We start from the raw sequence: 72,089 nt of genomic DNA on the forward strand, positions 1-72,089 counted from the left end.
CTGGGAAATTATGGGGTACATGACAATAAATTTAGTTTTTTTTTTTACTTCAGCTATAACAATACCAAGGTTTGGTTCGATGTCGACGAAAAGGGAGCTCAAGTAATATGCTTTTGGTTTGAGACATTCTGCTCCTGCTCAGGTGCCTTTACTGCCAAAAGGGAGAAAGCGCTCGGCAAGAAATCGGGGCATAAGAAGTGGATTGAAGAAATTAAAGACTTGGCTTGAAAATCTGCGAATTAAAGTTGATTGAAGAAAATGTTTTGCGATTCTGTATACACAAAGCCAACAACTGTAACTCTATTGCATTTCCTTGACAATTTCAATGCTTCTCGAGATTATCGGTTTCTTAATAAATATTTATGTTTCTCTTTAAGTTTATTACAATTTCACTTCTCGAAACTAGTTGTCCATTAATGTTGCAGACAAAGCAAATCTAGAAACCAGATTTGTATTGGAAGATGAAAAGCTTTATACGCTGTCATTCTAATGTTGGTTCCTCTTTGTTCTTCGAAACAAACAATCCGGCACCAGCTCTAACCGGTGTCTACAAGAGGACGCCGGTAAAGCTGATGCTGGAGATTTTTTTTAAACGATGAAGTAGTTTTACCGGCGTTCTCAGAGAACGCCGGCCAAGATGAGGCCGGCGTTCTTTGAGAACGCCGTCTTATTCCTGGCCGGCGTTCTCGGAGGTCGCCGGCCTCATCATTGCCTGTGTTTTCGGAGAACGCCGGTATAGGAAGACGATGCAAGCGTTTTCTGAAAACGCCTACTTTGCAAATGGAATCACCAGCGCTCAGCTTAAACGATGGCTCAGACTTTCCCCGACACTGTGTATGCCATCGTTACATCTGAACGCCGGGACTACAAATCCCAGCGTTTTTTTGTTCTTTCCCAACGCATTTTGGGCGCCGGGAAATCCTGTATTTTTTGTAGTGTTATTCTTTTATGTCACCTTTTTATTTATAATATTTTTAATTATAAATGTATGCTAGAAATATGCATTAATCATGAAAAGCTTTAAAAATAAAAACAAAAAAATATGTATAATTGAATCTAAAAAAATCTGTAGACAAATTTATTATTAGCAATAAAATGTTAAATCTTAAAATCATGGAAAATAATTATAAATTAAAATATAATAAATAAATTAAATTATATATATATATAAGCCTCATTTAAAATTGTTGCCTCAGCCTCACAATATATCCAACCGGGCAAGGCTAGAGATGTATGGTTGTGACATTTTCTTGGCCTACCTCACCACGATCTCACTGTTTGGGTCGTCCACGTGCTGCCACGCTCTCCACCTACATTGACAGTGATTTCCCAGCCTTTACTGCAGCTCATTCTAAAAATCTAATCCCATAATCAAGCTTGCAATGTAGAAACATTTCGATTTGTAGAAGTTGCGCTGCCCAAACATTCTGCCTGTAATGCCACGCCCCGCCACATCTTGTATATTGAATTGTATCACAGAAGCATCTATTTATAGTCAAGCTATGAGTCGTAAACAAGTAAATCTATCAAGATAGGGAATAAACCCTATAAGGAAGCATAATAATAGAGAATATAGATATTCTAACATCTCTCCTCAAATGCAAGGTGTAAGATTGAGTTTAAAAAATGAGATTTTAAAATAAAAAATAAAATAATAATAATAATAATAATATATTAAAAAAAACACACACACGCACACACTTTGTAGGAAAAGTCACCTGAAATGGCTGTAAAAGGCTGAACCGGATTGAATTGGGCTGAAAAAGGCTTGAACCAGGTTAAACCAAACTAAAGGGCTTGAACCGAGTAGAACCGGGTTAAATTGGCCTGAATTGGGCAGTACCGTGCTAAAAATGCCTAGAAATTGGTTGAACCAAAATGAAATTTCCTGAAATGGGATAAACCAGAATAAAAATAGCTTGAGAATTGGCTGAACCGAATTTGGACTGTTGATGACAAGCTTGGGCAACTGGGCCGAAATAAAATCGATGGACAGGGTTGAGTTTTGGTCTGTGAATTGGGCTGGCTGGCCTGGTTGGTTGAGACCACCCCGATTGACCTACTCGGCTGAACCGGGTGTAGACGGGTCTTGTTGAATGTTGATTAATGGGCCAGGCTAGAGACTACTGTATCTCTCTTATTATTCCATCATATATTTCCACATAGTTTTCTACAATTATTATTGAGTGTAATATCAATAGAAGGAGCTAGGGTTGGGCAAAATATTCAATTACCGCTTAGCAACCACATACCGCCACTACTAAATACCGGTTGTCGGTTGTTGAAATAAAAAATTTATACCAATTTCGGTTCAGTTAAACCAATTATTATTGAGTGTAATATCACTACAAAAATAGAAGTAGGTTGACACGTGCAGTTTGACACGTGTACAGTGTTGTACACGTGTCAAACATTTAGACACGTGCACTGTTACGCGTGTCAAATGTGCACGACATTAAGTGCACAATTTGACACGTGTATTGAGATACACATGTCAAATTGGTTTGACACGAGTATTTTAAATATTCGTGTCAAACCAATTTGACACGTGTATGTGATACACGTGTCAAATTTGACACGTGTATCTAAATACACGTGTCAAAGAGGCTTGACACGTGTATTGTAATACACGTGTCAAATTTGACACGTGTATCACATACACGTGTCAAATTGGTTATTTTTTTTAAAAAAAATTCCAAATTGAATTTTTCATTTAAATAAATTTTTAATTTAATTATTTAATTGTATTTTTAAATTAAATTAAAAATACGATTAAATAATTAAATAAAAGATTTAATTAAATAAAAAATCCAATTTGGAATTTTTTTTCAAAATAGTTTTGTTATTGGTTATTTAAAATTATTTGGTATAATAAATTTTCGTTATTTCAAATTTTATTATTTCCGACCACAAATAACGCAATATTGATTTTACCCAAAAAACAGCACAAAATCATATTACACAAATCAATAGTTAATAACGTATTCGTTAACTACGCAAATATTTACACATAAAAATTAATTACACAAAATATCTACAAATCTGAAGGGTGTCCCTGCGAATCACAATGTACCGTCCCAGGCGTGTTCTCGCAAATCGGCGATTGCTGCGCAAGGAATGGTGTAGCGGGCGAAGGTGTAGCGACAATGGAGTGCTGGCTCAGCCGTCGTCCAACAGGCGACAACGTACCAACCGTTGTCGAATTACCTGCAAATAATATAGACAATTAAAGTATATAATATTACTTGCAAAATTAAAGGGGTAATTAAAACAAATTGAAATTAATTTTGTCTTACACACAATATAAATAATACCTGCAGATGCACTACTAACAGACGACGTACTACCTACGTGTGCAGGTGAAGACGTAGTACCAAGACATGGTGCTGATGCTCCCATGGAGGACATGAAGACCTCAACCTGTCGCATGCGCTGCTCCATGGCGTTGAACTGCTGCATGCGCTGCTCCAACAGGTCATTCCTCACTCGCTCAGCCTGTAGCTCCGCTTGGATCTCTTCCATCTTCCGAGCGTGTTCGGCCCAATCCCGAGACGTGCCCTGAGATGGTCCCCCCTGTGACCGAGGCCTATATGAGAAACATGTCCCCCGAACAGGTGTGATGTTCGGGCCAACCTGCCGAACCCTCCCTGCATACTCAGGCCTCCCAACCGCCTGTTCGTAAGCGTCGTTCGGTGCCCAACGCACCGTGTGTGCGGAGACGCTTTGCGTGGCGGCTGGATCACTGGATAAACTCTGCGTCATCCTCTCATGTACGTCGTCAACATGAAAAAGTCAGATATTGAATAATGACAAATCACACATAATTTAAAAATAATAGTAAATTAAATCGGTAGCATACGCATAGGACCCGTGTACGTTCGTTCACGTAAGTGCCGTCCTTCCTTGTGTGGGTCTTCACGAACGACGCGGCGCGAGTGGGGGACGTGCCAGATGTACATGTCTGTCGTCATGCAGTTGACATATATAACAAACAGATAGCGATAAAAATAGTATAAAGAAAAATAAAAACAATTAGCAACAAATATTAAAAACATAAACATATATATTTTCATACCTCCTCGTGATTAAATCTGGCATAACTTTTAGATCCCGTACAATGAGGAAGGTCATTCTGCTCGCGCAGCCTCTTCATCCGTTCAGAGGTTGCCTACGCATTGAACATGAAAATAAAAATGTAAGCATTGACACACTTAAATTAAAACTAAAATTAAATGAACTGTTATCAAAAAAACCACAACATTTTTTTGGCCAACATACGATTTTATGCTCACTGCACCAATCTCTCAGCAGGAACTCTACATCTTCTGCGTCGTAGTTGCCAAAAATATTGTCCGGCATTCTCGCACGGATACTCTCGGGCGTGTCACCGTCTCCAATACATAGTTTGGTTTTGAACCTCGACTTCCACGAGCGGTGCTTACGGCCAATATCACATAAAGCCTCCTGTTGTACCCTGCGCGCGTCTACTGATACAGGTAGATAGAACTCCTCCTGCACATTCAACACATTTTTATAAGTTTAAAAACTTCAAGAAAAACATTAATCTCAAGTTTAATTCAAATAAATAATTAAATTATATTCATAGACATACCATCAGCGCGTCCCACATTGCCTGCTTAATCTGCTTATCTACCCTCGCCCATTCGTCCCGCATGTGTATGTAGGACCCACTCCTGATCAGCTTGCCCTCAGCCCGCCGAAATCGATTGCAGGCCCGTCCTACAGGTTGTATAGCAGCATTGTACTGCAATACAACCTTCTTCCCCCTCGGGAGCACCCAGTTTCTCGCTGGGTCGTCAATCACCTCATAATAAATGGTCCCGTTTGGGTTGTACCCTAATGAAAGAAATATTCAACATTTAATCATAAGACTAAAGAACATATATATATATATATATATATATATATATATATATATATATATATATATATATATATATATATATATATATATATATATATATATATATAAACAATTTGTAATCAAATAGTTATTTTTTTCTAAACAAAAAAAAAATATTTTGGTAACATAATATGAGTTTTAAGGATGTCTAAATATGTACTTACCCATCAACCGAATCTGCGCAATCCCTATGCGTTGGGTCGTTGGGTCGCCCGCAACCTCCTCGCCAATCCCTCCGGCTGGTGGAGCCTGCTGATCATCATCTGAATCCATATCCTGGGGACTACCGGGGGCCAACTGATCGGTACCCAACATCGCAACGTCCTCCTCATGGGTACTCTGGCTCCCCCCACATCTGGCATCTGACTCTCACCGGAAAGTGGCACCTGGCTCTCACCAGATAAAGGCATCTGGCTCTCTACATGCCCCGGGCCCTGACTCGCCCCCGATGCTGGCATCTGTCTCGCCCCCAAAATCTGGCCATGCATCGCCGCCTGTGCCGGTATCTGTCCCAACCCCACGGCCGGCATCTGCATCTCCCCGGTCTGTGACAGTGGAAATCTACCATCCGGCGTCTCACTATCAGGGTTACACGTCATAGGTCCACTATACGTATACGGAAAGTACGGCGCATAACCCTGTGGCCCGGGGCCCTCTCGCACCCACCATCGATAGGCGTTACCCGGTTGGGTGAACCCTATCTGAGATAATGTCGGCAGCTCCGACAATGGAGAGCTGCAAGGTCCAGCTGTGCTGGTCTGCCCGTGATCTGACGTGGGTACGGCCACCGTACCCGGCAACAATGGTCTATAAGCCCTGTCTGGGTGGTGTGGCCACGCTGCAGAATACAATGCCGTCGAAACAGTGGGCGTGGTCATGGGGGCACAGGTGGGCTAGGTGCCCGATACGCATAATGAGGGGGTCTCTGGTCCATCAATACCTGCGAACAAATGCAGACAAATTAATTAGAATATGTTTTTTTAATATATTTTTAATGAACATGCAAATTATACAACGAAATTTATGCAAATAATAAAAATTTGTATTGAGTACAAGCGAATTGTACAAACAATATATATATCAGTCAAGTGTATTGAGTTCAAGCTAATTATACTTACAACAAATACATCAATCATTGTATCACGGGAGCTTCAATCGGATCTATGTCGGGCCTGTCGTACTCGAATTCATCATTCATATCTGGTAGGTCATCAGTGGCTAGTACGAGCGGTACGCACTCATGGTAGGTTGTACCATCCTCATTACTCGCATCCCCATGTCCAACGTCGTACATGTTACGCGGTTTGGTCCTAACCGCACAAACCCAATTTGGGTTCCTTCCATCTTCTACGTAGAATACTTGATCCACCTGAGATGTAAGCACGTACGGCTCGTCCTGAATCTGTTCTCCCCTGTGGACGAGGTGATTGAAGTTGACAAACACTAGGCCATACTCGTCTATTGTGAATCCTCTGTCCATTGTGGGGTCTGCCCAATTGCACTTAAATAGGACGTACGTAGTCCTGTCATAGTACTCGACCTCAAATATATCGGTTAACAGCCCGTAGTACGTTTCGCCTTCAACGGTAGGAACACATACGCCGCTGTTCTGAGTCCTCCTTCCCACATCATGAGCAAGCGTGCGAAATAATTTTCCATTTACCACGTACCTGTTGTACTTGACCGCTGTCTCCTTTAGCCCTCTACAACGCATAACCAACTTGTGGCCCAATTCCTCCCTACGTTGATCGTCCAGGCCATCGACCTATGTTTTAATTACAAATATTAAACATCACATTGGGTAATTATATTGAACCCGCATAAATTTATCCAATTTCAAATTTACAACTATTTCCTTACATATGCACGGTACCATTCGCAGAACTGCTCATGATGTTGTGCTTCAATAAGAGCCTCCATAATGCGACCTCTAGTGCATGATCGCCTAAGCGCGTCTTTGTGCATCCTACATTCAACGTATACAATTATGTAATAATTGTTATTAATACTTTTATTCGAATTCTGCTAAATATAAGGTTAGGACTACTTACGTCCGCAAATTGTGAAACTCTTCAGAGTTGAACACAATATAACGATGAATCTGGTGCATTATCAACCGGTTCATGGTAACACGCGTGCCCGCCCCCTTGGATCCATCAGGATTTCTCTGAGGTCTGTTGTGGAATGTTGGTGCGTTATTCAGATACCTTGAACAGAACGTTACCAGCTCGGTCGCTATGTACCCCTCCGCAATGCACCCCTCAGGAACTGCTTTATTGCGCACATTAGATTTGAAATTCCCCAGACTCCTGGTGTAAACACATACACGACAATTTAATTGTCGTCAATTAGGGTTACAATTAAATAAAAATATATATTTACATATTACACCGAATTTTACCTCTCTGCTGGGTACATCCATCTATACTGCACGGGTCCACCCAGTCTACACTCGCGCACAAGATGCACGACCAAGTGGACCATGCTGGTAAAAAACCCTGGAGGGAATATCTGTTCTAGCTTGCACAAAGTGATACAGACGTCACCCTGCAGTCGGTCCATATCTTCTTGTGATAGCTTTGTTGAGCATATGCCTCTAAAAAATGCAGAAATCTCCACAAGAGGTCTAACAACTTTATCAGGCAATGACTTACGCAGTGCAATTGGGAGAAGCTGTTGCATCAGTATGTGGCTATCATGGCTTTTCAAGCTGGAAATTGTACGGTCCTTCAGCCGAACACATCGTGAAATGTTCGAGGCGTATCCTTCCCGGACCCTCACATTTCGAAGAACCTTCAGAAAATTTTCTTTGTCCTCTCTAGACATGGTGTGACTGGCAGCGGGAATATACGTTTTACCATTGGCGGCCGTGAACGGATGCAACTTAGGTCTCAACCCCATTTCCTGCAAGTCCAGCCGAGCTGCCAAGTTGTCCTTCGTTTTCCCTTTTATATCCAAAATAGTGCCAAGTATATTGTCCATGACATTTTTCTCTATGTGCATAACATCAAGATTGTGCCGAAGCAAATTGTCTTTCCAATACGGCAATCTGAAAAATATACTTTTCTTCTTCCATATAACATCGGAACTCCCTGCACCCTTCTTCCGCTTCTTCCGTTTCTTCTTCTTACCCGCGGTCTCATCCCCAAACGCAACTCCGTCCAACTGTTGGAGAACCTCGTCTCCGCATGGCACAATCGGCGCGCTGTCAAATTCTTCAGTACCGTCAAATGTCCGCCTGTTCAGCCGCCACAGATGTTCTGGCGGTAGGTATCTCCTGTGCCCCATATAGCAAAATTTGCATCCGTTCTTTAAGCGTATAGAACGCGTCGATTGCATACAGCAAGGGCATGCCTTCGTACCCCTGTTAGGCCAACCAGATAAATCTGCATACGCTGGCAAGTCGTTTATCGTCCACATCAACTGGGATCGCATAATAAAATTTTCCTTCTTTGAAGCATCGAATGTTCGTACCCCTACATTCCACAGTTCCAGCAACTCATCAATCAATGGCTGAAGGTAAACATCAATATCCATACCTGGTGAGCTCGGTCCAGGGATAACCAGGGAAAGGATGAAGGACGACTGTTTCATGCACATCCAAGGTGGCAAATTGTACGGCACAAGCATTACGGGCCATGTGCTGTGGGATGTGCTCATGTTCCCAAATGGATTAAATCCATCTGCTGTCAAACCAAACCGAACGTTCCTACTCTCTGCCATAAAATCTGGATGTAAAATGTCAAACGATCTCCATGCCTCACCGTCGGCCGGGTGCCTCAATACGCCATCCCTAGTGCGGCCTTCTGCATGCCATCTCATATAGGGCGCAGTATGCTCAGACTTGAATAACCTCTGCAACCGTAGGATGAGTGGAAACCACCTCAAGATCTTCACCGGGCGTTTTTTTCTCGCTGATATGATCTCACCATCATCATCTACATGTGTATCAGCCCTCCACTTAGACTCTCCACATACGGTACATGAATCTAATTCTTTATTGTCTTTCCAGAATAACATACAGTCATTACGGCACGCCGGAATCTTCTCATACCCCCGACCCACGCCACTTAGGAACTTTTTGGCCTCATACGTGTTATCTGGTAGTGCCTCATCGCAAGGAGGCAACAACTTTTTGGCCTCATACGTGTAGGATTTTTTTTTTTTTTTTGGGTAAAATGTTTAGGGTTAGGGTTAGGGTAAGTTTTTTTTAGAAAGTGTAGGGTTTTAATTTTTTTTAATGGTTTGGGGTTAACGTTTATGGTTTTAGTTTTTTTTTTTTTTGTTATAAGGGTTTAGGGTTTAGAGTTTGTTAGGGTCTAGGGTTAGGGTTTAGGGTTTTAGGTTTTTTTTTTTAAAGCGATTAGGGTTTAGGTTTAGGGTTTGTTAGGGTTTAGGGTTTGTTATGGTTTAGGGTTAGGGTTTTTATTTTTAGAAAGTGTATGATTGTTATTTTTTTTTTTGGGTAAAGTGTTTAGGGTTAGGGTTAGGGTTTTTATTTTTAGAAAGTGTATGATTTTAATTTTTTTGGGGTAAAGTGTTTAGGGTTAGGGTTAGGGTATTTTTTTTTAGAAAGTGTAGGATTTTTTTTTTTTTTTTTGGGTAAAGTGTTTAGGGTTAAGGTTAGGGTTTTTATTTTTAGAAAGTGTATGATTGTTTTTTTTTTTTGGGTAAAGTGTTTAGGGTTAGGGTTAGGGTTTTTATTTTTAGAAAGTGTAGGATTCTAATTTTTTTGGGGTAAAGTGTTTAGGGTTAGGGTTAGGGTATTTTATTTTTAGAAAGTGTAGGGTTTTTTTTTTTTTTTTTAAAGGGTTTAGGGTTAGGGTTTTTTTTTTTAGAAAGTGTTAGGGTTTTTTTTTTTAGAAAGTGTTAGTGTTTTTTTTTTTAGGGTTTGTGTTGGTTTTACGGTTATCAGATTTAAAGTTTAGGGTTACAGTTTGGGTTTTTCTTAAAAAGTAGACGGTCAATTTAATTGTTTTTCTTCCATATTCAAACCAATGGTTTGTTTTTTTTTTTTTTTTCTTTTTTGTTTCCATTTATCGTTTTCAAAAGTGTCATCGTTGGTTTAAAACGTTAAACTAATATGCGATATTGTTTGATTTTTTTTCCACGAACAAAAAAAACTCATGAATTCATAATAACACATTACAATAAATATATATAAAACCTCTCAAATCAACATTTAAAACAAAAAAAATTAAAAACAAAATAAACACAACAACATAGTGTAAAAGTATAAAGCTTCATAAAAAAAATAATAATAATAAATAAAACCCTAAATGACACAAAAAAATACCAAGATGTACACAAAAATTTCATCAAAAAAAAACTAACCAAATATATATATATTAGGAAAAAACACCAAAACCCAAATGCAGGAGTCCATTACAAAAAAAGCAAAAACAAAATTATATGTATAAAAATTCAGTAACACTGCAATAAAATAACATACCAAAAAAAATATCATCACAAGAAAAATACTCGGCCGGACATGGAGAAAAATATGCAGAACATGGACAAAAAAATTAAATACAAACAATGAGGGAAATTATACTCACTGCCAAATTGGGTCTATGGACAAATTATGCAGGTATATATCTGCATATTTGGAGGAACAAAATAAACCAAAAAAATCGACGTTAGCAAAATATACCAAAATGCTATATGTAGAAACCGGTATACACAGAGAGCAAATGAGGGAAATACCGGAGCAAAATCACGCACGGCCGGAGAAGGAGCTGCCGGAGAGTAGTTCCGGTGGAGAGAGAGAGAGAGAGAGAGAGAGAGAGAGAGAGAGAGAGAGAGAGAGAGAGAGAGAGAGCGAGAGAGAGAGAGAGAGAGAGAGAGAGAGAGAGAGAGAGAGAGAGAGAGAGAGAGAGAGAGAGAGTCGGTGAGAGAGAGAGATGCTCGTGCGCCGACGGTCACCACGCCGGCCGGCTGAGTTCGACGTACGGGGGAGAGAGAGAGAGAGAGAGAGAGAGAGAGAGAGAGTGAGAGAGAGAGAGTGAACGTAAGAGAGGGAAGCTACCCATTTCTATATAATATATATATATATATATATATATATATATATATATATATATATATATATATATATAAATTATTATATAAAATAAATTTTAATTTTCAAAAATTAAAAATTTGAAAACACGTGCAGGATTTTTGGCCAGGTGGCGCGCGGGAGAAGTCTCGCGCGCCAGACCTTGCCAAACAATTGGACACGTGTACAGAGTACACGTGTCCAATTGGAGACGTGTATTTTAATACACGTCTCAAATTGTAGATTTTTTTTTTAGAAAAAAATTATATTATAATATTATATAAAATAATATATGAATAAATATATATATATAATTTATTCAACTAAATACAAATACAAACCCATGCAGCCCATGCAGCCCTAAACCCTAAACTGTAAACTATAAATTCAAACTCTAACACTTAGTATATATACTAAAACCTAAAACCATAAAAAATAGAAAATAGAAACTAAAACCTAATCATAAAATTAAACTCTAACCCTAAGTGCTAGACTATATATAGCTATAAACTATAATCATGAGGGTGGCGTAAAATATATCTAGTCATAAACCCTAACCCTAATCCTCTATCCAAAAGTATATACTATATATATATATATATAGCTATAAAACTAAACCCTAAGTAAATGTACTATATATATAGCTATAAATCATAATCCTAAGTATATGTACTATATATATCGGAACAATCTAATTTTGAACTGCTCATGATTTAATATATATATTTAAAAGTGTACAATAATAACACATGAAAAATATATTGACATTATTATTCATAAAATGTAAAATCAATTAAATTATAACCCATAGCTTTAAGTATATATATTATATATACCTATAAACCCTAAAACCCTAACCCTAAGTATATACAATATATATAGCGATAAACCATAACCCTAAGTACGTGTACTATATACATTGCTATAAATCATAATCCTAAGTATATGTACTATATACATCGAAACAATCTAATTTTGAACTGCTCATGATTAAATATATATATATATATATATTTAAAAGTGTACAATAATGACACGTGAAAAATATATTGACATTATTATTCATAAAATGTAAAATCAATTAAATTATAAATTATTGCTTTAAGTGTATATATTATATATACCTATACACCCTAAAACTCTAACCCTAAGTGTATATGCTATATATAGCGATAAACCCTAACCCTAAGCATATATACTATATATAGCTATAAACCCTAACCCTATGTGTATATACTATATATATATATCGATAAACCTTAACCCGAAGTATATATACTATATATAGCTATAAATCCTAAGTTTAAGTGTATATACTATATTTACATTTTATGAATAATAATGTCAACATATTTTTCACATAAAATTATTGTACAATTTTAATATATATATATATATATATATATATATATATATATATATATATATATATATATATATATATATAACCCATAGTCCTAAGTGTATATAGTATAAATACCTATAAACCCTAACCCTAATCGTATATACTATATATATATCGATAAACTCTAACCCTAATCGTATATACTGTATATATATATATATATATAACCCATAGTCCTAAGTGTATATATTATATATACCTATAAACCCTAACCCTAATCGTATATACTATATATATATCGATAAACTCTAACCCTAATCGTATATACTCTATATATATATCGATAATAAACTCTAACCCTAATCGTATATACTATATATATTAGGGTTTACATATTTATTAGTATACTATATATATATAAATAATGAGCCTAAAAATTATAAATTCCAAGCATAGAATTTACATATAGCATATAGTTTTCAAACCTAATTTTATGTGTATAAGTTATGTACACCGTATTTTCACAGATTTGTATGGTTAATAAGATAAGGAGTATTTTTCTTTGTTTTTTTTTGTTTCAAAAAATTAACACAACAATTTTTATTTTATTTTTATTATATTTTTGGGAAAAAATAACTGTTTGACACGTGTCTAGGAGACACGTGTCAAATTGTAATACATCAACAATTGGGAGCGTGTAATAATACACGTGTCAAAATTGGACACGTGTATAACATACACTTGTCCAATTGGACACGTGTATTATTACACGCGTCAAATTGTACACGTGTATTATTACACGTGTCCATTTGGACACGAGTATTTAATACGCGTGTCCAATTGGACGCGTGTATTTAATACGCGTGTCCAATTGGACGCGTGTATTATTACACGCGTCCAATTGGACACGTGTATGTTATACACGCGTCCAATTGGACACGTGTACGTAATACGCGTGTCCAATTTTGACACGTGTATAACATACACGCTCCCAAATGTTACTGTGTTACAATTTGACACGTGTCTCCTAGACACGTGTCAAATTGGACGCGTGTCTACAGTAACCGGTACTGTAGACACGCGTCAAAATGCTGAAATTGTTGTAGTGTATAAATAGAAGAAGCTAGGGCTGAGCAAAATATCTAATTACCGCCTACTGATCGTCACCAAACCGTCATTGATGTAGGACGGAATTTACTAATATTTTCGGTAAAAACGAAAATAGAAAAAATGTCAAAAATAATATTGGAGCAGCGTTGTTTGATTATAAGTTTACCTATTCTCAGACAATAGAAGTACAAAATGAAATACTTGATCGTCAAGCCAATATTTTTATTTTATTTTCTTATTTACAATTAAGACTTATTTCTTTTACTTACTAGGACTAAATTTGCTTTATTTATTTTTTCCTTTATAGGATTAGGTTTACTTTTTCTACAAGTATTTCTCTTCTATAAATAGGCTTGCTTATTATGTAAAACAAAAGAAATCAATTAAATTATTATCAAATCAGAGACTTATCTCTCAAATACTCTACGGAGTCTTATATTTCTTTTAGCTTGCAGGCTTGTTTTTATCTTTTTGGGTAGAAGACGAATACACTTCTCCTTATAGAATCAAAGACGCTGCTCTTTGATTAATTATGTACATTAGTCTTCCGCTACGTCAATCATCAACTGCATACCGCGTCTACTGGCTTCCAGTTGTCGGTAGTTGAAATAAAAAATTTATACCAACGTCAGTTCCATTAATTGTTATAGTTTTTATTTTGTCGGTTAACTGAACCGATCCGACTTAAACATATGGTTATTAGTATCATCATCTAGAGAAAGGTCAAAGTATGGTAGGGCAGCTTCCTAGCAATATTAAGCAATTCTCATTTAATTTCATCTATATTAGTGACAATTTGTAATAATCTAAGAGAATGAATATGTTAAAGGTGCTTATAAACCTATCCAATAACACTTGTTTAGGGGGGGGGGGGAACCATTTGAGCCCAAAACAATCAATTTGGAATTTTGCCCATAAAAATATACTTGGCCCAAAAACAACTTAACCGACTTTACAGAAATAACCAAATTAACTAATTAACCGAAATTGTCAAAATTAATATATATCGTTATAAAGTCGATTAATTAAAAGATTTAACCGGTTTTGTCAATTTGGTAGGCGAAAGTGGGACCACCGACATCGATTTAACTAATGAGTGATGATACGGAGCAACACTTTGTCTGGAATTTATCCGGAAAAAGTAATGCTCCATGACACATTTGTAATTTAATGTGCTATAGATAATTACAAATGTGTCCTGAAACATCACTTCTTCCAAATAAATTCTGAATAAAGTGTTGTTCGTTAACATTAGCCTTTAACCAATACCTTGCCCTGGAAAGAGCAGCTTTGCAATAGATCGCCTTTAACCAATTACCGGGATTATGCCTACTCTACCTTACAAACAAAGTTATCTTTTATTTCTATTGACATAACAACAAAGGCAATACTTATTAACTTCGTAAAAATCCATAAAATTCTAGTTACCAAGTTGAGGATTATAAATTGCTACCAAAGGCTCATTGTACAACAAGTTTCGCGATAATTTACTTTCTATGTGGTTGACTAACGCAGTTATTACTTTTATACAAAAATAAATCAATATACATACAATAGAAACTAATACTAAAAATTAAAAATTAAAAGTCGGTAATACAATGTGTGAAATTGTGAATGACAATTAACATCACACAATTATTTATATTCTAATAAGATGCTATAAGTATTCAAAACATATTCTACCATTCTAAAAGCCATTATACCATATACATGCATTACCGATATCATCTTGCATGACTTGTGAAATAAAGTGAATTAATTCTAGACCTTGTCCGCAATCATGACTCTAAATAAAAGATACTATAAATTAATTGGGCTCACCAGAAAAGAGCATACCAAAAGTTCAGCTACACTCTTTCTTTTACCGAGCTAGAGGATTCATAATCTCAGAGAACACTGCACCGGAGGACATCAGTCTGCTCGACTCCCGACTGCTACTGCCAGAACTTTGGTCTTCGCTGCTGCTGCTATTTACAGTTGGGGAAATGCTGGGGTGCCCACCAGCATCCCACCAAGCCTACGTGGCTTTCAATTTTTTATTCAGTCAATTCGTTTCATTTTTCAGCTGGAAAAGTTTTACTTATTTTTTTTTTCATTTTTTATCCCGCGTCTCTCTCTCTCTCCACTATTTCAAAAAGACAAAAAGCCAGAAAAAAAAATTGCCCTTTCAGATTTGAGAACCTTTTGTGGTCCCCCATCTCTCTTAGACGAATGGTTTGTCGGAAAAGTTGCCATATTCACCGGAAAATCTCTCTCGCCGGACTATCTCACTTTTCACCGGAAAAGTTGTCCATTTTCGCCGGTAAATCTCTCCCTCGCCAGAAGGCTCTCCCTTTGTACAAAATCTCTTCCTAACCGGAAATATTCCCTCGCCGGAAATATTTCTCTCGCCAGAAAAGCTCCACTCTCGGCAGGTGCTCATTTTTTTCATTAATAACATCACTTGTATAAGGAAAAAGGGAGTGAGAGATAGGTAGTCATATTTAGATGAGATTCAAAAATTTGGCTTTCAAGGTAGATAGTAGAGCTAATGTATTATTGGAGTCTTGTATGTGAAGTTCTGTTATCCTAGAACACTCATTTGATTTTTTTTTTCTTCTTCTGCATGTGCAAGGCCTCTGTCTTCAATTAATCAGCAGGCTTGCCGTTAGGGGGAAAGGGGGGTAAATGAGTAGGTGCTTGATATATATTGTTGACCCAATTTTTGAGTGTAAGCTTTTGAGATCGATGCTTTAACATGTTTTTAGAGCCTGATTTATTTGCTTGTTCTTGGACTCCCCGAAACAGGCCTATTTATACTCTTTTTTTTTTTTGCCCGAGGGGGGGGGGGGGGGGGGGGGGGGTAATGCCCCTGGCTTTTGGAACCCTCCCTTTATAGTGATGTATAACTTACAGTATTGCCCCCATTGTTTACACAGTACTCTGTAAATTTTTGAATCTCTTCATAGTGAATCTCTGTATGTGTTTGTGTTTGTTTGTTGACTCCTCGTAATATAAATATAATCCCTCCCTACATTACAACCCCATCTTTTATGTTAGTTATGTTTGTTAGTTCTTAAACTCTCTTTCAAAATTAATAGATATGTGATTAGCATGTCGATTAATTTATAAACTTGGAAATACTATAGTTATTTAATAATTTATGTGAACATGTAGAATACTCATTAATTTTATACTTATGCGACATTGACATGAAACTTGGGATATATCGCTTTGCCTCTTGGCATTATATTATCTTATTATTATTTCACTCTTAATTCTAGGCCACATTCTGTTCTCTTAAATGGACGATTCAACCAACGAAGGACCTGAATTTGGTTAGGCTTTTAACTTTTGCATTATTTATCTAAATTTTATATTATTGATTTGATTTGACTTGATTTGATTTGATTTGATTTTTTTTTATTTTTTTATTTTATTTTATTTTTATTTTTTTGTAATATGTGATTTAGAGTTGGATGATGAGGATAATGAGTCACAATACAAGATGATAGATGTTTCAAATGATGACGATTCAACCGACGAAGATGGACCTGAATTTGGTTAGGCTTTTAACTTTTGCATTATTTATTTGAACTCTATATTATTGATTTGATTTGATTTGAGTTGATTTTTTTTTTTTTTTTTTTTTTTTGCAATATGTGATTTAGAGTTGGATGATAAGGAGGATAATGAGCCACAATACAAGATGATAGATGTGAATGATAAAGTTGAAGAACCTAAAGAATCAATGATGTTTGATTCGTTGGAAGAAGTGGAAGACTATTATAGGAAGTATGGTCGGCAAGTTGGTTTTGGTGTGGTAAAAAGAACTGGAAAAAAGGGGAAAGATGGAAGTCCCAAGTACATAACCCTTACATGTATTCGCCAAGGCAAACCAAAAAAAGGCAAAGGTGATTGTACAAAGCCAGTTCCAAAAATAATTAGAACGCAATGTAAAGCCAGGATTTGTGCGACCTTGTGTGCTGATGGAAAGTCGTTTTTGAGTTATGTTGTGGTGGAGCATAATCATTGTTTAAGCCCAGAAAAATCAAGGTTTTTTAGATGTTATAAGAATATAGATGCTGAGGTGAAAAGAAGGTATGAGCTAAATGATCGGGCCGGAATACGTTTGAATAAGAATTTTAATTCCTTAGTTGTTGAAAAAGGGGGGTATGAGCAACTTACTTTTGGAGAGGAAGATTGTAGGAATTATATTGAAAAGGCATGAGAGCTCCGTCTTGGCAAAGGAGGTGCTCAAGCACTTCGTGATTATTTCAGTAGAATGCAAAAGCAAAATGATGGGTTCTATTATGTGATAGATGTGGATGATGATAGTAGGTTGCGAAATGTATTTTGGGCACATGCACGAAGTAGGGCAGCATATGAATTCTTTGGGGACGTTATTACGTTTGACACGACCTATTTGACCAATAGATATGACATGTCATTTGCTCCTTTCGTAGATGTGAATCATCATGGTCAGTCAATACTTTTGGGGGCAGGGTTAATATCAAATGAGAATACTGAAACATTTGTTTGGTTGTTTAGTTCTTGGTTAGAATGCATGAATGACAAAGCTCCAAGTGCAATTATAACAAATCAAGATAGGGCAATGAAAAATGCAATTGCTATAGTTTTTGCTGAGAGAACTAGACATAAATATTGTTTGTGGCACATTACAAGAAAACTACCAGAAAAGTTTGCAGCACATGCTCAATTCAATGGCATTAAGAGTGCATTTAATGTTTGTTTGTATGATTCTCAAAGTTGTGATGAATTCGAAGAAAATTGGAAAAGTCTATTTGAGACTTATAAACTTCAAGAAAATGCATGGCTTAATGGGTTATATAATGAGAGGACTTTTTGGGTGCGGGCATATATGAAAGATACATTTTGGGCCGGAATGAATACTACAAAACGGAGTGAAAGTATGAATGCTTTTTTTGATGGTTATGTGCACTCACGAACTACATTAAAGGAATTCATTGATCAATTTGATAATGGTTTGAAGAGAATGGTTGAGAAAGAGAAAAAAGCTGATTTCGATTCGTTTAATCGCATGATTCCATGTTTTTCTTCCTATCCTTTAGAGGCGAAATTTCAAGATGTGTACACCAATGCAAAGTTCAAAGAAATTCAAGGGGAGTTTATGAAAGTTGTGGGTTGTAATAACTCTTGTCTTACATATGAAGGTGCAATTTCTACCTTTCAAGTGATTGAAGTTGGTGTCATTAATAGAAATATGAAAGACGTATCACATTGCGTTTACTACAATGAAGAAAATGAAGAGGGGGTAGAAGTGAAGTGCACTTGTGCATTGTTTGAAACAAGAGGTATTTTGTGTAGGCATGTCATTTCTGTACTATTGTCAAAAAAAGTTGAAACATTGGCACCAAGATTTTTTCTTCCGAGATGGAGGAAGGATCTAAGGCGAAAATACACATTGTTTAAGAGTAGTTACGACAATTTTGGTGGAAACTCTGATGATGAAAGACATAACAATTTGTCCAAGAATTTAGATGAATTGGCATCACTCGGATCAAAAAGCAAGCACATTTTCACTACAGCAATGAAAGGAATTGATGTTTTAAAAGAGGAATGCCGTAAATTAAGTCTCATTTCAATTGCATCTTCTAGCTGCAATGAGGTCGTTCAAAGTAATGAAGATTCGACGTTGCAAAGTAATATTTTGCTTAGTCCTGTTAAGGTTGCACGTAAAGGGAGACCACGGTTTAGCAGAATGGTGCCAGCAGTTGAACAAGCTGAGAAGAAGAAGTCACAAGTAATAAATGAGCCAACAAGTGATAACAATGCCAAAACAAGTAGACGCAAAAAACAGGTTCATTCATTTTTTCTTTTCCCATAATTTTGGAACACATACATGCCTAGGTTTATCTTGCATTTTGTTTGAAACACATGAACCTAACCATTTTTTATTTGTAGATCTCAAAAAAAGCAAAGCAAGATCAAGTAAACAGAAGTCAAACTCCACTGCCTTCAGTAATTGATTATCAACACGATCATTTAGTTCGTACTCAGGTATTTTCATTAATATGTGAACAAATATGATAATTTACTTGATACCATTTTTAAAATCTTTTCAAAACTTTGGGTTGTCTTATTTGTGTATTAGGTTGAGGTGGCCGTTGATGTAACAAGGGAGTTATTAAAATTGGTATATGAGCACAATTTTGAACAAGCTTTTCACATAGCCCTTTCAAAATGTGATTTGTCCATTGTGTCTTGGCTATACGCATGTGATTAATGCAACAAAAACTTTCTTTTCAGGTTGATCTACAATGGATATTGTCCGTAGTTCCTCTCCCTCTAAGCCAAGGAGTACTGCTTTACCTTCTGTGGCAATTAGCTTGTGATATCAACAACAATCCATCCCAAAAACTTGCTTGGATGACATTTGTGACCAATGCAATAATTCCAACCGATTCAACGATTGCATTGCATGTGCAACCCATCTTATTTCAAGTCTATAACATTCTCAACCATCAAAGCACGTTGCCCTTACAAGCTGGTGTTGAGCTTTCAAATATTCATTTTTTGATTAATGTCATCAATTCCATGATCACGACCTCTAAATAGTTCTAAAGTTATTATATTTGTATTCCTATTATGGTCAGGTTATGTAATTTTGTGAAATATGCTTACTATCATGGTCATGTAATTTTTTTGATTGTAACATATTTAAGTTATTCTCTAGATGATTAACTTTTTGTAGAGTTAAATTCTCGTGGGGGCATTGAAAACGTAATATGAAAGTGTTGATGGCTAAGTAGTGGAGTTCTTTTGTAATTAGTTTGATTTGAACCATTACACAGGTGAAACGGTTGTCTGAGAGTTTCAATGCCATATTGTATGTGATACATATTTTGGAGTTGGGCATGTATATTTTGTTTGAAATTTTATTGTATATTTTGATGGCTAAGTAGTGGAGTTTCTTTTGTGATTAGTTTGATTTAAACCATTCCACAGGTGAAACGGTTGTCTAAGAGTTTCAATGTCATCTTGTATGTGATACATATTTTGGATTTAGGCATTTACATTTTGTTTGAAATTTTTGTGTATATTTTGATGGCTAAGTAATGGAGTTTTTTTTTTGTAATTAGTTTGATTTGAATCATTCCACAGGTGAGAGTTTTAATACCATCTTGTATGTGATGCATATTTTGGATTTGGGCATGTACATTTTGCTTGAAATTTTAGTGTTGCTATTAAAATTTCTAAAGATGCAATTTGAATTTAGGCATTTACATTTTGTTTGAAATTTTAGTGTTAGAACAGTTCCAATCACAAAGCGATTTCAAACGCATACTTGTAGATAATTATTTAAATAAATTAAAATGATTTTCGAATTCAATTGGAGCAATTGGGAGTAGTTCAATTAAAGTGTATGACTTTGTTATAAAACTTTACAAAAATGCACTTGCTTTTTAACTTCTTGGTAGTCAAAACAAAATCACCCTCGGCTATTCTTAGCACCAGTCGATAGTTAGTGCATATGTTAAGCAGAAACTAGCTCGGGACTGGGCTCGTATGAGAGTTTGGGCGTCGGAAGCCCCCGAATTAAATGATGAGCAAGTCGACAATGTCGATGCCATCCTTGCCTTTGTGAAGGCTACATCAGCCGACGATGCTAAGGTGGTGCTGGATTTCGACCACCTTGTCACGAACGAGAATATGCGAAACATTCTCGGTTACCAGATCCCGATTTCCGATCTCCCTTTTTTGAAGGAGAGGAAAGGTAAGGCCCAGAAACTGAAAGAGGACCCTGCGCCTACCACCCTTAAGGGTAAAGAAAAGGTCTCAGAAGGTGTGACGACCCATTTTTTTATATATAAACAAAACGTAAAACGAGTCATCGCAGTGGCACGACTATATGTCGCTTAGCCAACATAGGCACATGCCCATAACATGCACCTGATATACAGAGTTACATCTACAGCGGAAGACTTTATGATAACATCAATAAAGCGGGAAAGCATAACTATAAACACACTAGCTATCTAAACATATGCGAGCCATAATACAATCTATCTTTTAAAGTTTAATACATATAACTACAAAGGTATGGCTGATACAAAATATGGTGTGACCCACTCATCAAGCCATACACAAAAATACCCAATAATAAGGACACTGTAGTCCTACCTCACTACGATCGTCGCTAAGTGCATCAATCGTAGTAACCCAGGTAGTGTGCTACCGGATCGTCGTCTGCCTCAGGAGTGCCTGCAATCACAGGAACATCATCTACACGGTCGTGGTGGTATCCACATCCACATAGGTGAAATGATGAGTTCACCGTCTTACCATAAAACATACTAAGACCTCAGTGGTATAAGACTAACTGAGTTTTCGTAAAGAACCAACCTTTCTTTTATTTTTAGTCGTGCGAGCACTATATTAGCCATAATTTACCAATAGCTAATACAGCAAACACCGGCTATTCTGAAAACATTTAAAACCTACTAAATAGCTGGGAAAATATGCAGAAGTTTCAGTCATCTCTCCTTGGAAGTTTCCACATACTAACCCCTCTATTATAATACTTTTCATTGGTCGCTCAGACATATGGGCACAAGATCACTCTATCACAGATATCACTTATACACATAGGTCTTAAGCAAAGAACATGGCATCTTACTCTTCCATACTAAGATAACATCCTTCAACAAAACACTTGCAACATCATCTCTAATCGTATTCAGTTTCATGCCTTGAACGTCAGTAGATCATGAGAACACTAGAGATAAACTCAACCATGCTAACATGCCTTTCCTGAAGAACAATAACAATCAACCATTTTACTCATAGACATGCTATTACTCGCGCCTAGGCAGTCATGTATCTATGTACTTTCAAGTTCAATGTATGCTATTAACACATGAGACCATCCAATAGAAATATACATAAGATCTTTTCCATAAAGACTCTTATGCATACTACTACGTCTAGCAAAACTACTTATATCATAAAACATCTCTCATAACAATGCTATACATGACATATATGACCATGGCTCATTATAACTCATTGTGCTGCTGTTCCTCTTACCCTTTTGATACCATTACTGTTGCTGGTTCTGTCACTGGTGGGGAATGTATGCTCTATACTACATGCTCAATGTTCCGTGCTTGACCAGTATATATTTCACTACTGTATCATGCTGAAATCATGCAGTTGCTAAATCACATCCCTTTAAAACTAAACAAATCCAACATTTTACTTTGAAGACATTCAAAACAAAGTGTAAACAGTTTCAACATAACATGTTCTCAATAATTTGCATAATTTAAATCTCAACCACAGAATGTAACCCTTTAAAAACAATTCAATGCTTTTCACTCTTATACTATTTCATAAATATCATTGATATAATTTAAACATACTCGAAACTAATCAAATCATTTCAAAGCATATAATTAATCGTATGGTTAGATCGATTTCATAAACAATATATATATTTTTATCAAATCAATACATATAAAAATATATATTTTCTCAGTGAGTAGAATACCCACCTTGGATCGCTTGTACTCCCAATTATTCAGACAACTCTAAGCTCAACCGCAATGTGCTGCTAAAACACAATACATTGCATTAATTAGTATTACAACTAGTAATTACACCCGGTGGCATTTTGAATCGCTTAAAAGCCATTTTTACTAATTTACCCGTACAGCTCTAACGTTCCTAAGTATTCTATTAATCCCAACATTGTTAACCCATAAGCATAACTTAGGGTTAACCACCATAACATATCACTTTAATAAAATACCCAAAACTATTGTCTATGGAAAACTTACCACAAATTCACCAAGCAGTGACCAAATGCTCGAGATGCTCCTGGCAACTCCAAACCACACCAAACCTAAAGAAAACACCAAGTTAAACTCATTTCTATAAAATTTAACAAAAACCTTTAAACGATACGAGTTTAAATATTTACCCCAAAACGTTCTGTCAGAACGTAGATCGGGCTTCAAGGATTACGTTATCGAAGTCGGATCTAAATTTGGACGGTTGGATTTCAAGATATCACAATTTTTGAGTGAAAAACTGTGAAGAAATAGTGAAGGAAACCGTTGATATTGAAGAAAACGGGCGTACTGCCCCTTTTAAAAACAGGTCCCGTCCGGACGGCCATCTTCAGTCGTTCGGACGCGCGCCATTTCAGACAGATCGTCCGGACGCGCGTCATTTAAGAAGACATGCGCCGCTCGTTGCAGACCGTCCGGACCCTATAAAGTAGACGTCCGGACGCGCGTCGTTTGAGCGTCAACCACGTGTTGATAAGGTACCGTCCGGACAAGCCTGTTGAGCCATTCGGACGCGCCACATTAATTTTATTTATTTAATCCCCTTATTCATATTTATTAAATTTCTCCTTCATTCTCACACATTTTCTCCTTTTATAACCTAATTTTTGGTCCATAAAACACTATATGCGCGTCCCATTGTATTTTCTAGTCGTCTAGTTAATTATAATTGTCTATCCTAATAAATTTTATTCCCAAATTTGCCCGATAATAATCGGGACATCACAGAAGGATCGAAGAAATCAAAGGAGCCAAAAGAAGCTCCAAAAGCTGTGAAGAAGCTCATTGCCGACGCTCAACGGTCAGGGGCCGAACAGGAAGCCAAAGCTAAAAAAGCAGCCGAGAAGAAAGCTGTTGAGCTGAAGGCTGCTGAGAAGAAAACTGCCGACCTGAAGGCTGCCGAGAAGTCGGCTGGAAAATCAAAGGCTTCCCAAGAAAGACCTCAATTGGGCAAAGAGCCTGAGGGGGAGCCTGCTAAGAAAAAACCTAGAATTGAGGTGGCACGATCGTACCTCAAATCAATTGGTTCGGCGGTTAAGGGCATTCTCATTCATGCCGAACCCTTGTCGAAGATCGCCCCCGAACACTTAGTTTGAAATGCCAAGGTGGAAACTGCGCCTCATTTTCCATCGCCAGGCGAAGCACCAGTGCTTCGTGATGAGGATGTGCTCAGGGCGCAGCCAGCGGGCCAAGATGTGATTCTTACGTCTACGGTTGGGGAAGAAGCGGCTCAGACGGCCCTTCCCGAAAGTGGTTTGGCCTTACCCGAGTTGCTGAGTGTACGGGTAGAAACCGAGGCCGAGACCATTTAAGCATCGCATCCAGAAGCGGCCTCTAAGGTCAGTGATGATGTAGAATCCACTCGGGCCGAAGCTGATAGCACGGCCGGCAGGGTAAGTATCGAGCCCTCAGTTCGTAACGTGGTCGACGGAGCAGGGCCAAGTTCTAGCAGGCCTTTTGTCAGCCTGGGGACCGATCAAGTCGGTCCAACGGGAGGATCTAATCATGATTCCATCATGTTTTTTAGGCCAGCCCAGGAATATGAATACGAAGAGGCCTTTCTGGAAGAGCGCTTAGCTGGGCCGATAATGGATGCAATACGGGCGTTGACCCCGGCCGATTACTTAGGGCAAAGTTCCGCTGGGTGCATTCCCTTTGAGGAAATGATTGCTACGTTGGTCAGACTTCAGACCATGGTAAGTTTATTTTGATCTTTTTCCCTCCTTTTTTTTTTTTTTTTTTTTTCTTGACCTTTACCTTGCTCCACAGCAATTGGTGGATACCCTTGCCCTGTTTGACCTACACAGGAGTTTCCACCGGGACCAGATTCTGGTCATTATCGGACTTCAGCACCGGATTTCTGAGCTTGAGCTCGAACCGGCTCAGAGACAATCCCTAGATTCGGAGGTGGCCAGGCTGAATAAGGTTCTTGCCGAGCGAGAGTCGAAATTGGCCAGATACGACGAGCTAGTTGCTGACGCCGAGCTCAGGCGAAATGCGGCCGAGGAAATAAGCCAAGGATTATCCTTCCAGCTGGATGAGAGGACTCGCGAGATGTTTGCTCTAAAAAATCATGCTGACAATGTTGAGGCGAGGTACTCGGCCGCATCATGCAGTAATACTATGTTGCGGGCCGATCTAAGTGCTGCGAAGGCACAAAGGAGGATTGCCGAAGATGCTCGGCGATGCGCTAAACAAGCTTAGAGTGCCACAGAGCAAAAGTTAAAGGAGGCCGAACTGGGTTTACAAGCTGCTCAGGCCGATTTACGTGAAGCTAAACTCAAGTTTCGTGAGCTGCGGAAGAAGTCCAAGCATTATAAATCAAAGGGTTCTCACTATAAATCAAAGGCCGATCGGTTTCATAGTCAGATTCTTGCATTCACCAAGGTCCGGGATCGAACTTGGGTTAATGGATTTAGCTGGGGTTTTGATTCCCTCATAGAATTTGCACTTAACCCTTCGACGCCTTCCCCAAATTTCGCCGAGCTAAACTTTACCGACTTTATGGATGTTCCCGAGCAACCTATCTTAGAGCTACGGGAAATAGGCCGAGACTTAATTCGTGATGTCCCGGATTAGGTTGGTGAAGATGCCGAACCTATTGACGAGGTGACCCAGTCGACAGATTTAGATGCTTCGGCTAAGGCCGCTGATAGTGAGGCTCCCGCTGGACAAGCTTCCAAAGAACCGAATGTAGATAAAACTTAGCATTTTTGTTTTTAGCACGCCTTTTGTTTTGGCGTTTTTGTAAAACTTGGGCTTTTTTATTATATATATGACAAGCTTCCGAAGAAGTTTTATACTTAGCCAATTTTGTGTAAGTGTAGATTTTGGTATACCTAGTATCGTCAAAGTTTTTTCACTTAGAATTATTTCGGTTTGAATCCCCTTATCGTGGTTCTAATCTCGGAATTTTTCCGACTTGAATCCCCTCAACGTGATTCAAATCTCGGAAATATTTTGACTTGAATCCCCTCAACGTGATTCAAGTCTCTGCATTTCTGCGACTTGGATCCCCTCAACGTGATCCAAGTCTCAGAGTTGGTCGAGTTGGAATCCCCTCAACGTGATTCAAATCTCGAAACTTTTCTGACTTGAATCCCCTCAACGTGATTCAAGTCTCGACATTTTTGCGACTTGGATCCCCTCAACGTGATCCAAGTCTCAGAGTTGGTCCGGTTTGAATCCCCTCGACGTGATTCAAATCTAAGAAATTTCTCCGACCTGATGTCTTTGGGTCTAATATGCTGTCTGAATCTACATTTTATTGATAAACATCAAATTTTAAAAACAAACAAATTACATACAATATGTCCGGAGTTACATATAATATTTGTAGAGATGCTCGGTATTCCATGGTCTTTGCAGCTTCTTCCCGTTTTGATCATCAAGATGGTATGCTCCTTTTTGGTTGACTTTGATAACTCGGAATGGCCCTTCCCAGACTGGCCCCAATTTCCCTTCTGTGGGGTCTTTAGCGGCTGAAGTTACCTTCCTAAGCACCCATTCTCCGGTATTGAATGATCGGGGCTTTACTTTTTTGTTATAATACCGGGCTACTTTTGCTTTGTAAGTAGAAGTTCTGGCTCTTGCTTCTTCTCGTTTCTCTTCCAGAAGATCAAGGTGCAACTTTAATCCTTCCCAGTTGAATCTGGGATTATAATGTTGAATACGATAGCTTGGGGAACCTATTTCGACTGGGATCACTGCTTCGACTCCAAATGCTAGCGAGTATGGAGTTTCGGAAGTGGCTGAGCTGGGTGTTGTTCGGTATGACCACATGACTTCCGGCAGGTATTCCACCCATCCTCCCTTATGCTTCGGGAGTTTTTTCTTCAATATCTTTACCAGAGTTTTGTTTGTTGCTTCAACTTGCCCATTTGACTAAGGGTAATATACCAATGAGAAAAAATGTCAGATTTTGAGCTCGGCGCACCAGTCTTGGAATGGTTTGTAGTCAAACTGCGTCCCATTGTCAGTTACTAACGCATGAGGTATCCCAAATCTACGTATAACCGCCTTCCATATGAAATTTTTGATTGCCCCGGTTGTGATGGTCATTAAAGGCCCGCTTCTGCCCATTTGGTGAAGTAATCTACTGCGACCACTAGAAATCTGCAATTTCCTTTCCCTGTGGGCATGGGCCCTACAATGTCAACCCCCCACTGGGCAAACATCCATGGTGAAGAAACCGAGCTGAGTTCTATTGGGGGGGGGGGGGGGGGTTGTAACTTTGCAAACCTTTGACACTTGTCGCATCTTCAGACTATTTCCATTGATTCTTGGTTCATTGTTGGCCAATAGTAGCCAGCTCGTACAGCCTTGTGGTCTAGCACTCTACCCCCCGAGTGACTACCGCAGACTCCGTCGTGAATTTCTTTCAATACATACTCGGCCTCAGTTGCCTAGAGGCACTTCAGGAGTGGAAGTGTGTAGCCTCGGTGATACAGAATGTCACCGACAAGGGTATATCGGGCTAATTGCATCCGGATCTTTCAAGCTTCTTTTTTATCATTCGGCAATTGCCCACTCTTAAGGTATTCAATCACGTGCCTTGCCCATTTAGGAATTACGTAAGCGTCTTCGATCTGCATCACCGACCCCGTCTCATCCATAGAAGGCTTGTCCAAAGTGATAATCCAGTGCTTTGAGGCCAAAATCTTTTCATCCGTTGCCGACCCTAGCCGAGCTAGTGCATCGGCTCGCTCGTTTTCGGTTCTTGGGATCTGTACGACCACCACTCGTTCGAAGTGGTCCCAAAAACTCAAAACCTTGGCGAGGTATTTTATCATTTTTTCTCCTTTGGCCTCAGAACCTCCTTGGATGTGGCCGACAACAACCTGTGAGTCGCTTCAGATTTCAAGGTTTTTCGCTCCTAGATGTTCCACCAAACTGAGGCCTGCTATCACTGCTTCGTACTCTACCTCATTGTTCGTGGTTGGAAAGTCCAACTTCAATGCCACTGCAATTTCCTCCTTATCCGGTGTTATCAAGGCCACCCCGGCTCCGCTTCAGGACTTCATGGATGACCCATCGACATATGCTACCCACGTTTCTTTATCGGGCATTTCCTGACTTTCGGGAAGGTTGCTGAACTCTGCAATAAAGTCCGCCAGAACTTGAGCCTTGATGGTGGTCCTCGGGGAGTTCCACGGCCCAATTTACCAACCTACCCGAGAGGTCAGGCTTTTGCAGTACTTTCTTCAAAGGATACTCTGTAAGCACCCTCACCGCATGTGCTTGGAAGTATGGTCTTAACCTCCGAGCTGAAGTGATAAGGGCGAAAGCCAACTTTTCAATCCGGGGATACCTTCCTTCGGCTCCGTGTAACGCCCTGCTAGTGAAATATACTGGCTTTTGCACCCCAGATTCTTCTCGGACTAGAACCGAGCTGACAGCTGACGGCGATACTGCTAGGTATAGATAGAGAATTTCCCCTTCTTCTGGCAAGCTCAAGAGTGGTGGGTTTGCTAGGTATTCTTTTAGCTGGCAGAAAGCATCTTCACACTCATTCCTCCAAACAAACGTCTTCCGAAGTATTTTAAAGAAGGGTAGACATTTATCTGTTGACTGAGAAATGAATCGGTTCAAGGCTACAATCCTTCCGGTCAATTGCTGTAGTTGTTTTGTTGTACGGGGAGCTTGCATTTCCAGCACAGCCCAATTTTTCTCCGGGTTCCCTTCGATCCCTCTACTCGAAACCATTAACCCCAGGAACTTTCCCGACGAGACGCCGAAAGCACATTTCATCGGGTTCAACTTCATCTGGTATCTTCTTTGTGTATTGAAAGTTTCTTCGAGATCAACCAGATGGCTGATCGCTTTCCGACTCTTCACCAGCACGTCATCCACATATACTTTTACGTTTCTCCCAATCTAGTCACTGAACATTCTGTTGACCAGCCTTTGGTAGGTTGCCTCGGCATTCTTCAAACTAAAGGGCATCATATTGTAACAATATAATCATCGGTCAATGATGAAGGAAGTTTTTTCTTCATCAAGCTCGCTCAAGTGGATCTGGTCATACCCCGAGAAGGCATCCATAAAACTTAGGAGCTCATGTCCCGAGGTGGAGTCAATTAGGACATCCATTCGTGGGAGAGGGAAACTATCTTTTGGGCATGCCTTGTTGAGGTCGGTAAAATCTACGCACATTCTCCATTTCCCACTTGACTTTTTTACCAAGACAACATTGGCCAGCCATTGAGGGTAATCCACCTCTCGGATGAAACCGGCTTTCAATAATCTCTCCACTTCCTCATGTATGGCTTGGTTTCTTTCTGGAGCAAAGTTTCTTCTTTTTTGCTTGACAGGTCGGTAATTTGGATCGACATTGAGCCTGTGTGAAATTATCGAAGGATCAATCCCTGACATATCGTCATGGCACCAGGCGAACACGTCAGAGTTACTTAAGAGGAAAGCTACCAAGGACTCTTTGATCTCTGGAGATAATAGAGACCCTACTTTAACTCTTCTCTCTTTACCTCCTACTTCAAATTCTTCCATCTCCTCCGCTGGTTCTCCCGTTTGTAATTGCTATTGTTCATCTTTCTCCCCACCGTTGCCCTGTGAGGGGGCTCCCTTCATTGTTACGTTATAGCACTGGCGTGCCACGCTTTGCTCTCCCCTTACTTCCCAACTCCCCTCTCGGTCGGGATTTTAATCTTCAAATGTGGTGTGGAAGTAATTGCCTTCAGATCGTTGAGGTCTGTCCTTCCAAGGATTGCATTGTAGGCCGAGGGTCTATCGATCAATAGGAACTTAACCATGATGGTTTTTGTGGTTGGATAGTCCCCGGCCGTTACAAGGAGTTCAATAGACCCAACCGGCAGGACCTGTTCTCCACCAAACCCCACCAAAGGGCAGGTAGCCAGGATTACCTTCTCTGGGCTAATCTCTATGCTTCGAAAGGCCGACCAATATAGGATATTAGCCGAGCTCCCGTTATCAACGAACATTCGATGGATTAGGTGGTTAGCTACCTACAGCGTAACCACGATTGCGTCGGTATGAGGAAGTGAAACTCCCGCATAATCTTCATCTGAAAACCCCACCACCATAGATTCCTTTCGGTGGGATTTGTGGGGTCTCTCTATAGTCATCACCTCCTGATGTTTCTGGTACCGAGCATAGGCCTTCGTATCTGCTCTCGTCTCTCATCCTCCGCCGAAATCTCCAAATATAGTTCGGATGTCGGCGATGACCGGCTCATTCCGCGGTCCATGACCCTGCGCACCCCTGCTTCTGCTTCTACTTTTGTCTCGCAGAGGCTCCTCCCTTCTTCTGTCTCGGTGATTTTCATTATGGTTCAAAGGAGAACGCTCTCTATGTCTCGGCTCTCGGTCTTGATTCTCTTATTCTACCGAGGCTGGCCCTGGTTATCTGCTATGAAACGGAGTAATTTTTCATTTTTGATGAATTTCTCGATCAGGATTCTCAAATGTCTGCATTCCTCGGTGACATGACCCCGAGCATCATGGAACGCGCAGAATTTGTTTCTATTTTCTTCTCTCACATTCTTATTGTGAAGGGGATAAGGCCTTTGGTACATCGGATCCTTCTTGATTTCCATCAATACTTCATTAATGGGTGAATTCAAGGGAGTCCATTCGTCTATGGAGAACTGGTAATACTTCACGGCTTTTTTTGTTTCGGTCCGCTTTTCTTCTTTATGGGCCCCTTTTTCTTTTTTTCCGGAGTTGCTTGACTCCGCAACCTTTTGCTTCTGTGACTCCCTCAAAGCTGCAAGGGTTTCCTCCTGGTTTACATACTTCTCAATCACGTCCGTGGGGGCGGTCAAATTCTCAGGATGATTGAGAGCAATTTCTGACATCAAGGGTTCTTCTACCTTTAAGCCCTGATAGAGGGCAGCATAGACCATTTCTTCGGTTGGACTATCAACTATGAGCTTTGCTTGATTGAACCGGACCACATAATCTTTCAGAGACTCGCCTTCTTTTTGACGCATCGCCATCAGTTGTCCAGAAGGCTTCTTCCTCTTGAGTTACGAATTTCCGTCCGAGATTGTCAAAACATGTGACAGAACTCGGAGGGAGTTTTCGGAACCAATCCCGAGCTGAACCGGACAAGGTAAGTGGAAAGGCTCGGCATGCCATCTCCTGAGGAGTCCCCTACAGATTCATGTGCATTTTATAGTTGTCGAGATGCTCGGTGGGATCTTCAATCCCGTTGATGGCCGGAATTTTAAATTTCTCGGGGAGCTGGATTGCCATGACGCACTCGATAAATGGGGAAGGCCTGTTCAAAAGGTTATCCACCCGAGAAATTTTCCCTTTGTTGTTTTGCTGGATTTCAAGCTGCAGCTGGTTATATTTATCTTCATACTTTTCATCGAGTGTGGCGATGACTTCGTTAAGTCTTCTCTCTTCTTCATTTCCCTCAGCCATTCCAGGAATTTGTTCGCCCGCTAATCGCCTTAGCAGACGGAGGTTCTGTTGAGTTAGGGCCTCCATGTCCCTAGACATCTGGGCTATTCGTGCCTCCATCTCAGCTGCATTCTGATGAGACACCCCCCCCCCCTCCCGCGTCTCGTGACGAGGTTTGTTCGCTTCTGAAGCCGTGGCTCTTGTTCGTACTATTTCAGATAATTTTTTGCGTAGTAAACGACGCACACTTGCTAGTCGTTTCCCACAGACGGCGCCAAACTGTTAGAACAGTTTCTGGTATGGTAGTTGATGAACTGGAGAGCCTATCTCTGCTGTCCTGCAAAATAGAAAGCTACGTCGGGGGGAGTCCGACAATCTCACTCCGATGCTTTTGTCAGTATTATCCCCAAGTGTATATCACTCTTAATTACGATGAGCAATCTGATATTTGCCTGTCCAGTTGTGGGGTATTTATACATAGAATGTCGAGAACGATCCAGTTCTTCCATTGGACCACGTGTCAGATTTGGAGTACTGATCGGTTACTCAAATCGTGGGATTTAGGTACAAGTTTCATGATCGTGGCCAAGTCGGTTCTCAACCGTCTTGAGATCGTGGAGTCAGTCCTCAACCGCCTTGAGATCGTGGGGGCACCTTCTTTAATGACAGCTATTATGTAGGTAGTGGGCTTTCTTCCTCGGTTGCTACAAGGTCGGTTTTTACCGTCTTTGACCTTTTGCGCAAAGTCAGTAAATTACTGACTTTGTGTACGATTCTCGGCAATTAACCGAGAAAGAGTCTGATGGGCTGTGATTCTGGCCCATTGGGCAAAGTCGGGATTATTTCCTAATTACCGACTTTGTGTATGATTCTCTTCATGCGAAAGGAATTGGGGAGTAACTGTTAGGCAATAATCCTGACTTTGCCCAATGGGCCAGAATCACAGCCCATTAGACTCTTTCTCGGTTAATTGCCGAGAATCATACACAAAGTCGGTAATTAGGAAATAATCATACTGTTCTAACAGAATGGTACAATTTTTAATAAAAATATTTATCTTTTTAAAAAATAACATGGCATTTAAAATTCAAAAAGAATGAATTTCTTTTAAAAATATTTTATGCACTTTAAATTTACCTAAATAAAGTTATCGTGCGTACATTATGAAAGAAAAATAAATTTATCTTATTTCTGTGCAAAGGTTTGTATTCCGGACGGGAACTTTCGTAGCTTTTTCGTTATGCCATATGACTAGTTGGTTTGACTTGGAGGTGTCAGATGTGGAAAAGTTGTGGCTGAGAACCTACCCAAAGAGATGAGAGATGGGGTATCGAAGACTGAAAAGCCTTCCGGTCTTCGGAAGAAAAGTCACACTGCCAAGGAGCTGATGTGAAATATTTTGATTTGTAGAAGTTGCGCCGCCCAAACATTTTGTCTGTGATGCCACGTCCCGCCACATCATGTATATTGAATTGTATCACAGAAGCATCTACTTATAGTCAAGTTATGAGTCGTAAACAAGTAAACCTAGAATAATTAAGATAGGGAATAAATCCTATAAGAAAGCATAATAATAGAGAATATAAATATTCTAACATCTCTCTTCAAAAGCAAGGTGTAAGATTAAGTTAAAAAAAAAAAAAAAAAAACTTTGTAGGAAATGTCACCTGAAATGGCTGGAAAAGGTTGAAACCAGATTGAATTGGGCTGAAAAAGGCTTGAACCAGGTTGAACCGGACTAAAGAGCTTGAACCGAGTAGAACCGGGTTAAATTGGCCCGAACTGGGCAATACCGCGCTGAAAATGCCCAGAAATTCGTTGAACCAAAATGAAATTGTCCTGAAATGGGATAAACCAGAATAAAAATAGCCTGAGAATTGGCAGAACCGATTTTTGGACTGTGTTGACGACAAGCTTGGGCAACTAGGCCGAAATAAAACCGATGAACATGGTTGAATTTTGGTATGGGAATTGGGCTAGCTGGCCCGGTTGGTTGAGACCGCCCCGATTGGCCTACTTGGCTGAACCGGGTGGAGACGGGTCTTTTTGAACGTTGATTAATGGGCTAGGCTAGAGACTATTGTATCTCTCTTATTATTCCATCGTATATTTCCACAGAGTTTTCTACAATTATTATTGAGTGTAATATCAATAGAAAGAGCTAGGGTTGGGCAAAATATTCAATTACCGCCTAGCAACCACATACCGCCTCTACTAAATACCGGTAGTTAGTTGTTGAAATAAAAAATTTATACCAATTTCGGTTTGGTTAAACCAATTATTATTGAGTGTAATATCAATAGAAGAAGTTAGGGCTGGGCATAATATTTTATTATCGCCTATTGATCATCACCGAACCGTCATTAATGTAGGACAAAATTTATTGAAAGTACAAAAGGAAACATTTGATTATCAAACCAATATTTATTTTATTTTCTTATTTACAATTAAGACTTATTTCCTTTACTTACTAGGACTAGATTTGCTTTATTTATTTTTTTTCCTTTATAGGATTAGGTTTACTTTCTCTACAAATACTTATCTTCTATAAATAGGCTTGCTTATTATGTAAAACGGAATAAATCAATTGAATTATTATCAAATCAGAGACTTCTCTCTTAAATACTCTACGAAGTCTTATATTTCTTTTAGTCTATGAGCTTGTTTTTATCTTTGTTGGTAGAAGGCGAATACGCTTCTCCTTACAGAATCAAAGACACTGCTCTTTAATTAATTATGTACCTTAATCTTCCACTACGTTAATCATTAACTGCATGCCGCGTCTACCTACTACCAATTGTCGGTAGTTGAAATAAAAAATTTATACCAACATTGGTTCCGTTAATCGGTATAGTTTTTATTTTGTCGGTTAATTGAATCAATCCGACTTAAACATATGGTTATTAGTATCATTATCTAGAGAAAGGTCAAAGTATGGTAGGACAGCTTCTTAGCAATATTAATCGGTTCTCATTTAATTTCATGTCTATTAGTGACAATTTGTAATAATCTAAGATAATAAATATGTTAAAAGTGCTTATAAACCTATCCAATAAACACTTGTTTGGGGGAAAAAAAAAAAAAAAAACCATTGGAGCCCAAAACAATCAATTTGGAATTTTGCCCATAAAAATATGCTTGACCCAAAAACAACTTAACCGACTTTACTAAAAATAACAAAATTAACCAATTAACGGAAATTGTCAAAATTAATATATATCATTATAAAGTTGGTTAATTAAAAGATTTAACCGGTTTTGTCAATTTTGTAGGCGAAAATGGGACCACCGACATCGATTTAACTAATGAGTGATGATACCGAGCAACACTTTGTCTGGAGTTTATCCGAAAAAAGTAATCCTCCATGGCACATTTATAATTAAATGTGCTATAAATAATTACAAATGTGTCCAAAAAGATCACTTTTTTCCAATAAATTCTGAATAAAGTATTGTTCGAAAACATTAGCCTTTAACCAATACCTTGCCCTGGAAAGAGCAGCTTTGCAATAGATCGCCTTTAACCAAATACCGGGATTATACCTACTCTACCATACAAACAAAGTTATCTTTTATTTCTAATTACATAATAACAAAGCCAGTACTTATGCTCCGTTTGTTTCGGCGTAAAATGATTTCTGAAAAATGGTTTCGGTATTTTCCGGTGTTTGGTAGGGGCGAAAATAATGGTCAACCGAAAAATAATTTCTGTTTGACCAAAAATACTTAATAAATTTCAAAAAATGATTTACACTTTTTAAAAGCGAAAATCATTTTCCGTAAATGGTGGATACAGTCGATTCTTTTTTAAACAATGCAGTCGACCTTTACGTTCAAGCAGTTGACTATTGCCGAATTCCGACAAGTCAGATTCCGACTCTGGTCGGTGTCGGAATTCGACAAATTAAGCCGGAATCGGGCGACGTTCGACAGATGTCACCGGATTCCAGCCAGAACGCCGGAGATCTGGCCATCTAGCCGGAATCCTGGACAGATCCGGCCGGGATACTGGCTGGAGAGGTCGGATCCGGCCAGAACGGCCGGACCCCCGGCATCTGGCCGGATCCGGCTGTTTTGGGCCAGATTCCGGCAAAGTTCGCCGGAATCCGGCAAAAATGGCCGGATTCCGGCAACTTTTGCCGGAATTTGTATATGCCAAATTTTAAAAAATATGTTTATATTATTTTATATTAATATTTTTTATTTTGTGAATAAAATTTAATTTTTTTTAAATTAATATGATTAAATTAAAATATAGAAAAAAATATTTGTAATTTTCCGTACGCGCCAAACACCGAAAAATGATTTCGACGGAAAATATTTTTCTGAAAAATGACTTCCCCAAAACTATTTTACGACGGAAACCATTTTACACTGAAACAAACGGAGCATTACTAACTTTATAAAAATCCATAACATTCTAGTTACCAAGTTGAGGATTACGAATTGTTACCAAAGTCTCATTGCACAGCAAATTTCGTGATAATTTACTTTGTATGTGGTTGACTAACGCAGTTATTACTTTTCTACGAAAATGAATCAATATACATGCAATAGAAACTAATACTAAATATTATAGGAACAAAAAAAAAAAAAAAAAAAAAAAAAAAAAAAAAACAGTATCTAATACAATGTGTGAAATTGTGAATGACACGTAACATCACACAATTATTTATATTCTAATAAGATAATATAAGTATTCAAAACATATTCTACCATTCTAAAAGCCATTATACCATATACATGCATTACCGATATCATCTTGCACGACTCGTGAAATAAAGTGAATTAATTCTAGACCTTGTCTGCAATGACTCTAAATAAATGATAATATAAACTAATTGGGCTCACCAGAAAAGAACATACCAAAAGTTCAGCTTAGACTCTTTCTTTTACCGAGCTAGAGGATTCATAATCTCAGAGAACACTGCCCCGGAGGACATCAGTCTGCTCGAATCCCGACCGCTACTGCCAGAACTTTGGTCTTCATTGCTGCTGCTATTTATAGTTGACACTTGTACACCGCTGCTACTAAACCTGTCAATGCTGTCATCACTATCATCAATCTTCGATTTGGGCAACAGAGTTTTCTCATCATCCTTCTTCTCAATTTCAAGTACCCCATAAACCCTGACATCTCTGTGCCTGTGGTCGCTCTCCTGCAGTTGCAATGCGAACTCAAGGCCCCACACCACGTCATTCATCGATGGCCGTTCGATTCCGTTGTCAAGCAAACAATTCACCGCTATTTCACAATATTTCTTCAGACACGCGGGCGCTATTTCACCCTTTAAGGTTGGATCAACAATTTGATCCATCTTTCCATTCCGATGGTTCTGCCGGGCCCACTCCGCCAGGCTCACTTGCTTCTTGTCTGCCGTACGCATTATGGGTGCCCTTGCACACACTACTTCACACAAAACCACACCGAACGAGTACACGTCAGACTTCTCAGTCAATTGTTGACGCCGATAATACTCCGGGTCCAAATACCCGAAACTTCCCTTTACCACTGTACTGACGTGTGCCTTGGACACACTAGTAGGGCCCATTTTGGACAATCCGAAGTCGGAAACCTTGGCCTCCCATTTCTCATCCAAAAGGATATTTGTTGTCTTCACATCACGATGAATAATTGTGTGCTTCGCGCCCGTATGAAGATAGGTCAATCCACGTGCTGCACCAATACAGATCTCGAGCCGCTGTTTCCACGAAAGAGGAGGATTACGAGTGTTGTACAAATGATCACGGAGGGTCCCATTGGCCATATAATCATAAACGAGGATCATCTCATCACCATCGTTACAATATCCAATCAGAGAAACGAGATGGATGTGGCGAAGTTGGGAGAGCATCTCAATCTCAGTCTCAAATTCGTGGGCCCCTTGTTGGGAACCGGGTTTCAACCGCTTGATCGCAACTGGATTATCCCCACCATCAATGTACCCTTTGTACACGTCACCAAACCCCCCAACACCAATGATGCAAACATCATCGAAGTTGTTGGTGGCTGCTCTAATCTCAGCCAATGAGAAGTTACGACACAGAGCGGACGGTAGAGATGTCCTGTGGGTCTTTGTTGACTTGGTCGTAGAGAAAGAAAATGGACCCCACCAAGTTGTCGCATCGCTAACGCCGGAGTCCTTGACTATCTTGCGCTGCCGGGAAATCAAGAACCCGAGAATCGACAGCACAACAAATCCGGAAACTACACCACCAACGACGGCAACTATTGTTGTTCTGTTATTCTTCGAATACTTTGGTGGCGTTGGTGGCACAACAGTTGTAGGGCCCAACGGAACTGGGTCTGGATTGGGTCCGGCGAGACTGCCATTATAGGCGCTTACTTTAAAGATTTCGACACCGTTCAAGATTACATTGTTGTAAGTAGTCTCCGAGTTTTGCTTTTTTGCTTCTAGTGAGATGGAGAGATTCATTTCGCCTTCTTTGCCAATAAATGAAACGGCGTAATCTCTATATACCGGAACACCATTTCCACCACTCCATACAATCACGTCGGCTGCTTCCTCAGCAGTTTGATTTGCTATGAAAATAAGGAACACTCTGTCTCCTTGCCGAGTAATCTCTCGTTCAAACTCGCAGAAGTGTAGCCTAACAAAGTAAACAAATCCAGAATCTACGGGGAATTCCCAGGTGAGATTGTAGCTCTTGTTGAGAGTTTTGTTCGTCCCCAAAGTCCGCGCAGTCTGATAGACTTCGGATGGAGCAACGTACGCATGTACCTTGGTAAACTTTGGTTGAATAGTAGTGTTTAAAGGTAGAAAAAGTACTTCATTTTTTGTGAAGTAATTGTCGTCCTGACTCCAGGCCCGGAACATGCCAGTGTCTTGAGAGGGTGACATGTAGCGGCCTCCAACATTAAGTCTGTATACCGTCTCGAGAGCAGTGCTGTTATCGATGGGGTACAGTCTCCCCTGGCCGATAAAAGGAAACCCTTGATCTCCAGATCTAGATGGAGTGTAATAGAGATTGGGAGGCATGGACAAGATTTCAATTCCGTTGATAAAAGCATATGCAGTAGCAACGCTCGGCGACGGCGTGAAGGTTAGGTTCAACCTCTGATCCTCCTCCTCGATGTTGACACAGTATTCTCTGAATATGGTACCGCCGGAACCACTATCGGCATCTGCTGTAAGTGAAGCGTTGAAATTGCTAAGAAGAGTAAAACGACCGGCTGTAACAGAGAATAGGGCGTTATAGCGATCAAAGTTAGAGTACGAAGCCGAATAGAAGTATAGGCGAATGAATTTTTGGCCGGCAGTGACTGGAAACGTGTAGGTGAATGCGGAGAGAGAAAGCCGCGCATCGGTATAGGGTACTGTATTGGCGGTGGAGGATTGTTGAACTGCGGTGGCGGTTAGAGATGCCCGGTTTTGTGATTGTTCAACGGGGAAGAATTTTGAATCCACGTCTTCAATCCAAGTCCTACCGTCAACTGCAGTTGATTTGCCAGAGGAGCCACAGTTGAGGGGAATATTATCGACAGGTATGTAAGCGGAGGGCGACGCACCGGCGACGGTGCTGGTCAGGTGGTACAGCAAGAAGGCTAGGTAGAGAGGTGTAAGACATGGTACGAGGGTGGTCCCAAGACGTATTCTGCTTCGGTTACACATTGGAGAGAGAGTGACAGAGAGAGAAAAGGGATAAGAATTCCCAATTTCTAACATGAAAGGAGGTGTGCTTGATTAGAAAGGGGAAAAATTACAAATTTGCCTTCCAAATTATCGACGCGTACACTTTAAGCATCCAAACTATTCAAATTATTAAAATATTTGAAAAATGTTTATTTTAATGAAATATTTCCGTAATATTTTTGTTATGTGTCATTTTTTAATTAAAAAAATAAAAAATAACAAAAAATAAACAAAAAATTCAAAAAAAAATTCAAAAAAAAATTCAATTTTTTTTTATTTTATAAAAATTAAAAACTAAATATTTATTTTTTATTTAAAAAAAATATTGCGATCGACCGAAAGATGTACTGCTTCTTTCCAACATCATCGTTGGGCATGATGCACACCTACAGCTCAGCGAACACGTTCCTGCCTCTTTGAACGCGAACATGGCTAATTTTCTATCCTTCGATGTCTATGATATTGATACTTATAAGGTTATAAATGATTTCAATTTGAATTTTGTTTTGTTACAAACGACGAGCAAGTCTATCATCGTTGTGGAAGATCTCGATTGGTTTCTAACGGAGAAATGGACGATGACCAGAGGGGTGTCGAGAAGATCGGGTCACGGTTGAGAAATATCGTCACCTCAAACACCAATCTTTTTAAAAATTAAAATTAAAATTTTAGTTTATTTTTTAAAATAATAATAATAATAATAATTTTTTTGAAATTTTGAATTATTTTATCATTTTTTAATTGAAAACTGACATATGACAAAGGTATTATGAAGATATTTCGTCAAAATTAACCTTTTTTTTTTTTTTAAGGTTTTGGTAATTTGGGCGTCATAGTGCAAGTTTTAGTTGTTTGAAAAACTATCCAAAAAGAAGGGTAATTACCTTTTCCCCCCATGAACTACTAAAAAATGCACGAAGCCTCCATGAACTACCAACTCGACCAAAATATAGCATTCAACTACCAAAGACAACCATTTTTTCTCCTTCTGTCAGTCAAAGGGGTTAAAACAAACGGTCAATGGGTCACGTGACCATCACACGCAATTTTACCCTCATTTTCTTCATCTTTTCCCCTGGTGAACTACCACCATCTTCCTATTTTCCCCCATGAACTACCACTATCTTCCAACATGCCCCTATGTAAAATGGCACATGACCCGTTGACTGTTTATTTTAACTCTTCTAACTGACGGAATGGAGGAAAATGGTTATCTTTGGTAGTTGAATACTCTATTTTGGTCGAATTGGTAGTTCTTGGGGGCATCTCGCATTTTTTGGTATTTCATGGAGAGAAAAGATAATTACCCAAAAAGAAATGTGATATTTTGAGAGGCTAAATTATATTTTTCCTTTAGAAAATAGTAGTAGCTTTTTATTTTTATTTTATATTTTTATGGAAGGTGCCATTTATTAATGTTAAGTACTTAAGAGGGGGCTTAGAATTTAGAAAAAAGAAATATTACGTAAGGGCTTTTTTTTTTTTTCTTTTTTTTTTTTTATCTTGATCTCATAATAAAAATATTAACAAACTATTTAAACAAAAAAAAAAAACCTCAAAATTATTTTTCAAAAAGAAAAAAAAAAACCCCAAAATATATTAATAAATTTATAAAAGACTTTAAATTTTCCCTTTCATTTTTTTTAAATAAAATTTTCCATTAAATATTTTGAAACCAAGGAACCTAATTTTTTTTTTTTGAAACCAAGGAACATAATATTTCATCAGACAGGTTGTACGTACCTCCAGTATTTATCTCTCTCAATAATACAAAGAATTGCAATATATTCATTTTTCTGTTACAAAATGAGCTACACGTCTTCAAACACAATACCTGTGTAAATCTTTTATACTTATTCTTTCATAATTATTCTCATGATAAGCAAAAGCATATGATCAAACAAAAGGTGAACACTTATATTAAAAAAGAAAAGGTGAACAATTTTGAAATTTAACAACGTTTTGCAATGGCGCCTCAATTTCGATTATATTATTTATTTGTTATTTAATTGAACGAGATAAAAAGGTTTTAAATAAAAAGTTTTATTCACTCTTATCTAAATATTTTTTATTAAGTGTTATTTAATAAACAATAAATACCTCTAAGTACATCATTTCGTGCATAGCATTGAAATTTCAAAGTTTTGTAACTACACAGGCCGCTTCTCACTTTATGTATAGAAGCATTCCCACTTCGTCTTTTTTTTTTTTTGGTTCGTTTAAACTTTTTCACTTCATTTTTCTCCCTTTTTTGGTCTTCCACTATTGAATAAAAAAATAAAAATAAAAATAAAAAGTTTTGTATGGTACAATTTTTAATAAAAATATTTATCTTTTTAAAAAATAACATGGTATTTAAAATTCAAAAAGAATGAATTTCTTTTAAAAATATTTTATGCACTTTAAATTTACCTAAATAAAGTTATCGTACGTACATTATGAAAGAAAAATAAATTTATCTTATTTCTGTGCAAAGGTTTGTATTCCGGACGGGAACTTTCGTAGCTTTTTCGTTATACCATATGACTAGTTGGTTTGACTTGGAGGTGTCAGATGTGGAAAAGTTGTGGCTGAGAACCTACCCAATGAGATGAGAGATGGGGTATCGACGACTGAAAAGCCTTCCCGTCTTCGGAAGAAAAGTCTACACTGCCAAAGCGCTGATGTGACCGCTTACAGTGCATTCGAGCAAAGGGAAAAATACACTGCATGGGTGGTCCTGCCAACGCGCTGATGTGACCGTGTACAATCTATTCCACACTCTTTTGTCCTAATCTTGATGCAAGTGGACGACATTATTCATTTGTCTACGTTGGATTCGATTTTCTTTCTTTTAACATTTTAGCCCTAATTTTTAAGTCATGTATAGATAATGACTTTTCATACGGATCATGAGTCAAAAGTTTAAGGCGATAATTTTCACGAGGATAGCTAGCTTAAATGTAAGATAATAAAATTGTCAATTGCATTTGGCATCATAATCTAAATCAACATATTTATAAAATAACCATGTGGTAAGGGATATTGGTTCCCAAAGGTTATAATGATCTTGAATCTGTTTGGTTAGTAAGTGTGAAATAGAATATTGATTTGAATAATAATAAGAAGTGATTGATGTGATATAAAATTGGTGAATGTTTTATGAAAAAGTAAAAAAGTTTTATTTTGTACTTGAGTTTTTTTTATTTGAATAATAATAAAAAATTATTGATATGATGTAAAAAGTATAAAACAATTAGAATGTTTTTTATTTAATTTTTTTTGAAAGAAATGAAAAGAAAATTAAAAATTTAACAATAGGTTGCCAAACAGCTTCCTTATTCTCCTGCTAATTGATTAAAACTCCTCAACAAAAGGGGTTATTTTTTAGTCACCTTTAATTATATCTAGAGTATATTTTATAAGAATCTCCCCACTCCAATCATCAAGTTTTTCTTTAAATCATTTCCTTTTGTTACGGTCTTTTTTCTTCTTTAGTTTTACTAGTACATTCTTTGGATTATTAGATGTTAGATATACTAAAAACTCACAACTTCCATCACTTACATGGACATCCTCCTCCATCCTCGGCCATCGCTCTACCATCCAAGGACCACTTCCCTTGTGTGTTTACTCTAGGTGTTGATGTGGCGCACGCCGGTTCCACGTAATGCTACTTCATTTGATCTCTTACAACAGATTTCCTTTGTCACAATATGTACAAACTCGAGAAAAAGTTAACTACATCTGTACTATCATCATCAAAATGAATAGTCTAATATTTGAAGTTTTCTTATAATTTTTTATAAAGCTAAATTTTACTTAATAATTAGGCAATGCGAGATTTAGTAATCATAATTATCTTTTTAAATCACTCACTCTATATGAGGCTACTCATCTTCCTACTATGAGGCTGATGTGTTACAAACTTTCCCTCTTAAACTATTGACGTTCTCGTCAATGCAACGTCATGTAGTACTCCAATACCACAAAGCCTAGTTATTAAGTAAAACTGAACTTTAAAATACTAGCAGCAGATACTCAATCATTTTTCTTAAATTTATAAAATAAAATTATTTTTTACTTTCTTATATAAAAACACATTTCATAATATATTTTCTTATATCAATTAAATATTTCTTCTTACTTGTATTTTATTCATTTTCCCACTTTCTTATTTTTGTCATTTTACAAAGAGCTTTCCAACGCTATACCTTCATAGTTTATAGTGTTTTTTTTTTTTTTTTTTTTTTTTTGTGACCAGGGTTTTTGAAAAAAAAAATCTTCTTTAAAATATCCACCACAGAAAACGGATTGACAGCCACAATCACCTTCAAAGTCGTGGCCGATCCAAGCAGAGTCGGAGCATTAACCATTTTTTTTAAATATAAGAAATAAAACTACCGTCTTACTTTTTTATTAAAAAAAAAAAAAAAAAACCCATAATAACTTCTTTTTACATTTTCCTATATCATTGAAACTACGTACGTTCATTGTCACGAGGGTCCCGTCCCACTTTAACCCCTTGCATATGTTAAAGCAACATATAACCTATACATCATAATTATTGAGGGCTTACCTAACCAAATATATTTAATGTTTTTATTAATCTCATTTTTTTTTTATGGGTTTATTAATCTCATTTGGACTTGCTTTTGAATATATATATATATATATATATATATATATATATATATATATATATATATATATTAGTGTTATTTGGATATTGACTCTGTCTTACTTCGTGTTCTGTACAATTAAAATTTTCAATAATAGTTGTCTGGACCTGCCGACAATAAAATTGGCCCCACACACGGCGTGCAGACTGCAGAAGCTTTCTTGGCATCTGACTGAAACAGAGGACAATCATATTAAATCCAATGTTCCTCCCAGAGCTCAGCCATAAGTTCCTCCCATAGCTCGCACAGAGGCGCTGAGATGGCGGGAGAAACAGTAAAGAGGGGTCCCTTTCTGGCACTCCTAGTGATGCTGATGATTTTGCTGCACACAAGCGACTGTGGAGCGACTTCTTCAATAATGAAGGACAACGCCTCCTCCCCTTACCACGGCCGCATGGACGAACCAGGGTTGATGTTTGATTCGGAAACAATCAGAATGCTTGTTGACTTTCAGCACCTCACTCCCAAAGCTCTCAACCCGACGAAACCTGTAGTTTCCGATTGTGGCCGCCCTCCCAAGTATGCAAGCTGCCTTGACCAGGCAAACAAAAAACCCCCACCAGATCCTTGCGCCACCTACAAACGCAACTGCAAGTCATAAATATTTATATCTACTACGTAAGATTTATGTCCAGCTCTGCTTAAATAATGTCTGAAATATGCGTGTTTTTTATTTACTTTGCGTCTCTCTCATGTTTCCTTTTATTGTATCATTAGTTCAAAGGAGAGGACTGTGATCCCTGCAAACGCAGTTGCTATACATAAATAAATATTTATATCTACTATGTAAGATCTATGTCCAGTTCTGCTTAAATAAAGTTGTTTTTTCTTTTTGTGGCATTGTTACTTCTTTTTTTCTCTCACTTATTTCCTATTATTGTGTTATTTTTTTTTTTTTAACGCATTTGCTATCGTATATTGCTGAAAACGCCACGCCACAAAGGGCAAGTACAAAGATAGAAGTAAAAGACCCCTAAACCTTAAGTCAGAAAACAAATCTGACTTGAATAAAGGAGAGGACTGTGATCCCTGCAAACGCAGTTGCTATACATAAATAAATATTTATATCTACTATGTAAGATCTATGTCCAGTTCTGCTTAAATAAAGTTGTTTTTTCTTTTTGTGGCATTGTTACTTCTTTTTTTCTCACTTATTTCCTATTATTGTGTTATTTTTTTTTTTTAACGCATTTGCTATCGTATATTGCTGAAAACGCCACAAAGGGCAAGTACAAAGATAGAGGTACAAGACCCTCCTAAACCTTAAGTCAGAAAATAAATCTGACTTGAAGCAGTTGTCTAATTACAATCTACAAATATTACAAGGATCCCAAATAAATCACCTCTTTACAATTAAAGCCCATACAACTAACATAAGAGGATTGACCTAGTCTATCCGGACACCAAATAAGCCCATGAACATTTGTGCATTACAAATAGACAAACTGTGATCCACAATAGACACAAGGGAATATACAGTAACAGAAAAACCCAAAGTGGCTGCCGGCAGAGAAAACAATGGCAGAAAACCGCCGGAGACGGCGGCGCGTGGAGGACACGCGCCGTCCCCGGTATCACCCAGCAGAGGAGCGGCCACCGTAGACCCCAACCGACGCCGCGCACGGCCAGAAAAGGTGGAACGTGGCCAACACGCGCGCCGAAGAGCAACAAGCAGGCAGGCGCGTGCCGTCCACGCGCCGGGAACCGCTTACCGCCGTGGCCTGAGCTTCCGTCAGCTGGGGCGGACGACGCCGGTGAACGCCGCTGGGGGGCGCGTGTCATGAGATAAACACCGGAGGAGCGTAGATCTGGCACCAAAGATGAAGACCAAATATTGAACAAAACACAGGCCAAACCTCCGTAAAAGACACGAAAACCGCCACAATCCCGAGCTAGAACACCCACATTTGAGCCTTCCTGCAAAGAAGAAGAGAAAGAGAAAGAAAAAAAAAAAACACAAACAAACCACCATAGCCTTGAAAGGCTAGGGAACAACAACTCCACAGCCTTAATGTCTGGGAGAAAGCTAGCCTCAACTGAGAAAACTCAGGAGGAACCAAAACCTCCTTAGTCCTCTTGGACTAAGGGACAAAACCAAAGCCGGGGGAAGGAGGCTGACCTCCCTCCCCAGCACCGACGAAAAAACTCAGTTGTCTGCAAGAAAAGAGAGAGAAAGGAGAAAACGGGCTATAACAGATCCTATTATTGTGTTATTAGTCCAAAGGAAAGTGATTATGCATAACCTATATCGCATAATTATCCAATAAATACGAGACCAATTATCTCATAAACATGTGAGTCTATCCTATGTGTCTTGGGATTGTTGGATAGATGTGGAAGGGTGTAATTTTCTCATTTCTCTAGTTCAAATGTATGTTTCTTTGCGACTGTGAACGCTATGCTGTACACTTCTATCGCTCTCCTATTCTACCCGTCCTACGTTTACAGCATTTTTTTCTCTTATTTTATCTGTTAACAAAAACAATCCAGATAGGCAGATAGCATTTGTTCTCTTATTTTGTTTGTTAAAAAAACAAACCAACAATGCATTTAAACGAAATGGGCAGCAAAAGTTAGAAAAAAAAAAAAAGAAAAAAAAAAAGAGACTCTCTCTCTTCTGACTCTGTTCATCTCGCTAGAAAAGGGAAAGTTTAAAGAGTTATATTATATTTTTATTTTTCTAATGAATTTAGATGTAGAAAAAATACAAAAATATATAAAAAAAGATTAAATCAAAATTAAATATTTGCAATTTTATTTCAAATCAAATTGCAATTAAACGGTACAATCTCATATTATTTTCTACTATACTCAATTATCTAATAAGATCGTCATTGAAAGCTAATCATCAATAGCGTTACTGTAACACCCAGTGCGATCAAGATACACCAACCTAAAAGAAAAAAAAAAAAAAAAAAGTTATTATAATTAACCCACTTGTTCATGTCAGTCAGAACTCAGAATGTGCGGCCATTTCGTCTCGTCAATTTCGATCCAATCTCGATCTCTCCAATGAGACATACTCAGACCAATAATGCATGAGAGAGAGAGATCATCACAACCATTTCCAAGCAAGTGAAGGCAGCCCGTGGTCAATTAGTGGTGGGGAAAAGAAATCGATGGAAAATGACAGAAGAAAAAGAAAGAGAAAAAGCTTGATATCTCTTCTGTGGCTGTGACAAAGATTTTAGGATATTTCGATCATGGGAAGGCTAAAGAGAGAGTATTTTATTTTTATTTTTTTTTGAAGAAAAAGAGAGAGTATTTGACTTCGTATTGACAGAGAGTATATATATATTATGGAGTTAGAAGGATCAAAGCTATTAATAAAATCTTCAACTAGTTATAGTTGAAATGACCATGACATACATGCAGTTTAAGAGTACTATACCAAGTTGTACTTAGTTAAAGTTTATTTGTATTTTTTTCATCTATTTTATTTTTCCTATAATAGAAATATGTTATATTGTAAAAAAAAAATTGTTTGGTTTTATTTTATTTTACATTTATTTTCATCTCCGAACAAGATGTGCAAATCCGCGAGAGAATTTGTACATGCACGTGAGTTTCATAGATTAAATAGTAAATTTGTGAAAGAGGTGTGCATGAGATTGGTAAGATAATGACACAAAATGCATGTTTCTTATAAATATCATCAAAGAAATAAGAGCAAAAATTAGTCATTTGGGCTTGTTAAATAATAGAAATTCTTTGAAATAAATGTTGATTTGTATCACATAAATCAATAGATTTAGATTATTGTAGATTAAGAAATTTGTTAACCCTAATTCATGTGATATATTTGTATTTGAAATTATTCAAATCACATGTAAAGCTCTATAAATAAGGCATTGTACTCAAATCAAATATCAATGAAAGATGTAGCCCATAAGAGCATTCCTAGTAGTCTCACCAAATTTTACTCACCAAAATAACTAAAAATTACTTTTTTCTATTCTGATGAGCCACTTTATTAAAATTTTCCCAGCAACCTCACCATTTTAACTAGTCAATATTCACTATTCCATTTAAATAATAATTTTTTCAGATTTATTTATTTTTTCTCTATATAATCTTTTTACAAAAAATCATTCATATCCATGAAATAAGGATATTATCGTGTGAGAGATGGGAGATGGGAGAAGAAAATGAGAGAAAAAAAGAAAAAAGTGTGCTAATCATGTGAGAGAGAAAGGTGAAACAAAATTTGGTGAGTGAGTTTTTGAGTGAAAATGCCTCATCTAATTTAGTTAGTAATTTCAGTCATTAAATTTATTTGGTTAAAATAGTGAGACTGCTGGGAGTGGTTTTTCAAGATTTTCATCAAATTGGCTCATCAAAATAGCTAAAAAATTATTTTGGTGAGGCTACTAGGAATGCTCTAAGCCTCTAACTTGTGGATGTAAGTTTATTTTTTTTTTTTATCAATTTCTCTCTTGTTTCTTTTCCCCTCTCCCTCAAGTCTCACAATAAAAATATTTTGAAAAATCATATTTTTAAAAAGTAAAGGGTGGAATAGATAATTAGTTGAAATATGTATTAAAAAACTAGTGGCTAAAATAAGAAAAAAAAAAAAAAAGAGTGTATTTTGAGTAGTCAAAAAAACCATTACGCTGAAGATGCTGTGTGTTAAGTTCCTGTAGACTGTTCAAAAGCGATAGTGATATTATTTGTCATTCGTCAACGATCCTTGTAGACTGTTCCAAAGCCATATTTTCCAAATTTGTTTTTTAGGTTGAAGTCCCCATCTCTTTTCTTAGTTTTTATCAAATCAGAGAGGAGCATTGAATCTGGGCTTCTATGCTCGGATATATGTGCACCTAATCTTAAGCCACTTGAGGTAGAGAATTAATCCCGTAGACCGATGGTCATTGGGGTAATTAAGATACAGATAAATTGCTGGCAGGTACTCTCCTGCCCCATCAGTCATTGGAAATAAAAAACACAGTTTACCAATGCCATGCCATGTGTACTTCTTGTCCGATAGCAGCATAGTTTTAATTTTTTCGTGGTCATCCATAAGATGGATTGATAGATCAAGTGGGTATGCTACACCCTTAATATGTGGTAAAACTGACAAGAATATATTGCACTTGTAAGATTGGTTTTGGTCCATTATATATTATACCCAAAGATTAATTGGATCTACTCCAAATATCTTCTTTATGATAGGAGGATAAAAATAACAAGAGAAATATTTATTTTTTATTCTTTTACCCATCTCCTTGTGTATAAGAGATGCACAAATCTACTGAAAAATAATCATGGAATAAAAGCAAATTATTATACCCAAAGATGATGCCAAAGGTTGCAGAATAAACGGAGCAATAATTGGACAAGTTCTTCTGAAAACATTTAGTATAAAATGCAAACAATGTGAAGTGCATTAATAAGCCAAACACTTACATCCAATATGCTATACTTTAAGTCCTTGTCTAGGTGTCCAAAACAGCCACCCGTGATCTTATAGTCGTGTTGAAAGACACGGTCGGCTTTATCTTGTCACTAGACATCAGCGGAAGAGACAAGACAAACAACGAGTTTATGAGAGTCCATGCCTTCATTAATCAACAGGTTTCAAATGTTAACATGATAATCTTGGTTCGTCTTTTTCATCGCCATTCAGCACATTAATGTTATATTTTACTTTTGTGTCTTTTTTTTTTTTTTTTTTTTTTTTTTCCATAAAATTGATGTGACTATTTAAATTATTATTGAATTTATAATAAATTACTATTAAATTTTGATCAAATAATAATTTTAAGAATCCAATAAAAAAAAAAAAAAAACATAAAGGTAATATGTAGATATTCCTCAATTTCTTCAATTGTATTAAATGATGCCCCCATTTTATCTGTCAGCCTGACGTTTGGGCCACGCTAGGTCCTGACCTCGAATTTTTTTTGTGATTGCATGATTGTATAGAACCAGGACCGAATGCTAGAAGTAAAGTGATAAAATAGCTCATCCAAAGTCGAAAACAGTCTCCAGATAGCCCAAGAACATCATGTAAATCAGGGATTAAACCCTTTGCTATATGCTCTACTATTGGGCGCTTACAAATTCTTCATAACTCTTCATAAACCCAATTGTTGAAATATTCTGTTTTTTTTTTTTTTTTTTAAGAATTATTATTCTTGCTTTTGAAATTTCATTAGCTAGGTAAGATTGGATGCCCTAATTTTGGCTGGAAAAGCATAGGATTATCTTTATATGAAAAGATAGAGATGCAATACATACATATAAATAATCACTCTAATGAAATCATGCGCGCAGATTAGCTGTATTAATTAATTGCATGTTTTGCTGCAGTAAACTAAGGGCCTATATTTTCTATTGCAGTTTTGTTTAATCCATCTTTCTTCATTGTCGATTCTTTTATTTGAGTATTCTCGTGTGGCATACTTTTTTTTTTTTTTTTTTTTTGCAAAAGAAAAAAAAAATTATAAATTTATTGTTTATATTAAAAAAATAATAAAAAAGTTAATAAAATGTGAGTTAGAATTGTATTATAAGGGTGCTTTAGGATATTTGATTATAATATATGATTCCATCTACGAGCATATTGCATTGTACCAAACAATTTAATACATATTCAAGCTTCTATTCCAATATTACAACCAAACTAATGTGTATATATATATATATAATACTTATTCAATTTCAAGTTCTTCTATTTTTAATAATAGTTATTTTTTTTTCTCAATAGAAAGATAGAGATTAAAAATTAGTGTTTGTTAATGGTAGAAAATGATTGGAGGTATGAAAAGTTGTGTATAATAATGGGTATTATGAAAAGTAGTGTTGAATAATGATTGAAAAAAGAAAAAGAATATTAAAAAAAAATTAAAAAAAGCAAGCAAGAAAGAAAAAGAACAATTTTTTTTAAAAAAAAAAAAACACACAAAAAAAACTGCAAATTAAAAAGAAAAAGCCAACGAAAAAAAAGAAAGAAGAAAAACCCGTTTTTATTTTGTTATTTTGTTTTTTGTTTAACTTTTTGGTATTTTAGATTTTTTTTTTTAAAAAAAAAAAAAAATTAATGATTTTATTAAGGTCATTTTTGTCATTAAAAAAAATATTGACAATAAAGTGATAGTTTGAAAAAATTATGTATATTTTTCCTTCTTTTTTTCTTCAACCATCCATAAACCCCTCCCTCGCGTGTATACCTATACGACGTTGTGGTGCGTGTGGGTTATACTCGATATCACTTTATTGGATCTCATGCAACAAATCTCTTCCATCACATCAAATGTAATATTTGTAAAGTCTTTTTCGTCTACAAAAATTTTCATGTCTGGATTTGGAATAAAAAATTTCAGGCTTTCTTCAATTGTGGTATACGAATATTTCACATATGTTACAGCATAAATTTTAATGTAAGAGATACATATGGCAATGTTCCATATCTTTTAACGTAATCCACACACTAAAAGTTTTACGAATATTTGACATACGGACCAAGGGGTTATTTAACATGACTTTACCATAGCTCTGACATCATTTTAATTGCACGGAGATAAAAACATTACTGGCAGCCAACGTCTCCAGGGTCCCGTCCTTTTATTTGTTTGAATATAACCCCTTGCATGCGTTAAAGTAACACAACCTACGATGAATGGTTATTGAGGGATAAATTTTTTCTTGAAATTAGCTTCGAGAAACTTCTAAATTAGTTTAGTAAAACGTTACGTGTCTTTTTAAATATAAGAAGTAAATGTCTTTTTAATTGCAAGAACAAAATTAAAATAAATTTTATTAAAAATGTATTTGTTCTTCTAATTTCAACATTAAAATTAAAAAAAAAAAACACATTTTTCACATACAAAGAGATAGATGACATTTGTATAAATTGAGTTAGAAAAATTTTCAGACCTAATTTGAAAGGAAATATTTGTCCATTGTTTAGGGCTTGGCTGTCCATATATTTAATGTTTTTATTAATCGCATGTAATTTGGACTTTCTTTATAGTAAAAGGTATATTAGTCTTCCATGGGATATCGACTCTGTCTGACCTCGTGTGCTGTACCATTCAAATATTCAATTATCATTGTTTAGATCTGCCGACAATAAAATTGCCCCACACTCGGCATGGAGGTCTCGTGATAATATACCTCAATTATCTTAGGGCATTACAAGCAGCTTCCTTACATGGGTTTCCTTCCCTACATTTTAGGAAAAATTTTAAAAAAGTCATAAAAACCATACCACAGCAGCTTCCCTTCCCTTTTCCATTCCCTGGGAAGTGAACAGTTCTTCCCAATACATTGGGAAGAACTGTTCACTTTCCACTCTATTATTTAATAATAAAAAATGCACTCTCTCTCTCTCTGCACGCCTTCTTTCTCTCTCTCTGCAACACGCTCAACACTCTCTCTCTCTCTCTCTCTCTGTGTGCAACGCCGAGCCTACCGCCGAGCCCAAGCCACCGGATCATCAGCGCGTGCCGCCACGGAGATCGGTGCTCTCACCTCCACAACCGGCCCATAATCTCGCTGATGATCCTCCTCTCCAACATCCAGCGGCCGGACACACTCTCCACGGGTCTCAACCCTTCAAAATCAAACAACCCATCGACTCCAACCTCCTCCATGTCGGAACCCACCGCATCACCACCAATCAACCATCAACGACAAACAAAAACCCAATCCAAACACAACACCCTATCCCACCGGAAACCACCACCAAAATACACAAAGAAAAAAAAAATCCCCAATCAATCCAAACGCGCCACCGCGCGTTCACCTTCCGGCGTCCACCAGTAGCCCACGACGAGAGAGGCGAGAGTGCAGGCGAGAGAGGAAGAAGACAAAGACAGTGAAATAAAAGAGAAAAAAAAAAAAAAAAAAAAAAGTTTATGGAATAAAGTAAAGTAAAATAAAAATATATATATTATTTTAATGATATAGGGAAAAGTAAAAAGAAGCTGCTGTGAGAAATTTTTTGATTGGGAAGTAAAAAGTGTTTTTGTTCCCTACATGTAGGAAAAATGACCGGGAAGGGAATGGAAGCTGCTAGGAATGTTCTTACCCTCTACGCTAGTCTGTCTACCAGCCCCCATTAATCTAATATTTTAATTAAATAACTACCTAAAAGTTTAGGGACGTTACTGTAACACCCAGTGCCATCAAAAAATACATCAACAAAAAAGTCAAATCCAAAATATAAATTTTTTTTTTTTCATTTTTTATATCAAGTCAATTATTTTTTATTAATATTCAAATAAAAAAATATACTAGAAAACAAAACTTGTTGATATGAGTCAGAATTTTGGGCCATTTCGTTTCGTCTGGCCAATTTCGATCCCATCTCGATCTCTCTCCCGTGAGTTGCCAAATGGGGCCATGATTTCGTTCGGCATGCACAGAGCAATAATGCAGAGGAGATAGAGAGAGATCATCACAACCATTTCCAAGAAAGTGAAGGCATGCAGCCCGTGGTCAATTAGTGGTGGGGAGAAGAAAGTAATGGAAAATGATAGAAGAAAAAGAAAGAGGAAAAGCTTGATATCTCTTCTGTCAAATGTGGTTGGAGTCACGTTTGCTAAAAATCTTTTATTTTGTTACGTGGTCAACAAGGTGTAAAATACTCGTAATCGCACTCCAAAGAATTTGAAAAAAAAATAAAATTCAGCTCTGTTTTCTTGGAGAGAGACCCGAATCCTCCTCCTCAAAAAAAAAAGGTTCCACTGTGTTAAATTTTTGCTTGCCTTAACGTCAATTTGAGACTCTCTTGACCCCTGCAATATCTTTATTTATCAACAATCCTTACAGACTGTTCCAAAGCCATATTTCCAGTATTTTTTTTTCTCGTACAATTTAACAATATCTCGCTAATTTCACAGATATTGATTTGATCTACTCTTAACATCTTCTTCATGATAGGAGAATAAAAGAATAATAATGGAAGAAAAGCAAATAAGAGCATCCATTATTATACCGAAAGATGATGCCAGAGGCTAAGAATAAACAGTGGAATAATTGGATAATTAAGTTCTTCTGAAAACAATTATGCTAGTGTGTGTTCTTGTGAAATTGAGACAGACGCACAAACAATGTGTAGCGGGTTAATAATCTAATACTGGGCCCATTAGACTCATTATGCAATGGCATGTAAACAAAGGAGAAAGAGTTTCAAATTCAAGATATTTATTATAATATAATGTTAAATTATGATTTATTTTAAAATTTTAAATAAATAAAAATTAATAAATTTAATTATTTAATCAATATTTTAACACTAACTTAATGTTAATTCTCAGAGTTGGATGCGTCGTTCATCAATCAACGTAAAAGTTCAAATGTTAACATGATAATCTTGGTTCGTCGCCTTTCCATCACCATTTGGCTCGTAATTAATTGCTTGTATTGAATGATTGATGCCCCCCATTTTATTTGGTTTGGTAATTAATTGCACGTAATTAATTGCTTGTATCACTTTTTTTTATCAAGTTGATGATTATCATTAAAAAAAAAAAAAAAAGTTTTTTAACCATGTATGATGTAGGAATTTAGCCTCTGCTTACTAATTTTTGCAAAAAAAAAAAAAGTATTAATATATAATTTAAACAAAAAAATATTCTTAAAAATATTAAAATAATTTTAACATTTATATTATATCAAAATACTTTTTTAAATAAAAAATACTCAAAAACATATTAAGAAATATACAAACATGCTAAGTGTTTATTTAGATTATTTTAGAATAATACTAAATAGAAGACTCGTATTTTCTTTGAGTCATTTTAAAATTAAAGTGATTTTTAAAATTATTTTTAAATGTATAATAGATTAGTCTTAAATTTTAATCAAATAATAATTTTAAAAGCAATATCAATTTTAAGAAGATTCAATAAAAACATAAGTACTCCCTATAGCAGGATCAGAATCTCCTACGTACAATTTCAAAAAAAAATTGAGTTTTTTAAATTTCTTTGAAATCAAATCGTTTTCTACATCAAAATGACGTGAAAAATACTACATATTAAAGATATGATATGTTAACAATGAAACCAAAAAAAAAAAAATCATTCCAAAAGGTTTTTTCTTACATTTTATGTCGTATAAAAGCTTTGAGCAAAAAATTGTCTTTCGATTTAGTAAAAAAGAAGCATCTTTTCAAAAGTGAAGAAAAAACTTTTTACAATAATTTTTTTTTTTCTTCGTTGTATTGTTAATATGTCATATATTTAATATATAGCATTTCCACTTCATTTCAACGTAAAAAACAGTTCGATTTCAAAAAAAAATTGAGTATCTCAAAGCTAAAAGGTTTAATTTCATCAGACATGCTCTTCTTTCAATATTGGGAAATGCTAGGTTTCAACACTTCATGCTTTTATTTATTAAAACAACATATCACACTAGACAGTGCACATTATTTTAAAACTTAATTTATGAAAAAATAAATTTGAAAAATATGGTCCGTTTGAGTTTTAATTTTTTTGAATCAGAATATTATTTTGATTTACTACAGAATTACGAAGTTTAACTTTGTAAAATAAAATTAAAAAAAAATTAAATAATATATGCTTTATTTTTTTTAAAAAAAAAGTACAATATTATTTTACATTTTATTCGAACCAAACACACTTGCATTTCTCATTTTTTAAGACTCTCAATAATACAAACAATTGCAGTATCTTCATTTTTCTGTTAAAAAAATGAGCTACGCGCCTTCAAACACAATGCAAGTTTAAATCTTTTATACTTTACTCTTTTGGAATTATTCTCAGGATAACCAAAAGCATATGATCGAACAACTTTTTGCAATGGCGCCTAAATCTTGAAGTATATACTTTAATTGTTGTTCCATAAACTATAGATACATCTACTGATCTAATCAAGCACATCATTTACATTCAACGTTTTCGTTTTGTATGCTACAATTGATTTTAAATTAATAGAAATATTTCTCTTTTAAAAATATTTTATGCAATTTAAAATAACATAAATATTTATGTACAAAGGAACTTTCGTAGCTTTTTCGTCATACCACAATGACAAGTTGATTTTTGACTTGTTGGTAAGAAAAAGTTGTGGCTGAGAACCTACCGGAATCTAGACTGGAAGACTTTTCAAGTCTTCGTGTAGAAAAGTCTACCTGCCAACGCGCTGATGTGACTGCATACAGTACGTTCGAGGAAAGTGCACTGCATGAGCGGTCCTGGAACGGTCGAAGCAATTTGGCCTGAAATGCTTGGAATGAATTTGGCTATGTACGATATTTTTGCTACCCTTTTGTCGTTATCCTCGTGCAAGTGGACGACATATATTATTCATTTGAAAAATTGCATTATTGGTACATGTATTTTAGTTTAAATTATATATCACTCAAATTTAAAATTTTTTGTGATTGATTTAATTTATAAATTGTTCATTAAAATTAAATTTCATTAAATTTTTTAACAGATTCTATTAAATGCCACATCAATGCCACATCAGTGCCAATAAGATAATAATACTTATCGATCTTAACAAAAAATATAAATATATTGAAATATAAATAAATAAAACTAAAAAAATTATATTTAAAAAATAAAATTGAAAAGAAAAAAAATAAGCAACTCCCGATTAGGTAGTTACCCCTTTGGGGGTAGCCAAGAGCATTTAGGGATGGCCTTCGACCCATCCCCAGTCCTTGGAGGTGGCCGCGCGCCACCTCTTGGCCCCTGGGGTTGGCCGCACGCCACACCTACATGTATTTCAAAGTGGTTGTACACTACTGTTAGCCACTTTGGTGGCGCGTGGCCTCCCCATGGGCGGCCACACCTTTTTCACTTTTATTTATTTATATTTTTTTTTATTATGATCGACATGTATCGCCATTTAATTAGCACTGACAAGATGCTTAATGGAATCTATCAAAAATTTTAATAGAATTTGACTATAGATAACGATTTATAAATTAAACCAATCATAAAGATCTTTGAATTAATTTTGACACTAAAATAAATTATTTATAATTTAAACTAATCACACGTACCAATAATGCAATTCCCCCTATTCATTTTGACCCGGATAGCTACATTAAATGTAAGAAACTCCTAAATCCTAATAGATTTCTATATTTTTATGTAAAAGACCTAATCAAAATTCTCTTTATTTATTTTAGCTAATTATTTTTCAATACCTCCATTCAACCGCTTATTTAAATTTATTCTATATTTTATTAAAATAATTATTTTTAAAATTTTTTATGGTCCGTTTGGGTGTTGAATCTAAATATTAGTCGAATTCACTGCGCGAATTACAAGATTTGACTTTGTGAGATAAAATTTGAAAAATTTTAAAAAAGTAGAATAAAATATAATTTGTTTATGAAAAAATTTGAATATTATTCAAAACAAGAGCGAGAGAGAAACCATTAAACATAGAGCGGGAGAGAAATCATTAAACAAAGATGCGTTTGTGCACAGTATCGTATCAGGCCACATGTGGCGTCTTACTGTGCACGAATCACTCGAAAATCTTTTTTGAATTTTGGATGGCGAATCTGAATTTGTTTAGCCATTCTAGCCTTATGCTAAAAAGAGCTAATCTATTATGAATGCTCTAAGATAATAAAATTGTCAATGGCATTTGCGTTTGTTGCATCATAATTTCAATCAACATGTTTATAAAATTACCATGCGGTAAGTGATATTGGTTCCCATATGTATTACACTTGATCTTATTCCCCTACCAAATTGATTAAGACTCACCAACAAATTGGTTATTTTTATGAGCTTTAATTATATCTAGGGGTATAGTTTGTAAGAATAAAGTCTAATTGATAATAAAAAAAAATGCTCTCTAATTAAAAAAAAAAAATGCCTATCTTCTCAAATCTCAATCAAGGAGCAGTGGTGAATCTCCCAACCGCAATCTTCATGTTTTTATTTTCATCAATTCCTTTATGTTACTTTTCTTTTTCTTTTCTTTTTTTTTATCGAAAAAAGTATACATATTCTCCTCAAATTATCATTCAATTATTAATGTCTCTTCAAACTATTAATTGTGTAAGTGTCTCCCCTCAAACTACCAAACATGCCAATGTCCACCTTAAGGCCAACAAAAAGACAACAATAACCCTAAATTATTTTTGATAAGACAAAAATATCTTTATAAATCCGAAAAAATAAACAAAAACTAAAAACTAAAAAAATAACTTTTTAAAAAAACAAATAAAAAAAATTATAAAAAAAATCTAAAAAAAAATTTATAAAAAAGGACAAAATTCAAAAAAAAAAAATTCAAAAAAAACAAAAAAATGGAAATTAAAAATAAAAACAAAACAAAACAAAAAAATAAACGAATAAAAGAAATAAGAAAAAGCCATTTTTATTTTGTTTTAATTTTTTGTTATTTTGGTTTTTTGTATAACTTTTTGTTATTTTAGATTTTTTTTAAAAAAAAATTAAAAAAAATTAATGATTTTATCAACAGTATTTTTGTCATTAAAGAAAATATCGATAATGAGATGATTGTCGCAGAGAATTATGTGTATTTTTCCATTCTTTTTTTCTTCTACCATTCATCAACCCCTCCCTCACGTGTGTACCCTATGCGACGCTGTGGTGTGTGTGGGTTATACTCGATATCACTTTTTTGGATCTCATGCAACAAATATCTCCCACCACAACAAATGTAGACTTCATTTGTAAAACCTTTTTCGTCCACAAAAATTTTTATATCTGGATTTGGAATAAAAAAATCCAGGTATATACATATAATTTCAGGCTTGCTTCAATTTACTGCGGACTCCTCCCTCCCTACCAGTAGGAAATTTCTGTATATGCAGTAAAGCAGTCCAAATTGAGCAGTCCAAATTGAACAACTATTCAAGTGTGGTATACGAAAATTTCACATATGTTAAGAGTATAAATTTTAACGTAAGAAATATGATATTTTATCATCTCAAAAAATAATTTTGACCACTTTATTCATATAACAATATATGATATCTTTTAAAGTAATCAACACTCTAAAAGTTATACGAATATTTGACATACTGACTAAGAGGTTATTCAACATGACTTTACCACAACTCTGACATCATTTTAATTGCACGGACATAAAAACATTACTGGCAGCCAATGTCTCCAGGGGCCCGTCCTCTTATTTGTTTGAATATAACCCCTTGCATAAGTTAAAGCAACACATAACCTATGATGAATGGTTATCGTGGGATAAAATTTTTCTTGAAATTAGCTCCGAAAAACTTATTTGAAATTAATTTAATAAAATGTTACGTGTCTTTTTACATATGAGAAATAAATTATTTTTTAATTGCAAGAACAAAATTAAAATAAATTTTATCAAAAATGTAATTGTTCTTCTAATTTCATCAATGAAATTAAAAAAACATGCTTTTAAAATGCAAAGAGATAAATGGCATTTGTATAAATTGAATTAATGAAAAATTTTCAGACCTAATTTGTAAGAAAATATTTGTCCATTGTTGAGAGCTTGGCTGACCATATATTTACTGTTTTTATTAATCGCATTTAATTTGGACTTTCTTTATGGTAAAAGGTATATTAGTCTTACATGGGATATCGACTCCGTCTTATCTCGTGTGCAGTACCATTCAAATATTCAATTATCATTGTTTGGACTTGCCGACAATAAAATTGCCCCACAGTTGGCATGGAGGTCTTGTGATATGCCTCAATCATCTTACCCTCTACGCTATTCTGTCTGCTGGCCCCATTAATCTAATATTTTAATTAAATATACTACTTAAAAGTTTAGTGATGTTACTGTAACACCCGTGCCATCCAAAAATACATCAACAAAAAAGTTAATTCCAAAATATATTTTTTATCAGGTCAATTATTTTTATTAATATTCAAATAAAAAAATATACTTCAAAACAAAACTTGTTGATATGAGTCAGAATTTTGGGCCATTTCGTTTCGTCTGGCCAATTTCGATCCCATCTCGATCTCTCTCCCGTGAGTTGCCAAATGGGGCCATGATTTCGTTTGGCATGCACAGAGCAATAATGCAGAGGAGAGATAGAGAGAGATCATCACAACCATTTCCAAGAAAGTGAAGGCATGCAGCCCGTGGTCAATTAGTGGTGGGGAGAAGAAAGTAATGGAAAATGATAGAAGAAAAAGAAAGAGGAAAAGATTGATATACCATTTCCAAGAAAGTGAAGGCATGCAGCCCGTGGTCAATTAGTGGTGGGGAGAAGAAAGTAACGGAAAATGATAGAAGAAAAAGAAAGAGGAAAAGCTTGATATCTCTTCTGTCAAATGTGGTTGGAGTCACGTTTGCTAAAAATCTTTTATTTTGTTACGTGGTCAACAAGGTGTAAAATACTTGTAATCGCACTCCAAAGAATTTGAAAAAAATAAAATTCAGCTCTGTTTTCTTGGAGAGAGACCCGAATCCTCCTCCTCAAAACAAAGAAAAAAGAAAAAAAAAAGGTTCTACTGTGTTAAATTCTTGCTTGCCTTAACGGCAACCTGAGACTCTCTTGACCCCTGCAATATCCTTATTTATCAACAATCCTTACAGACTGTTCCGCAGCCACATTTCCAGTATTTTTTTTTTTTTTCTCGTACGATTTAATAATTTCTCGCTAATTTCACAGATATTGATAGGATCTAGCTACTCTTAACATCTTCTTCATGGTAGGAGAATAAAAGAATAATAATGGAAGAAAAGAAAATAAGAGCATTCATTATTATACCGAAAGATGATGCCAGAGGCTAAGAATAAACAGTGGAATAATTGGATAATTAAGTTCTTCTGAAAACAATTATGCTAGTGTGTGTTCTTGAGAAATTGAGACAGATGCACAAACAATGTGTAGTGGGTTAATAATCCAAACACTTGGCCCATTACACTAATTATGCAATGGCATGTAAACGAAGGAGAAAGAGTTTCAAATTCAGGATATTTATTATAATATAATGTTAAACTACAATTTATTTTAAAAACTTAAATAAATAAGAATTAATAAATTTAATTATTTAATTAATATTTTAACAGCGACCGGAAGTTAATTCTCAGAGTCCTTACGCTCATCAATCAACGTAAAGGTTCAAATGTTAACATGATAATCTTGATTCGTCGCCTTTCCATCGCCATTTGGCACGTAATTAATTGCTTGTATTGAATGAATGATGCCCCCCATTTTATCTGTGGGCCTGACCTTTGGGCCACTATAGGTCTTGGCCTTCAGTTTTTCTTTTGTGATTACATGTTTATATTGAACCAGGACCGAACGCTATCCAACCTGGCTCTTAATAAGGTCTAGTTATAAAAATAGGCCAGAGCCCATCCAAAGTTGAAAACAGTCTCCAGATAGCCCAAGAAACAAAAGAACAATGCAATATCATATTATTCTTCCATCGTTTGTGCTACTATCGGGCACTTATTACAAGTTCTTCATAACTTTTCGTAAGTCCCATTTGGTTAATATCTGCTCACAATAATAATTTAGGGGTAAAAATACGGATGCAGATATTAGTAATATCTTCATTTGTATAATGTCGACTATTCGAGGTAATGAGTGTTTTGGATACTTTTGAATTTATAGATAGGTGCTCTTTTTTTCGCCTTTTGAATATATTTTATTTATCCAAAAAATTGAGCGTTTTGGATACTATCTAAATCTATATGCAAGATTAAACAATGCGGTTATTACTATATGCAAACTTAAATAAAGTAAGATTTTACTTGTTACACAATTAACGATTATCAACCATAGATGATTATTGTCTTATAGAGTAATCAGGATTTGAATTACCCAGAAAAAATATATATATATATATATATATATAATGAATTATTACTTTGAGATGATAGTAAAGAAAACCTAACATATGCTAAAAGTCATATACTTACTAAATTCAAATCGACCTTGTTTTAGTAAATTTAATTAAATATGTATATATATAGAAAAAGAGAATGTGGATGCAGTTATTGACCGCATCCACATTGCGGATAACGAGTTTTGGTAACCACATTCACATTGCATAAGCAGATAGCGGTTATGTATGAATAGAGAAAATGAGAGATTATTATCAACCCGCATTTTTACTCTTAACTCGCATGTACACCTTTACCAACCAGTCAATTTTGTTTTGCTGTTGTTAACCCAACTCCCACAAAATCTAATCTGACAAAAAAAAATAAATAAATAAAACATCTACTTTAATAGAAAAAGAAACTCTGAAATAGATGTCTTACATGTATATATAAAAGCATAGGATTTAATTTATATGTAATGATAGAGAGGCAATACAAACATATAAATAATCAAGTTAAATAATGACTAATGATTTCATGCTCCTTACTTTTGTTCAATTTGTTTCACCGTAAAATGATTTTCATCGTAAAATGTTTTTTGGGAAGTCATTTTTCAAAAAAATATTTTCCACCAAAAACATTTTTCGATGGTTGGAGCGTACGGAAAATCACAAATATTTTTATATTTTCATCCAATTATTTTAACTTATAGAAATTAATTTTTATTCACAACATAAAAAAATATTAATGTAAAATAATATAAAAAAAAAACTAAAAAATTATGTTTAATTAAGATATACACATTAACTAACAATAGTAATATATTTTACAAATTGGGCTTATTTAATATAATTTACTTTTTTTCTTAAAAAAGTGGCCGGAATCTGGCTATTTGTGCTGAATCAGGCCAGAACGGCCAAATCCCTACCAGTTCTTGTCGGATCTCAACCGTTCTTGCATGATCCTGGCTAGATGGCCGGGATCCGACCATTCTGGTCAAATTTCGGCCAGTTTGGCTGGAATTCGACGACTATGGCCGAACGTTGTTAGATTTAGACCAGTGCCAGAATCTTGCTTGTTAGAATCCGTTGATGGTTGCCGAATTTCAACAATGGTTAACTGCTTGAACGTGAAGGTCGACTGCGTCATTTAAAAGAGGGTTGACTGCGTTTGACATCTGGGAAAAATGATTAACGCTTTTAAAAAGTGTAAATCTTTTTCCAAAATTTACTAAGTATTTTTTGTCAAATGGAAATCATTTTTTCGAATTTTACTAAGTATTTTTGGTCAAACGGAAATCATTTTTCGGTTGACTATTATTTTCGCCCTCACCAAACACTGGAAAATGCCAAAATCATTTTCCAAAAACCAATATATGCCGAAACAAACGGAGTATTTATTGCATGTTTTGCTGCAGTAAACTAAGGACCTATATTTTCTATTGCAGTTTTGTTTAATCCATCTTTCTTCAATGCAGATTCCTTCATTTGAGTATTCTCGAGTGGCATAAATTGACATTATAAGAGTGTTTTATGAAATTTAATTATAATATGATTCCATTTATGAGCGATATTGCGTACTATACCAAACAATTTAATACATATTCAAGGTTCTATTCCAATATTACAATCAAACTAATGAATATATAAAAATAATTATTCTATTTCAGCTTCTTCTATTTTTAATAATAGTTTTTTTTTTCTCAATAAAAAAGTTATTTCCCATACTAAATTTACGCTTAAATTATTAGAATTTTGACTTCAAAGTTAATTAACTATTTTAATTAAAATATTTTATGTATTAGGTCACATTTGTTAAGAGAGAATTTAAGCTCAGGATTGAGGGGGGACTTTTAACCGTCCTCCCTCACCCCCTTTTTAATAAAAAATTTATTTTTATTCAAAAAAGTGTATTTTTTTTCTTGGTTTTTTTTTTTTTGAATTTTCTATTAATAAAATTGATTTTTTTTTTTTTTTAATTAAGAAGGGGGTGAGGGGAATGAGAGCTTCTACACATCCTCCCTTCATCCTCCCCTTATCACCATTTTATAATAAAAAAATTGATTTTTATTAAAAAGTTGTCTATGATGTCACATCAGAGACAACTTTTTAATAAAAACTAATTTTTTAAAGGAAAAGGGGGTGACAAAGGGGGGATGAGAGTCTCCTCTTTAGCATTTCTCGAGGGGAATGGTGAAAAGTCTCCTCCTCAATCATTTCCCGAAGGAGAAAGTGCTTAATTATTGCACATGCAACTCATTTTTGAGAAATACTCTATATGCGTCCTTCCTCCGTCCCTCGTCCGTCTCTTTACCCACGTGGCATTTTTTTTTTCTTTTCTTATTAAAAAAAAAAAAAAACAAATCTGAAAACTTGCTGAAAACGTGATGCCCGTCCACTTTCCCTCCATTTCATAAAAATCTTGCCCCAAAACTTTCAAAATCTCCCAACCCAAACGCTCCACCACTGCCGCCCACCGGTGACCTCAGATCTACCGTATATCCCTTCCCCTTTCAATTTCACCTAAAATCTCCCCAAATCTCTCCCTCCATCTCCATCTTCCCTCTCCCCCCACCCACCTCCAACCACGAGCAGCAACGCCGACCCAAAGGCCGAGCACCGGTGACACAGCAACTCCATCTCCGGCAACCACGGATTTCAACTTTTTTTTTTTCCAACCGTGCCACCTCTCTCTTCCACCGTGCTCCTCCCTCTCCCCCCTTCACCACAGACGATCCAGGCCACCAAAATAGGTAAGGTTTTCTCCATTTTTTTCATTGATTTCCTCTTGTAGTGACCCACAAATCTGCTGTTTTTCTTTTGATTTTCTCTATTCTTTTCTCCGACCAGCTACCCACCGCTGCTTGCCACCCACGAGGATTTTCTCTTCGTTGGCCTCACCGCCAGAATTCCACAACTTTCCTGGTATACCTTTCTCTGCATCTTCTCATTGGCTGGGTTTTCTCTTCTAAAATGTTTAAATAAAAGACAACTTATTTAAACAATGTTAGCTGGGTCAGATATTTTTGTTCATGAAAGTTAGATATTTTTTGTTGTGAATTCTGTGTTCATTCTTGTTCTCTACTTGAAGCTTATATGTTTTAGCAGTCTTATATCATTGTGTTATACTATACGTCCATTGTCCTTTCTGGAGACAAAACTGAACCTAAATATGCATCCCAATTGTTTGTCTAATTTAGTCTGAAACCCAAATTCTAGCGTGTTTGAGGTTTTCCTCTCATAACAGCTTCACTGGGTTAGTTTGTTTTAGGGTTTAAGGAAGGTATATAGAGCGGACTTTGTGGATTTCTTTAACTTTTTGTTTCTCTTGAGTTCTTGTTGTTGTGAATGACTTTGATGGTTTAATTGGAAATGGCTTCATGAAGGAATTATGAAAAATCATTTAAAGAGGCTTGGCACTAGAATTGGACATAATTCAAATGATTGATATGGGAATTCAGAGAAGCTTTTGATCTATATTCTGGGGTTATAATTGTTAATAAAAAATATACCTCTAGATTAATAATATTTCTGAAAATTCTCTCTTTCCCAGGTTTAGTTTGAAACTAGACAACCAACAAGAATATTTAGGTTATCTATGAATAGTGTGCTCTGATTGACATGCCATATATAATGTCAAAACATTTATTTTATTTCATTATTTTGTTTTTGGCAGAATTTTATACTTTATGGTAAACAACTTAGGGTCCATTACCATCCTCTGCAACTATATTATTGTTCATAGTTAGGTTGCAAGTTAGGAAACAAAAGGTTTTCGATTGTTCCTTGATGTGTGATTCAACGAAAAAGCATCAATATTAATCAAATGAACTAATACTCTTTATGGAGACATTTTAAATATAATATTATTTTTTTTGCTTTTTTCCCTTTTATTTATTCATTTAGTCCATGTATTACTTATTATGTCTTGAGTCTCTTCATGTATGACTTTAAAGTTGCTTCTTTGTGGTCATTATTAGAGACTATGTGAACCAGGTTTTACAAAATAGTCTTATAGTACATGTTTGCATGTAAAAATTATTTAGATGAACATGTTATATATGTTTTCGGCCCATTGAAATCAATATTAAGCTTTGAAAAAGTTGAAACTAAGGGTTGATGGTTGAAATCAATATTTACTTCATGTCAGTTTTAGATTTTTATGCATTACTTGCAAAGTTGATATTCCATTGTTATTGTCTAAGGTGTCCTTACATGTTATTTCAAGTGATATTATTGCTCGAAGTTGGTACTGTACGTTGGAAGAGGGATGAAAGTGAATATTGCTTGTTGAATTATGCATATGATATTGGAATGTTCTTGGTTTTGTAAAATTTGTGTCATTGAGTTGGAATATATACTCTTTTGAATGCACATCATTGATCTTGATTCTATAGATACTGTTTGAAATAGAGAAATGAATCCCATCTTACTGTATATAGTACTGAAAATAATTATTTTATATAAATGCAGAAGATATTTAGTCACTACTATTAGTAAGTGATGACAGAACCGGATGCCTCTTTGGCAAGATTCATATGATAGAATTACAGAGCAATGGTGTAGCAATTCAAGACTTTCTTCATATCATTCTCAACATAATGAATTTGTAAATTATAGAAAAGCATTGGTTTGTCAATTGTCTGTACTGAACCATGCACATGAAATCAAACATCTTGTGATTTATTCAGAATGGTGCTAATTGACCAGAATTTTAACCATGGGAAAGACAAAGGCTTGAATCATTACTCTTGCCCAAAACTTGGCAATTGATAGAAGGCTACCCATGTGACATAGGACTTGTGTGTCACCATTGAGCCTTGGAATGTGGCTGTACTTTAGCACATCAATCTTTGGATTGTAGAAAAAATAATTATTTCCAAAGTCGTCCTTCTGCTTCTTGTTTGACGGATGAGATGCCAGAACTAAGTCCAAATGAGGTTGTGAAATTTGAGTGACAAAGAAAGTGCAGGGTCGAACATCCAATTCAACGCACAAGACCAAGCTCGAAAGGTGGATCGGGATCCAAGTCATTAATAAAAGCCTTTATGTCCAAGAGTACTAAGAACTACCAAGTTAATTGACAAATTAAATAAGAAAGATAATAAATGGCTGGAAATGAAATAATCTTATTATTTAAATGTAATGTAGAGAAACAGTTGTGGCTACAAATGACACAAACCCCTTTATGATGAGAACAAAGTAAGCAAAAGAACATCTGCTTAGGTAGTTTACAAGAGAGAATTCCAGTGGCTAACCCTAAATGAGATTAAAAAAATAAAAAATCAGCAACTCAATCTACTAGCTAGAGGCAATAAGATTAGACAAGTAGAGAATGGAATCAAGAAAAGCCACTTCTCCTGAACTGGCTATTTTACCCACACCGTTCAATATTGCACACTTAAGGCAGTGCATGAATTAGATGTACATAGAAAACAAGCAGTAACAACAGATTTGGGGTGCTTTGCTTCTGCATGTTCCCTGCACTTCAACTCTGTCGTGGTGCACATAAATGTCTGCATGCTCACCTTGCCCTGCTTACAAAATTCACCAAAAACATTATTCCATAAGATGCTACTTCCACTTCCTTCTCTTCCACTTCTTTCTCTGAACTTCCATCACCCTGAATAAGAAAAAAGAAGTTATGGTTACATGGATACCATGATCAAACCAAACAAGAACTTGCAAATCAGTAAAGTAGATTTGGATACAACCATAACCGGAGACAACAGAAACCTCCCGAAAAAATATCCTCCCAAAGGGCAACTAAATGAAATTTCAAGGCAATAACAGAATTGTTAGCTAAACAAGTTTGTTTCGTATGAAGATACCAAGACTTTGCAAATCCTCTCTCTCTCTCTCTCTCTCTCTCTCTCTCCAAATTCAGAATTAAGAACCAAGAACTAAAATTTCAATATAGCTCAAGATAACATGAAAAAAAAAAAATGCTTTTACTCGAGAAAATAAGTAAGCGCATAATGATATCTATACAGGAAAAAAAAAATGCACAAGGGTAAAGCAAAAATCTCCACTTCATTTCATAAAAGAATGACAGATCATATCAATGAAAAAACCAGTGAGCAAGCCAACATTGCAATTCAACCTCTATCCCTTGTCTCTGTGGTGGTGCCGCTTACTTAATATGAAGCAGAACGGGTATGTGTGCTATTAGCTATCCTCTTGTCCTCTTCAAGAGATAAGGTTTGCTATCTGCTTACTGTGTATAATATAGCAACCAAACCCATGTCAAGCCTTAAACTCCAAGCATCTGGGTCTCTGACAATAATCAGAGTGAATACTGCAGACGAAATGGTGTAGTAAAAGAACATGTGAAATAATATGACAACCACTGCTGGGTGGATTTTAAGGATTGATGCCTGGAAAACACCCCACAAAAATGATGAATAATCATAACTTGCAAATTAATGTCATTTGTCAATTTTATACAAGAACAATTAATCCACCTGCACTATTTACCACGCAGAGTAGGAAAAAGCATCAGCTGTGAGCAAAATGCCTCCAAGGATCCAGCTTGATTGTGGTGACAGAAGAAGTTGACTAGAAGAGGGTGTAATGATGATTGGTGGGCCCTTGTATAATGTCACAACAGATGCTCCTGTGATTGATACTATGGTACCCAGAAGTTTAGCCTGACTGCTTGAGCTACTCCACTCTAGTTTTTCTATCCTAGGACAATCATTTGTAAACACGCAGGAATTTCAGTAGCAATCAAAAACATGTACCTAAGCTTGGTTGAATTGTTACCAACAGCCTTTGTGTCTAAAAATTTCAGTAGCAATCAAATAAATTGGGTATTCAGTTTTTGATACGCTTTACCAACAGCCTTCACATAAAAAATTTGGAATTAGTGCTTTAGTTATCACAACCCAGATGACAGATCGTCGAAGCTGTACAAATACAAATTGAATGAGTGTCCAACTACAAGTTAAACACAGAATGAAGAAGCTCGTCACCTTAGCAGCTCCTGTACCTGCTAGGAATGATGTTGAATGAAGCAGCTCTTCCACCTCTCCGGTCCTTGCTAGATGGCCCATCAACAGTTTTCTGAGTAGCTGAATCAAAGAATATCAAAAAGAAAACAAAATGAATACATGAAGCAATCTCCTGAATAAAAGCTGAGCAAGCCAACTGACAAACCCACCAGTGATGGAGTGAACAGTGGTAATTAGACCCTCAACAATGCCAAATTTATCATTAATAACCTGAAAAATTGATACAAGATATATTTAAGTTAATAAAGCAACTAGTGCCGAAGTCAGACAATACAGTGTGGTAATTGATAGAACCTTTGCGAGGTGAGCAAGGCAAAGTTAAAATGGCAGCTTATTATAAGAACAAAGAATTCCTAATGCAAAAACAGAAAAAGAAGCAGCATAACATCAAAAGGAGACATCATAAACATCTGAGCACAAAACAATCAGTAATAGAAAAACAAAATATTGGCAACATATTGGAAGAAGAAAGATATTTAATGCTTTAAGACAGTTCAAGGAAAAGAAGCAAGAAGGGAAAATGTGTCGTATTTCCCAAAACTCCAATTTAGCTAATGCTAATCACTGCAGCAACTACCAAGCAGAAAAGAAAATGAACGTGAAAGGGGAAAAAAAGAGATCAAACAATGCAATTATCCCCAAATCTCAAGTTTTTGCAAAATGCGAGCAACAACTAGTCAAAACACATCAGACATTCTCAAATCACTGAAAGTTGCCAATTTAACATGACAGAAAAAAAAAAAAAAAAAAAAAAAAAAAAAAAAAAAAAAAAAAAAACAAGTTTAGCAGACCAAACAAAAGGATAATATTCCATAAAGCAAGGAGAAAAGTGAAAACTAGATGGAATTATAAAGATGTTGCTAAAAAACTATAATCACAAGCATCACCGGTCCTGATATAACCTTTTACCTTGATACCCAACAGAACACTTCCGTGACTAGGAATGGCAGGTTAGAAGTCAAAACAACACATATTTGCAAGCCATATAATTATACTTTGCATCCAAAGGCTACTCTTAATTAAAGCTAAAGGTTATAAGATACACTTTGTGGTGCTAAACAAAAATCATCAAACATATATGAGAAAAATGTCACGGCTCTGTTATAAAAAATATTATGCATGTAGAATTGAACATATATGTGGTTACCCTACTGGGCAAACTGAAAATTCTTAGCGTCCTGAACTTTTCAAAGCAACACACAAAACAGCTCCAATCTCTCTCTCAGTAACAAAGCAACAAAAACCCGTTATAAATTAACAAAACCCCCAAGCACAGAACTCAAAATAGCACAGACCTAGAAAGCAAACCAAATAAATTCAAATAGTTGTTATATATATGGGTTTTCCCAGTTGAGTCACTATATACGTAGTCATTCGTCAAAACAAATAAATAACATGTCATTCGTTTCAGACATTTTGTCGAACACCCGGCGAGCATCTTCAAGAACCAAAAAAAGACAACAGAAACAACAAAAAATTATCACAACAAAACCAAGCAGTGATCGGCCGTTGAGAGAGAGAGAAAAAACACAACAAAAATCCAAAGTGGCCGACCGTGAAGAGAGAGAGAGAGAGATGCCGTAGAGAGAGAATACAGTGGTCGGTGCTCCTGGTCGGCGGTGGAACTACGGTGGGCGGTGCTCCGATGGGTGGCGCTCGATGGGTTTGCAACGAGAGAGAAAGGAAGCTGAGAGAGAAACAAGAGAGAGAGCGGCAAGAGATCGACGGTCGGTCTGCTGGGTCTGAGAGAGAGAGAGAGAGCTAGGCGAGGGACGGTGTCGGTCGGTGGGCCGGTTGTTGGGCGACAGTCGGTCGATGGGGGAGGGACGGTGGAGAGGGGAAGATTTGGGAAATGGGGGGAAATTTTGGAAATGAATTTGAAATGTCGAGCACCCGCGTTTTCAACCTTTTTTATTTATTTATTTTTTTTTTTAAAAAAAAAAAAAAGGAAAAAAAATGACACGTAAGGAAAAAGACGGAAGAGAAACGGAAGAAAGTCTTATGTATAGCATTTCTATGCATTTTTAATTGAGTAATGCTACAAATCATCTCCTTGTCTTCCTTTTGTCCTCTCAAAATTGATGTGACTCTTAAAATCACCATTGGATCAAATTCAATAGTCACATATCAAAAATTCAATGATGATTTTAAGAGCCACATCAATTTTGGGGGACAAAAAAATGACAAACAGATGATGTGTAGCATTACTCTTTTTAATATGCTCCACTACTTAGCATAAAAAATAAATTAAAAAAAAAAAAAAAAAAAGAAAAAAAAAAGAAAAGAAAAGAAAAAAGAAAGTGAATCAGCGACCGACATTTATGTACAATTATTGGGCTTTGACGTTCGTAATCTCAATTAAAATCTTCCCCGGTGTCGTATATGGTCCGCCGCATCTTAAATTAGGCTTTTGCACCTGGACACGTGGCAAGCCATCATACTCGGGAGCCCCACAACAATATGCCTTTAGACAGCGAGGCTTTGGTGATTTAACCCATTTAAATGCCTTGTCACTGAAAAACCTTACAAGTTCCTTTCGGGATATACTGCTCTTCCAAAGCGTTGGACACGAATGCACCAGATCACCATTGTTCGCTGGTCTTGACACCACCGGATTCCCTTTCCCACGCGATGGAACTTCCTTGTCGATCACCACCGTATGGGCCCCACCATCAGCAATCTCCTGCAACTCCATGGCAAGCTCAAGGGCCCTCAACACTTTAGCCATTTTGGGCCGTCGATCTCTAAAATCGTATAAACATTTATACGCAATCATCGCGTAAACCTTTAAGCTCTGCGGTGCAATTTTACCGATCAGACGGGGATCAATGATCCGATCAAGTGTACGATCTTCAAAACACTGTTGCGCCCATAGGGCCAAACTTTGTTGCTCATCATCTAGACCCGTATCCACCGCTGGTCTTCCACACAACACCTCAAACAACACCACCCCAAACCCAAACACGTCGGATTTCATCGTTAGATGAGTGGTCAAGAAATACTCCGGGTCCATATACCCGAAGGTGCCCTTCACATCCGTGGTGACGTGGCTCTTTGACAGGCTTGTAGGGCCCAGTCTAGACATCCCAAAGTCCGAAACCTTCGTCACCCAATTCTCGTCGAGCAGAATGTTGCTGGTATTGACGTCGCGGTGTATGATCGGGTGTTCAGCACCTTCATGGAGGTACAATAGTCCTCGAGCAGCACCAATACAAATCTCCAGCCTCTGCTTCCATGACAACGGAGGATTATCCGTGTTGTAAAGATGATCACGAAGCGTTTTGTTGGCCATGAAGTCATACACAATGATCATGTGCGGCTCATCGTTGCAGTAACCGATCAAAGGGACCAGGTTGGGGTGACGGAGCTTTGATAGCATTTCGATCTCCG

The 72,089-nt window shown here is 36.4% G+C and overlaps 6 protein-coding genes and 2 long non-coding RNA genes across 19 annotated transcripts in view; 3 read left to right on the forward strand and 5 right to left on the reverse strand.

Annotated features, from left to right (window-relative positions):
* The window catches only part of LOC133859950 (uncharacterized), a 750-nt gene extending 409 nt beyond the window's left edge, over positions 1-341 (forward strand). Inside the window, exon 3 of the long non-coding RNA XR_009898831.1 lies at positions 54-341. This is a non-coding gene — a long non-coding RNA (uncharacterized LOC133859950). The remainder of the gene's footprint in view (positions 1-53) is intronic.
* A 16,528-nt stretch (positions 342-16,869) lies between these two features.
* LOC133861675 (protein FAR1-RELATED SEQUENCE 4-like) lies at positions 16,870-17,629 on the forward strand. The gene is made up of 2 exons (XM_062297460.1): positions 16,870-16,961; positions 17,070-17,629. Exons 1-2 carry the CDS (start codon positions 16,907-16,909, stop codon positions 17,627-17,629), a joined length of 615 nt encoding a protein of 204 aa, XP_062153444.1. The 5' UTR covers positions 16,870-16,906.
* A 10,663-nt stretch (positions 17,630-28,292) lies between these two features.
* On the reverse strand, positions 28,293-29,000 carry LOC133860527 (uncharacterized). The gene has a single exon (XM_062296114.1). The coding sequence runs from the start codon at positions 28,998-29,000 to the stop codon at positions 28,293-28,295; it is 708 nt and encodes a 235-aa protein (XP_062152098.1).
* Positions 29,001-30,594: 1,594 nt separating this feature from the next.
* On the reverse strand, positions 30,595-31,209 carry LOC133860529 (uncharacterized). The gene has a single exon (XM_062296115.1). The coding sequence runs from the start codon at positions 31,207-31,209 to the stop codon at positions 30,595-30,597; it is 615 nt and encodes a 204-aa protein (XP_062152099.1).
* Positions 31,210-36,244: 5,035 nt separating this feature from the next.
* LOC133859571 (receptor-like protein kinase FERONIA) lies at positions 36,245-39,325 on the reverse strand. The gene has a single exon (XM_062295003.1). It carries the CDS (start codon positions 39,306-39,308, stop codon positions 36,513-36,515), a length of 2,796 nt encoding a protein of 931 aa, XP_062150987.1. The 5' UTR covers positions 39,309-39,325; the 3' UTR covers positions 36,245-36,512.
* A 24,756-nt stretch (positions 39,326-64,081) lies between these two features.
* On the forward strand, positions 64,082-66,379 carry LOC133859576 (uncharacterized). The gene is made up of 3 exons (XR_009898773.1): positions 64,082-64,439; positions 64,537-64,611; positions 66,160-66,379. It is a non-coding gene; the product is annotated as an uncharacterized LOC133859576 (long non-coding RNA).
* A 416-nt stretch (positions 66,380-66,795) lies between these two features.
* The window catches only part of LOC133859573 (receptor-like protein kinase FERONIA), a 6,380-nt gene continuing 1,086 nt past the window's right edge, over positions 66,796-72,089 (reverse strand). The window contains exons 1-5 of one of the 12 annotated variants that reach the window (XM_062295007.1): positions 71,013-72,089; positions 70,295-70,925; positions 68,849-68,909; positions 68,151-68,759; positions 66,796-68,063 (exon numbers count right to left, since the gene is read on the reverse strand). The exon at positions 71,013-72,089 is cut by the window's right edge and continues 1,086 nt beyond it. In XM_062295007.1, the coding sequence (XP_062150991.1) occupies positions 71,029-72,089 (1,061 nt within the window). In that variant the 3' untranslated portion in view covers positions 66,796-68,063; positions 68,151-68,759; positions 68,849-68,909; positions 70,295-70,925; positions 71,013-71,028. Of the gene's footprint in view, positions 68,064-68,150; positions 68,760-68,848; positions 68,910-70,253 lie in introns of all 12 variants that reach the window. The other 11 variants (XM_062295010.1, XM_062295016.1, XM_062295012.1 and 8 more) reach the window with 11 other exon arrangements.
* On the reverse strand, positions 67,211-69,100 carry LOC133860530 (glyceraldehyde-3-phosphate dehydrogenase, cytosolic-like). The gene is made up of 6 exons (XM_062296116.1): positions 69,086-69,100; positions 68,849-68,909; positions 68,678-68,759; positions 68,204-68,373; positions 67,905-67,984; positions 67,211-67,309 (listed from the first exon to the last, which is right to left on the reverse strand). Exons 1-6 carry the CDS (start codon positions 69,098-69,100, stop codon positions 67,211-67,213), a joined length of 507 nt encoding a protein of 168 aa, XP_062152100.1.

Source organism: Alnus glutinosa, chromosome 2 (assembly GCF_958979055.1).
Source record: "Alnus glutinosa chromosome 2, dhAlnGlut1.1, whole genome shotgun sequence".
Taxonomy (NCBI): Eukaryota; Viridiplantae; Streptophyta; class Magnoliopsida; order Fagales; family Betulaceae; genus Alnus; species Alnus glutinosa.

Bases quoted from the DNA above. Each gene is read 5' to 3' on its own strand.
- LOC133860527 (XM_062296114.1), bottom strand. From the start codon at position 29,000: ATGAAGTTGAACCCGATGAAATGTGCTTTCGGCGTCTCGTCGGGAAAG.
- LOC133861675 (XM_062297460.1), top strand. From the start codon at position 16,907: ATGATAGATGTTTCAAATGATGACGATTCAACCGACGAAGATGGACCT. The intron at 16,962-17,069 runs GTTAGGCTTTTA...TATGTGATTTAG, and splicing joins CGAAGATGGACCTGAATTTG to AGTTGGATGATAAGGAGGAT.
- LOC133860530 (XM_062296116.1), bottom strand. The intron at 68,760-68,848 runs GTGGGTTTGTCA...TCTTTGATTCAG, and splicing joins CACTGTTCACTCCATCACTG to CTACTCAGAAAACTGTTGAT. The intron at 67,310-67,904 runs GTAAGCAGATAG...TTTCTTATTCAG, and splicing joins TGGTTGCTATATTATACACA to GGTGATGGAAGTTCAGAGAA.
- LOC133859571 (XM_062295003.1), bottom strand. From the start codon at position 39,308: ATGTTAGAAATTGGGAATTCTTATCCCTTTTCTCTCTCTGTCACTCTC.
- LOC133860529 (XM_062296115.1), bottom strand. From the start codon at position 31,209: ATGGCGATGCGTCAAAAAGAAGGCGAGTCTCTGAAAGATTATGTGGTC.